Below are 72,089 nucleotides of genomic sequence, written 5' to 3' on the forward strand. Positions count from 1 at the left end.
GTATATAGGTTGAATCATGTTGAATAGGCTGCTTTAGAGATATAAAGACCATGGAGGTTTGGACAAGTGTAGTGACTTCTTGAATTGAAAGCAAGGAGCCAGAAAATGACAGTGCCACAATTACGAAACAGAAGTTTACCATGTGTGGCTGAAACCCAGGATGATGGATACGCAAGTGTTGAGTATCTAAGTTAAACATTCATGTGAGACAACTCCCCGAAAATCCTTGAATTGAGCTTGTTGAATTACACTACATTTTGGCTGGTATGTAATGGGTATTCATACATGTGCTTTCCTGTATAACAAAGCTATGCATTTACTTTGAAGTGTGGATGAGGCAGAGTACAGAATCTTCTTCCCACAAGGTAGTTTTCTAGAATGGTAAGTGAATGCACTCGAAAGAAAAGATATGAAGGAATGCCTTGGTATATCACATTATCTCTGTGTGGAAGGCAAAGGTCTTGAATACATGTTCTTGGTTCTTTTCCGACAAGCAAAGACTATAAGACAAAACAGCAAGTGTATTCCCTCTCTATTTGTAGTTGCTTAAGCTAACTATAAACACAATCTTGTGTTTTGTTTGCTTAGTAATAAAAACAAGAAATATTTTGTTTGCACTATTCTTGAGCTTGAATCCCTGAATCTGCTGGTATGGCCAGTACAATCTTTGGAATATATCCTTGATGGCCATGGAATGTGCCAATAATAGAAGTTTTGCAAGGAACAACAGGATGTCCTTCCTTTAGGAATGACTTAACCTAGACGTGTAAGGTAATGTTATGCAAAATGGACTTGTTGACCGAAAGAATGCTTAAGGGTGCCAAATTAAAGGAATTTTAACGTGAGTCTAGGGAGAGACAGTAATAATGTGGGGCTAACTCTATCCTACTTCCTTAGGTTTACATAGATAGATATTTACTATCTTGTCTATCATGTTCCCAGATCAAAATAGGGCTTTGTAAATGCTCAAAATGTGGCAAGCAACATACACAGAAACACATGCTCACACACAGCCACACAGCCACACAGCCACACAGCCACACACACAGCCACACACACAGCCACACACACACACACACACTCACACACACACACAAACACACACACACACACACTAACATGAGTTAAAACAGAAATAATAAAAGTCAAAAAATATAAAAGTGAGAATGCAAGAAGCATGAGAGAAGCAAGGGACTGTGAACACAAGGAAGTTTCATGCTTTGCACTCCCAAAGAATTGACAAAGTGAGTCAAAAGATTGGCTACGAAGTTTGGGTTTGCTAGTGCCAAACATAATCAGTTGCGGAAGTCAAGGTTTCCATAAAACAAATTGCCAAGAAAAATCCTTCTTTTAGTGATTCAGAAATATCAGCGAGACTTCTTTTTTGGCAGCTCTTGTTTGGAAAGGAAGTAGTGATACAATTGGATAGTAATAGAAATGAAAGAGAGAAAATTAAATGCCAAGCTTGCAAGAGTATATTAAGCTAGATTTGTATTTCCAGAATTTTGATTTATATTACACAAGTGTTTTACTCACTGAAGAAAATAAAACCACTACCTTACAGTCCATTTTTCTATGTTTAGGGGTGTAGAATGTCTCCTGTTTCTACTAACTGCTCTTAATATACATTTGAGCAGCTAAAAGTATTCTTGAGGATAACGATGGTTCACTGGCAATTGGTGGTTAGAGTATACAACAGGATTTTTGGTAATTAATGTTTCAATTAATTTTTCAGAAATAAATGACTGTCTAGCTCAATATGGTCTCTTATTTCTTATTTAAAAATAACTTGGCTCTGAGCCTGCTCTTACAAATACTCACAATTATATATACGAATTTTAAAATACAGTTGTCATTAGGACCTCAGTTGTCAGGAACAGAATCTTGCTCTTCTCTTTCTTTGGTTAATTTTACTTTGGGGTGTGGTAAGAAAAACACAGCCACCAGTGGTTATGAGCTCCATCATCTTCACAAATCACATTGTCAAAGATAAGATAGTACTCATTACATATCAAGATGATTTTATGACCTCACAGAAAATATTACTAATAGAGCTTTGTTGCTTAGTAAGAACTTTGGATTATATCTTATGAAAAAAGAATTTCTTAACTTTTTTTTTTAAAGCTGCTACACACGTTTGGTAGACTTGTGAATCCTACGGTGACCATCTCAAAATGACATTTATAAAAAAGATTCCTAGGATTCTAAAAGAAGGCATTTTTACTGAACCCAAATGTGCTTGAAAATATATATTATAATATTTTGAGATATTTGCACAGCCGAGAGATATGAAAATATCCGTGGTTTCCATTGAGATAAGGTTAGAGGCACTGCTCATATGCCCCAGGGTTTCCTCTGCATTCCTAGTTGAAGCATATGCTAATGTACACTAAGGGTTGAGTGTGTCTTTTATTTTTAAACCATGTTCATAGAAACCCAGAATTTTCTTCCAAACCACTTACATAGAAACCCAGAATTTTCTTCCTAACTACTTACAACATAATGAGGAACATTACTCCACAAAATGGGGGCAGTCAGATTACTGGAATGGATGTGGTTCTAGAGACACTCCATTGGAAAAATTAAGGACATAAAAATTGTCATGAGAAAAATGTAGAATGGAATCTAAGTACACTAACTTTCCAGTGTTTAGGGATAGGACCCATGTCTTCATGTCTATGATGATTGTCTTTTCATGTATTGAATTATTTTGATGACTTAGATAGAACTAAGAATAACTCATGTAAAGTGATCAGTGAGGGCTTAGCAAAGGAATTTAAAGATAAGAATCATCTCGGGAAGTATTGCTCCTCTTCTATTTTGCATATTGACTATATATATATATATATATATGCTCAACACATACATGTATGTTTACATGTACATACATAAATACATTTGCACAGGAAAATCTTTTGTTACCTTCTATGAAACAGTACTAGGCTACTGCACATTAAGCATTTCTTGGAAGGAGAAGGAGGAGAGTGATATTTCCTTTTCCTTCTAGCTTGGGGTTATAGGCATAAATGCTCTGACACCTTGGGAAGAGTGACTTCTCATCAGGATGGCAGATGGGGCTGTCATGTTTCTTAAAATACCAGCAGCACAAGCAGGAAAGGCTTTATTCTTAGTTTGGGATGTAAGCTCAATCTTCTGGATGCGGCAAGCTGGGCCTTCCAGCCTTCTGAAACGATGGCTGCTAGCTAAAATCACACCAAAGTCGCTAAAATTTTAGTTGATTTTGCATCCAACACCTGGCTCTTAGTGGAATTGTTTATACTCATAGATTTAATTTTAGATTTAAGCTTCGTGTTTTCCCTACTACTCCAGATATTCTTGATCTTTCTAGCTGAATTTAAACTGTTTATGATTTATCAGTAGATTTTTTTAGCGTTCGACTTATAATAAATATAAATTATAAATATACAAATACAACATCAGCCTGTTAGAAGCTTGCTGACTTATACTCTGTGTTTCAAGCTGGAACATAACATTTTTTAAATCTTTCCCCATTCATTTTGTAGTTAGCTATGTATCTTTTCACTTGTATTTAGCTATTTACTCTTTCCACAGAGAAACAATCAATTTCATGGAATCGATTGGTTGTTTTTTTAATTGGCTAACCATTCATTCATCCATCCATCCATCCATCGTGTTTTGGAATAGTATAGAAGAGTGTCTAGAGATGTATTCAGCCCAAGGCCGTCCTTTCCTTTGCAAATTTTTTGCAAAACTTTTTACTGCCCAGGACTTTATTTTGTTTCTGTAGAGTCCATAGGAGGGATGACAAGTACTCAAGGAATCTTACATAAAATGTCTGGGCCTTTTTCACGGTGTGTTCTTCTTCATCATTCTTGCCATGTTACAATGCAGTATAGTACGCCTTTTTCTCTCACCCTGTCATTATGTTTAAGTCCTAGAGGCTTGGGAAGAATCCACTAAACTTCCTCAAAGAAGCAACTTTGTTAGAGGTAAAGCTATCTCTTTCTTGATCTCTTCAGAATTGGAGTGCAACAACCCATTCCATAGTAAGAATCTAGCTGATTACGAAGCATTCTATCCCATTGTAAGGAGCTAGCTGATTATGGAGCAATAGAGACTGTACCCAGGCTGTTATAACATTCTCTGCCTATATTGTGTGGTTCTTCACGATGTCTCACACACACTAGTGAAAAATGGCCCAACCTCCTTTTCCTTTCTAAAATATATGCATGTTCCCTTTAACCAATTCTAGCCTTAAACCCTTTGGTTGATTCAAAAAAACTAGTTCTTGAAGCACTATGTGGTTTGCTAAAGCTTTTTTCATACTAAATCCAAGTATAGTTAACGTTTATGGTGATTTGTCTGAAAATGGCTCCCATTGACTCCTAGGGAGTAGCACTACTAGGAAGTGTAGCTTGGCATAAGTGTGCTTTGTGGTTTCAGATGTTCATGCCAGTCCCAGTGGTTCACTCTCTCTTCCTAATGCCTTTTAGTCTATATGTGGAACTCTTGACTACCTCTACAGCATCACGTCTGCCTGCATGACGCCGTGCTTCTTGCCATAATGACAATGAACTAAACCTCTGAACTGTAAGCCAGCTGTAACATTCTCCTTTATAGGAGTTGACATGGTCATGGTGTCTTTCCACAGCAATAGAAATCTTAACTAAGACTGCACTGGATGCTTACGTGAAGCCTTTTCTAGCAGAAGGCAGAGCCAAGATATGTTTCTGGAAGCACCATCTGAAATAATGAGATGGTGACAAAGAAGCTGTAACTGCAGGCCATGGTACCCAGTATAAAATATAGTGACATTATTCTAGAGGATTTATTTATGATTTGGTCATAATTATATATGTTTTGAAATTACACTCAGAAATTATTAATTTTATAAACCTTAAAAAAGTCATTAAAATTTAAGTAATTTGTCCATACTTACACAGTACATAGATGAAATGAAGCTTATTAATACTGGAATATTTTGAATAGGGAGTTCATTGTGAAATTTAAAAGACCTTAATATTTATTTCTTGTTTGTCTACTCACTATTTTGACCACATATATTAGGACCATATATATTTCATTCCTGCTGATAAGCAGTTACAATTATAAATTATTAAAGTTACTCTACTCTATGTCTAATCCATTTTAGAATTTATAATGAAATTTCAAATATCATATTTCATTGTCACTTTAGAATATAATTATCTGATTCAATATTTTTCATAAATTTTTTATATTTACTTATTTTTTCCATTTTATATTGTATATTTCTTATTTACATTTCAAATGTTATTCCCTTTCCCAGTTTCCTGTCCATCAGTCCCCTAACCTTTTCCCCTCCCCTTGTATAAGGGTATTCCCTTCTCTATTCACCCCCACTTACCACCCTGCCCCAACAATTAGAGAAAGGACTGAAAGAGCTGAAGGGGCTTGCAACCCCATAAGACCAACAATGCCAACCAACCAGAGTTTCCAGGGACTAAACCACTACCTGAAGACTATACATGGACTGACCCATAGGTCCAACTGCATATGTAGAAAGGATGGCCTTGGTGGGCACTAATGGAAGGAGCAGCCCTTGGTCCTGCCAAGGTGTTTTAAATTATTTTGTTGTGTCATTTTATTTTTACAAAGTAAAAATAAATCCCAGATTTATAGTCATGTTCATTTGATTTGATTAAGTAGAGCTCTAACCCATTTAGTCTCTTTCTAGCTTTTTAAAATACCATTATAGAAGAGACATAAAGTATTTTGTGTACATGGATTTATTGGGTAAGAAAATATATAAAGCCATCAAAGCCAGTGTACAGAAATGTGTATCTAATATATCAGATTTGGGAAGGGACCCTAGCAATAGAGCAGTGGAGTCAGTATTCCTTGAGAGAACTTAGGGCTGAGGAATAGAGAGGTAGATTACCTTGTAATGGACATAATCCACTGAGAGTAGGGCAGAAAAACTGGTTCCCAAATTGGAAGAACATATTTCCCCTGCAGATATAAGGATGTAGGTAAATAATAATGTAACAAGTAATACAACCTGTTTCCATCTACATCAGTGCTATACAGGAGGCATGTGTAGGTACAGGTAGAATAAGTGGCTTCATCTGATGTAATGTTACCTCTCAGTTCTTTTTTTAATTCTGTCTTTGAAAGTTTTATACATGTATAAGATATATCTTAGTCATATACATGCCTCACTCTCTGTTTCAACTATGTCCAGGATCCTCCATTATAACTCCCAACTTTGTGTTATTCTTTTAAATTTATTTACACTATTGAGACTGTTAGTTTTACGAATATGTGTGTGGATATTGAATAATCCGTAGGGATAAGGGAAAGCTACCAGTGTCCATCTCTCAGCTAGTAAAGGAAAGAAAAGAGAAAAGGAAAGGAAGGGAGAAGAAAAGAAAAGAAAGCAAAGGAAAAAGCAAAACAAAGAAAAAAAGAAAAGAAAAGAGAAGAAAAGGAAAGAAAAGAAAAGAAAAGAAGAGAAAAGAAAAGAAAAGAGGCTCTCCTCCTAGCAGCCATTGACTGCCAAGAGCTCCTCAGCTAGAGGTGGGGCTTCAGGGGCCCCTCCACTCTCCACACTGGAACTTTTAACCGCCTTGCTATTATGCAGGTCATCCGAGGGAAAATCACAACTGCTGTGGTATTTATTCCTTTTTAATTTACTGTGATAATATTTTTGCCCCACTGAGAACTGTATACTTCAATTAAAAAACCTATGAAATCAGTACCACTGAGTTACAAAGGGGAAACATTTGCTAGAAGACCGAACCAGTCTCCCTGACTGTAAGCTAAAGCTCCTATCAAAGGACTAAAGAAGTAATGAAAAGCAGGGCCAAAAGAGTATAGAAAGCCCTAACACTTTCCAGGGCAATTGGTCCTGCTCAACTGGAGGAGAGGCAGTTTTTGCTTTTATCCTTCAAGATATACATATACATATACATATACATATACATATACATATACATATACATATACATATACATATACATATACATATATACATACATACATACATACACACACACATACACCTGTGATTCATGAGATACAGTTCATTGAGTCTTAGTATTCACCTGTGCCACTGTAAGTATAAATTGTCATGTGAAATTAATCTACCTTATGGAAGTCTATGATTACCAGAGACCTCAGTACTTTAGGAATAAAAGTACAAGCTACACAATGTAAATTACCAAAACCTACTTAAGTCATAGTTGAGAGGAAAAGAGATTGGGGTGGATAGTAGGAAGAATTAGCAGTGTTAGCTTGAAATAAAAAAGGTAGGATCATCGCTTATGTCATTTCTGTCTACTAAGTTTCCTTCCACAAAGACAGCCTAGAGGCAAGACATTAAAACTGTATGGGATGAACGTAGGCAGGGGAAGAGTTAACACAGTTCTAGTGTTCAAAAATTGCTTTGGGAAGATCCTGTGAGAATTATAGCAACCAATAGCCTCTGGCCACATTGTCATGCACTAGCCCTTATAAGAAAGCTTTGTTTTTCTTGTTCTAGGCAACCTCTGTTTGAGACATGTACTTGCTCCATACATGCCTTTAGAAAGGAGCCAGTTTTATACTTTAGTAAATCACTTAATTTGCTTATGAAATTTGACATCTCTAATGTTAAAAATTGTAAGCTTGCTCATTTTGAAGAATAAGTGTTAGCTCATAGTACCTTGCTTATTTCAAAAGGAAGTCAGTACTTAATAAATGTTCAAAGTCATCAGCAACTTAAAGAGTATGAAAATATTGATCTTGGTTCTTTTAAAGGTTCATATGGATACAGAAAAGATCATCACTACAGTTATTGACTGAGACTCTATATGTATTTGAGTTAAAGGAATAAGTTATAGTGTATTCTAAATTCTTTGTAAACAAGGCATCTTTCCTTGTAAGTTTAAATCAACAAAGTATCCTGTCTATGTTCATAAAATGAATACCAATAAATTAGTAACAGATAACAGTTTAGGGTGAAGTCATTTATAATAAATAATTCTTGTCATAAATTTTTATCCAGAATGGACTAAAGATATCTAGGAGGCATGGCATTGTATCATATATTGAGCAGTAATTAATAAAATTACTTCATTGAAGTCTTGGCTTTAATTGTGCTTCAAAAACGAGCTTTAATGTATGTTTCTGCTTCTCATTTGCTGGACCAGAGTTCTTCCACTATCCTCCCCAAATTCTGAGATTGCTTCTCAGCTTTCATTCTTTCTTTTTTCCTAGAAAAGTGACATTACTTTGTGGCTCCTAGATAATAAGTCTTTAAAATCATGAATAATTCTGGTTAGAAGCTTATAATATCTTTTTTTAAATTAATGGGGTCCCATAGACCTTTAACCATTTAAGGTTATTTTCAAACCTCTCTTTTATCCACTCCAACTTGATCAAAGCCCTATTGTAATAGTCACTGAACACTTGAGTTTAGAACACAGAGAGATCACAGCTAGATACACAGCTAGAAGAATTGTCCTTAGAAGCTAGCTTTCATAGTCCTGGAAGGTTGTTTGTAGGCAACCAGAGGAAGAAAGTCATCATAAGTCCCACTTTGCTGTGATCCCTGCAAACTACAGTATGACTTGGCATTTCAAAATACATATATGTTGGCAAGAGTGGCATGAATGTTATAGAAGTAACCAATTACTTCCTGATTGTTTGTAATGATGACTCCATGAGTTGGAACCCAAATATGACATTGTTAGTAGGGCCAAGAACCTGTGGCTAGATTAGTCATAGCCTCCCTGGGAGAACTTATTATTTTCATGCTAAATGGACATAGTATTAAAAGGATGAATGATGTGGAACTGATAAGATTAGTGCCTCTCTCTACTATGATTAGAGAAGCTTCAGTAGATGACAACACAAAAAAGCCTTAACTGGTCAACAAGCAGAGAATAGAAGACTATGGAGTGGTCTGCCCTATATAAGATTCACATATCAAACTCATATACTCAAGCCTCAGTCATCCTCCAGAAAGAGAGCCTAAAATGTGTAAGACTCAGTAGTGGTGAACAACTTTAAGAAAACAATATTTTCTGTCACAGTTCAGTAGCTGCCTATTTGTACTCAGTGCTTGTGACAGGACACAGCAATGCAAGCTCACCAAAACAGCAGCATTAGGGTTCATGCATAAAATTCCCCCATTAGCTGAGGATATATTTATATATGGAAGTTCTGGGAGAGATTTAATGGTATAACCCTTGTTATACTGAGAATACACCAGGGTATGTTCCACTCCAAAGATTAGTTGATCAACATAAACTGGACTTGATGGTGAAAAAAGAGAATATTCAAAGTTGCATACATATCAAGGTGGGAATAGAAAAGGTAGAAGTGGGAAGAGTTGGGAAGTAGAATTTAATAAAATAAAAAAAAAACAATGTTTTCAATTTTCAAATAACTAATAAAGTATTATTTTTAAAGGAAAATTCCTTGTTTGGAATAATAAATGTTGGAAAAAAGTAGCATTTGTTTTGGTCAAGTTGGTAGAGAAAACTAATATTATGAAAACAAAATGTTTTACTACATTTAATAGAAGAAACAGAATCCTTAGAAGTTTACAATCTACTCATCATTACTGGTATACCACGGTGTGTACAAGATGATCAAAACAGGGTTTTGAATAGCAAGCAACCAAATAGAAAATACGATATTAAGCCTGAATTGGGTGTTAAAGATTGAATTTCTTTAATATCATTCAGAATGGAGAGAAAATTTTCGTAAATTTGTAGAATAAATGTTGCCAAGAAGCTTAAACCGAATAATACCATGACTTAGTATCCAGCAAGCTGGCGATGCTGCCGAGGGGCAGCAAAGTTCATAGAGGGGTTGATAAAGATGAATGGACACTCTCATCACTCCACTGCACAGCTGAGCCCACATTGCCAGTGTAATTTCTGAACTGCAGAATGTGATTGATGCTAGAACGGGGATAAGAAAGGCGATTATAAGATGTTGGGGTGGTATTTATGGTACAAGGACATAATGCCATGACGTTCAATCAAATGATACCACATGTAGAAACTGACAAGATGAATGGTGACCATAGACCTCCATCTCAGGTGAGTCAAGGGATTTACAGATCGTACTTCCAGGATATATTCCCTCTGAAGAAACTGAGTCTTACCATTTGTTTTGCTTTAGAAGTACAATCCGCCTGAACTCTGTATCAATCTTTTTGTTCAGTAGAGAATTATAGGAAAGAAAATATTAATAATTTATTGGAAACATTTTATATTAATCAAGAGAGTTGGCTTAAAAATGCCCCCAAAGACTTTTGATAAGTTTATTTCTTTTGCTGGGTGCTGGTACATGCCTGTATTCCAAGCACTTAGGAGGCAAAGGAAGGTAGATCTCTGAGTTCAATCCTAGCCTGGTCTACAGAACAAGTTCCAAGGGAGCAGGGGCTACATAAAGAAGCCCTGTTCTGAAAAACAAAGCAAAACAAACCACCACTGACAACAACAACAATAACAACAAAGTACCTGTTTATGATTGCTTTTGAATAAGAAAGCCAGATATCTTAGTTAGGGCTTTATTGTAGTAAACAGACATCATGACCAAGGCAATGATCATAAAGACAACATTTAATTGGGGCTGGCTTACAGGTTCAGAGTTTCTGTCCATTATCATCACAGCAGAAACATGGCAGCATTCAGGCAGGCATGCTTCAGGAGGAGCTGAGAGTTCTGCATCTTCATCTGAAGGCTGCTAGCAGGATACTGACTTCCAGGCAGCTAGGATGAAGGTCTTGTAGCCCACACCCACAGTGACACACCTACTCCAACAGGGCAACACCTTCTAATATTGCCATTCCCTGGGTGGAACAAATATAAAACATCATATACCACTCCCTGGCCCCTATAGGCATGTCTAAACATATGACTGTATGGAGTCATACCTAAACACAGCATAATGCAAATACATTTAGTCCAACTTCAAAAGCCCTCATTGTCTATGGCAGTCCTAACAATGCTAAAAATATAAAGTTCAAAGTCTCTTCTGAGATTCATCCAATCACTTAACTGTAATTCCCAAAGCAAGAAAGAAAACCAGCAGGACAAACTCCAAAGTCTACATTTTCATGACTGCTGTCACAGCCGTCTTCAGATATCCAAGTCCTTTTTCATCTTTGTTGACTGCAAAAATCTTTACTCTCCTGGGCTGGTTCCACTCCCTGTTAGCAGCTTTCCTCAGCAGATAACCCATGGGTCTGGGATCTCGAACATCTTGGGGTAGCCAAGGCCACTTCAGTATTACAGCTTCTTGTTTCAATGTCTGGGGTCTACCCAAGATCTTCTTGGCTCTTCCAAAGGGCTTGTGTCACTTCTCCAGCTCTGCCCTTTTTAGCACTCTGACCTTAAGTTGATCCACTCCACTGCCATTGTTGTTCTTGGTGATCATTTTATGATACTCGGATCTCCAATACAATTGGGTCTTCCTCTCTAACCAAGCTTCACCAATAGCCTCTCAGACTCTCTTCATGTTGTTAAGCCTCAACTCCTTTGCATAACTCCTTCAGTGCTGGGCTATCAACTGCTACTGAGGCTGCACGTTCACCAGTGGCCTTTCATGGCCTGTCACAGCGCCAAGCCTCAGCTATTCTTCATAATGCCTTCCTGCCTTCAAAACCAGTACCATCTGTGTGACTCTTACATGTTACCAAGTACAGATGCTGCAGGAGGAACAACCTTGACTATACTTGGAACCCAGCTTCTTTGTGTTCTCAGAAAACACTTCCCAGAAGATTTCACCTCAGTGTTGCTGGTCTCTCTTCTTTGTTTAATTACTCCCTCCATTAGTTTACATCTCATGATTGTAGGGTGTCGTACAGGTGAAGGCAAGTACAAGATAGAATGAGGCCTGCCATTGGACGAGAAGGAAGGATGGGCTGGGGAAAAGTTTTAGAGAGAGGAGAAGACTGGAGCGAGGAAGAAGCAGCCGAGAGAGCATGGAGGCTGATGTTAAATTCCTCTCTGCACGATTGCACATTGTTATGAATATTCCTAAGGGATAGATGTGTACAGGCAGAGCTTTGTATGTTTAGGTGGGCAGTTATGTCTTATCAATTAGATCAGAGGTTATTGTGTTGTGTGTTCTTTCATGTGGTGCTTTAAGTTAAGAGTGTATGTACTGGCTGGAGACACTAGGCAGCCATGTAATTGGGATGTATATTTTTGGCATGGTGGCAACCCGCCTTAGGAACTAGATGAGTAGAGAGATTGTTGCCAGGCTCAGAGAAAAGCCATTGGCAGTGTGATATGGGATAGAGCAGAGTGGGTGAGACGCTTTGCTGACTGAGATGAAGATATCTACCAGATATCTGGGGCCAGACCTAGTGAGGGGTAAAAGACAGCTTTTATAAAAAAATAATTTTACAGCAACACATTTCTGGGTTAACCCCTCCAACAGTTGCCCATCCCACATTTGTCCTACCCTCTCCCCTTTGCTTGTATGAGAGTGCTACCCCACCCACCCTCTCCTACCTCACCCCTCCTACATCCCCCTACACTGGAGCATCAAGTCTCCCCAGGACTAAGGATCTTTCTTCCCATTGCTGGCAGGTAAAGCCATCCTCTGCTACATATGTGTCTGGAGTCATGTTTCCCTCCAGGTACACCCCTTAGTTGGTGGTATAGACTCTGGGAGAACTGGGCATTCAGGCCAGCCTATGTTGTTCTTCCAATGGGGTTTCAATCCCCTTCCACTCTTCCAGACCTTCTGCCAGCTACCCAATCAGGTTCCCTGAGCTCTGTTTCATGGTTGGCTCTAAGCACCCACATCTACATTGTTCAGTTGCTGGCCAGACTTCCTCAGGAACCACCACACTCACTAGATTCCTGTCAGCAAGTACCTCTTGACCACACAGCAGTATTGGGTTTGGTGTCTGCAGACGTGATGGATCCCTAGGTGGGGCAGTCCCTGGTTGGCACTTCTTTCAGTCTCTGTGCCAATTTTTGACCCTGTTCCTCCTTTGGACGGGAACATTTCTAGGTTAAAAACTTTGAGATGGGTGGGTGTCTCCATCCCTCAGTTGGGGGATGTGCCTATCTGCTGGAGGCGGTCTCTACAGTATCTATCTCGCCCTTCTCTTTTCATGTTGCCTAAAGTCCTACCTGCTTAGTTCTGGGATCCTTGCATTCCCCTGGTCTCTGGGACCCTCCTGGGACTCTTCCCAGTTTCCCATCTTACTTGCTACATATTTTTGTTTGATTTATTGGCCCTCTGTACCTCTCTCACATCTCTTCCATATCCTGATGCTGTCACCCTTATTTCCTCTCCCTTGTTTCTCCCTCCTGGTTCCCCTTTGGCTTCACCTCCCACAATTGCTCTCTTCCCTCTTCAATGCAGGACTGAAGCATCCACACCCTGGTCTCCCTTCTTTCTATGCTCTATATGTTCTGTGGGTTGTATTATTGGCATTGTGGGCTTTGGAGCTAATATCCACTTATTAGTGAGTACATACAATATGTCGTCTTTTGTGTGTGGGTTATCTCACTCAGGATATTTTCTAGTTCTATCCATTTGCCCGCGAATTTCATGAAGTCATTGTTTTTAATTGCTGCATAGTACTACATTGTATATACATTTTATGTATCCATTCTTCTGTTGATGGACATCTGGGTTGTTTCCAGTCTTTGGTTATTATAAATAAGGCTGCTATGAACATAGTACAGCATGTGTCCTTGTTATATGTTGTGCATCTTTTGGGTATATGCCCAGGAGTTGTATAGCTGGGCCTCCAGATAGAACTATAATACAAAACTGCAGCTCTCAGATTAGTAGAAGATATTTACCAACCCTATATCTGATAGAGGGCTAATATCCAAAATATATAAAGAACTCAAAAGGTAAATTCCAGAGAACCAAATAATCCTATTAAGAAGTGGATTACAGAGCAAAACAGAGAATTCTCAACTGAGGAATCTCAAATGGCTGAGACACACTTAAAGAAATGTTCAGCATCCCTAGTCTTCAGGGAAATGCAAATGAAAAAGACCATGAGATTCTACCTTATACCAGTCAGAATGATTAAGACAAAAAATGCAGGTGACACCAGATGTTGATGAGGTTGTGGAGAAAAAGGATCTATTTTTGGTGGGATTGCAAGTTGGTCCAACTACTCTGGAAATCAGTCTTGTTGTTCCTGAGAAAAGCTGGTCTCTTCTTTAATCATTAATTTCTTAGCTCCAGCAAACCAGCATCAATTGTCCAAGTAGTCTCTTCTATTCTGGACTCTAAAGACAAAACCACATGTCTGAAACCTCCAAGTTCTGCTGCTTGCAGGAGCTGGACCATGGCTCCCTTGTTCTATTATATTATCACTAGCTTTCTGTTTTCCAGCTCCTTAACTACTTAGGGTTTGCCGTCCTGGATCTTGCTTTGTAGATTGACCTCGAACTCAGAGATCTGCTTATCTATCTCCTAGGATTAAAAATGTGTAACACCATACTTATACTTAAACTTTCTTCACCTAGAACTTGCTATGTCCCAGGATGGCTGTGAACTCAGAGATCTGCTTGGCTTTATCTCCTGGGATTAAAGTTGTATGCCATCATGCCTAGATCTAGACTTAGCTAGGTAGGATCTTGTCCCAAAGTCCCACTACCTTAATCTGCTGTCTCCTAGTCAGCTCCATTTCACTTTCTGGTGCCCTTTTAATACTCAAACTGCATATTATATATTTTTCCTTTTTAAGCTTGCTATGATTCTCCAAAATGTTCTTCATGAGACTTAACCAGAGAACAACGTCTCTACTGGGCTGTTTTGAGACTTCCTTTGTCAATTCAATTAATATAAATGTCATTACCTTAACCTTAGTAGACTCTTCAGATAAGTGCAAAAAGTAACCACATTTTTCACCAAAATACCACAAAGAGTCTCTATGCCACATGCTGAGATTCTTCTCCTCTGAAACCTCTTGGTCCAGGTCAGCATAGTTCAAATCACTCATAGCAACAAATTCTTGCATATTATTGCAATAATTGCAATATTGATGGCTCATTAAGTCCCACTTAAAAGATTACAAGGCTTTCCAAAACCAAAGTTCCAAAATCCACATTATTCCAAACAAAAGCATGGTTAAGTTATCATAGCAATACCCAACTTCTTTTACTAGCTTCTATCTTAGTTAAGGTATTACTATTGTGAACCCATATCATGACTACAGCAACTCTTATAAGGACAGCATTTAGTTGGATTGGCTTACAGGTTCAGAGGTTCAGTCAACTATCATCAATGCACATCCAGGCAGGCAAGGTGCAGGAGTAGCTGAGAGTTCTACATCTTCATCTGAAGGCTGCTAGCAGAATATTGACTTGCTGGACATGGGCTCCTTCTCATGGCATGAGCTTCAAGCTAGACTAGTCATTGGTTGACCAATCCCAATCCCACAATTTCAGTGCCACCATTACTCCAACAATCTTACAGGCAGGACAAAGTGTAGTTTGAAGGTTTTGTACCTCAATGGGTACCAGTTGTACTAATAGAATCCTTGTTTGTTTCAGAATGGATGGTTCAGGCTCAGTATTCTCACTGGTGTGGTGTTATCATGCAAGGTTCCCATGTGACTAATTTTAACCAATGGAGTATGGGTAGAAAGTTAGATGTATAAAATCTAGTTAGAGTATTTAATAGTGAATACTGTAAGTTTTTTATCTTAATAGTGATCACTGCTCAATATGTGTTTAATCAGACTGCATTCTTAAATCATTTCATAGAGTAGAGCTTCCCTGGAAAGTTGTCTGATCCTAATTGAAATATGGATGTGAAAAGCATATTTTTATTCTCTTAAGTCATTAAGATATGAGGCTTACCTTTTACCATAATGTTGCTCCTGCATTCTGCCTAATAATTAGTGTTACTGAGAATTTATCCTAAATGTCTTTTATATTAAAAAGTGATTTGTAATAATTGCACAGCATGATCTTTTTAAATAGAAAAATTTACTCATAAAATTCTGAGGAGATAGGTAAAATAAATAGCAATAAAAGTGAAAATACATAAAGTACAATTCTTTTATTTCACATCTGTTAACAATTTTAAACTACAAAGCCACAGTCTAAATATTTTATATCCTTGTATCATCATTTGTTAATTCTCTGTAAACTTTTGTTTGTTTAAATCATATTTTAGAATCATATTGATGGTTTTTAGCTAGGGCAAATTTTCCCCACATCCAACTCTGGGAAATAAACTTTCCCATTCCCAAAACAAGTAAGTTTTGACTTCTCCCCCTTTATTCAGTATTTGCAGAAGTAGGTTGCTAATTATAAGCTAGAGCTCTATTGTTAAACTTCTGTCCTGGCCCACTGGACACCTATCTCCTGGAGGTCATTTGCTATGCAATGGAAGCCTAGATTTTCATGCTGAGAAATGCAATGCACGAATAACAGCACAGGATAATCTCAGGAGTTTCTCAAAGACCTATGTATAAAGGTTTGGCAATTTGGTGTAAATGGAGGATGGAGGAAATTTAAGACCCCGGTTCTATTGGGAAATTCTTAGGTCTTTGAAAGTTGACTTCAAGGCAAATGATAGAACTTCATATCTATCCTCTTCACATCCCAGACAGGAAGAGAGTGCTGTTTTCTCTGCAAGTCTCATGGTATATTGTTTTGCCCCTGGCCTTCAAGAGACAATCCACTTGTCCAGAATTAGTCTTTTAAAATCATTATCTAAAATAACCCTTTTCCTCTTTTGCAGTTGATGCCATATGTTTGTTATGATCAGGGAAATTCAGTTAGCACAAGACCAAAATTTAGAGTTACTGACACTTTCTCAGTTTTCTCATGCTAATCACCAATAATTATAGAGTTAGATATTAATGTAGCTAAATCTAACCCTCTTATTTTACTTTAAACATGTGTGTTCATGCATATCCATTGATTCTGTCATGCATCTTAGGTCTCATATAAGTGATCTGGTTAATTATTATCTCAATTTCTAGAAGAAACATAACAGACTAGTATAGATCATCTTATTTTGATTTTGAATATTTTAAAGGTAAATATCAAGTATAATCCTGCCCTATTTGGTTAGCAGAATAGGTAGAAATTCCCTCCTTATTACTTAATGTGTTCAAGCTCATCACAACATTTCCTTTAGGTTTTAAGAAAAATTATCTTAATTGATTTATCAACTGGAGCTAAGATTTGACAGAATAGAAAGGAATTCCTTTACATCTTTGGCAACATACTTCTGAACAAAGGTAACCACACAGTTGACCAAAACTAGATTGAATAAATATAAATATCATTAAAATGTTCAAAGTAGCTTTCAATAATAGGCAAGTCTTATGAAAATTTACTGAGGAATGAACAATATGTTAATCCCTTTGTTGTCAATATTTTTACATCTTCTCATAATCTCCAAAGTAACTATTTCTATATTCAATCTATAAAATGTCTGTTAGAGAACAAGGCATGGTGAGACGTACATGCCTGATCCTAGCACTTGGAAAGTAGACTCAGGAGTTCAATGTCATCTACTGATCCATAGCAGCACTGAGGTAAACCTGGGCTTTCTGAGACCCTGTTTCAAAAATAAACAAACAAAAATCATGAAGAATGTGGAAGAAATTAATAAAAGCAACTTATTTACTTAACTAGGTCATGGGCTGTCATGTGTAATAATCTCTACCTTTCATGGTGTTTATAAGTTATATAGATATACAGCATTTAGGAGAAAATATCACAAGCAAAGAAGAGGAAAATAACAGGTATAGTAAGATAAGAAGCATATTAACAAACTAACATAACCAATCAAAGTTTGATTGGGAAGGTAGAAAAGTCACATGCCACTTAAGCAACGTATGCTTGGGATGTCTTCTGCTTAGTGGTTTAGAAAAATTAAGGTCATTTACTATAATTGAAAATGTTGAATGTGGTTTGGACCTATAGGTAGTTTCACTGTTTTAGGAGATATCAGCAAAGTACATGGTAATCTAGAGGCTTTAGACTCTATGTCCAATATTACTAACTAAACTATTTGACAGATGGGGCTGGCTGTCAGCTAGTAGCTCAGCTGGGGTATTGACTGGGTATATTTGTTATCTTCCACATGGTCTCTCCATATGGCCTGGACTTCCTACAGAATGGCATCTGGAATCCAATGGAAACTGTGTGAAAATAGAAGCTGTATATATCATAGAGTCATACTGCCTCATTTCCCACTGAATGTGACTGGTCGGAGCAGATCAGAGGACTAACCTAGTTCCATGTGGAGGCCGAACAGACGTGACCATGTATTGCAGAGATTCTAAAGAATTTGTGGACACACTTAATCTTTCTCAATGTTAACATGGAAAAACAGAAAGGACTGAAAGTAGGAAGCAGAATGATCTTGCAGATCACGGAAGACTTTACTTTCCTACAATCTTGAATTTAAATATTTAAGGAACACTAACTGTTTAGGCCACAAAGAATTTATGTATGAGTTCAATTCTCACTATGGTTCAGCTCTTTACAATGTTTGATGTAGGGGGTGTCAACTACAGAATATATGGATAATCTAGAAAATGTTAAGAGCTAGAATAGCAGAAAGATTCTTAATGCATCCTAATGTAAATAGAAAGGAAATGAAGGGGAACAGTGTTTGATGAAATTCAGAGGCTTTTCTCTTGTACTTTTATGAAGCAGACTAGTGATCCATAAAGTGAAATATTTAAAAGATATTTTATGAGACAAATTGAGAACTTTAGGCCTTTCATGAATATCTATGATTCTGTCCTTCTTGAAGATTCATTACCTCTTGTATTATATAATAGGCATAATTCATTTAACAAATGTGACATTTGTGCATTCTTCATGAATAAACAAATATTCTTTATTTATTTTTATTTTTTAAAATGTTCAAAATGTTTCCAGTAACTGCATATGATCTGATTATTAGTGATTATATACCATTGATAAAAAATGGACATGCTCAATTTAGCATCAAGTATTACATTTACCTGTGGAAGGAACTTTTGTCATAGAGTGGAAAAAATTGCATGTCAAGGAGGCGTAAGTATTTTTCCCCTTCTCCAAAGTGAAAGAAGAAACTGTATTCATCAATTTTAATATGAAAAATAAATGTTTTTAAGGAGATTGAGTCAACATTTTAGTATAAAATGTTATAATTTCACAAAAGATTATAATCTCTGTATTTGTCTGACCTCTGCTTATATTTGCACACTTACTGGTGATTATCAAAAAACTGATATTATATTTGAGCCTATAGCCAAATTCAAATCAATATCCTTTTTTGAAATTAATTACTAAGAATTTGCTTGCCTAGATTATAGCTCTGAGTTATGGTCTTATAAATAGACACTGTTTTATATGAAGCTATTTAGAAGTAGGCATCCTTTGTAAGAGTTTCCGGATGCCTTTCCTGTTTGCCTCTGTTCTGGGGACTTGTGTTTGCTATAGAGGCCCCTTGTTTCTTTGAGAGCACAACTTTTGTTCTATACCTGGTTATGGTTTGCCATCTGTAAAGCCACCTAGTGTCTTTGTCTTTGCATTAGTCATCTTGTAAACACCCAAGATTGAAAAAAAGTAAGTTTCTAAAATTTTTTAGATCGTGTAATAAAATATTTTTTCTAAAATCTTTACATTTAAAAAGGTACTATTAAGAAAGCAGATGCTTAGGTTGAAAAGTTCCTCAGGATATGAAAGTATGACAATCTGAATTTGGACCCTAACACCCACATGAAAGCTTGGCACTGTGGCATGCATATTATACATATTATACTGGGATGGGTATTAATGGAGAGTGACATATCCTGAGGACTTGCTGGCCTACAAGTATAGCTGAAATAATGAATTGCAGGATCAATAAGAGACTCCGTGTCAAAGATAAAGAAGGAAGAGTGATTGTGGAAAACAACTAAGGTATTTGAATGAGAATGCCCCTCATAAGCTCTTAGGTTTGGATGTTTGATCTCCAATTGGTAGAACTTTCAAGAAAGATAAGAAGAAGGTGTGAGCTTGTTGGAGAACATGTGCCACTGCGGGCAGGATTTTGAAGTTTCAAAATGTCATATTTTCCCCAGAGTGTCTCTATGCCTTCTGCTTGTGGATGAAATGTGAGCTCTCAGCTACTGCTGAGAGACAAAAAATGTCTGCCATTGTAGAGCCCTGCAACCACGAACTTCATATTAAACAGTTTCTTTTATAATTTGCATTGGTCAATTGAAAAATTACTAAGACAATACCTAACATTGACTTCTGGAATACACATGCACACATATGATTCTCTCTCTCTCTCTTTCTCTCTCTCTCTCTCTCTCTCTCTCTCTCTCTCTCTCTCTTATCTGAAGGAAAGACTGTACAAGTTATTGCACCTGTGCTGCACTTATTTACCTGTGCTGCATGTAAGACAGGGAAGGTGGTCAGAAGTCAGAATTAGAAAAAACAAAAACAAATAAGCAAAGCCTTCTATCACCCGTGTTAGTGAATACATCTGCATTAAATAGTAAATTAAAAATAGACAGGAGCTAGGGAAGGTAAGATAAACTTTTTCATGTCAGATACCCACAAGTGACCAATAGTGCCTTTGTTAGTTTGTGTTCTTGAACTATTAGGTTGTAAAATGATACCGGCTTGCATTAGTGGGATTGGATGGAATAACTGTGAGGAATCAAAGGAAAGGTCCAAAAGAGGAAGGCGAGCCTTCATATCATGATGGAGGCTTGAGGAAAGATGGGGCAGGAAATCTCAATTTCAAGTCACTATTAAGAAAATTTCTCTAGGTTGAAAGAAGTTTGTAATTAAAGTTACTTACTGAGTGGATCCTTGTTCAGTAAAACATCAATATCCCCATCATATGACCTGAGATCCTTGTACAAATGTAGGTCAACCTAAGTGGTCAGTTTTTGGGGTAGTTAATTAAGAATAGTCATTGTAGCAGGAGGTCCAAGAAACATATTTCAAAGTCTCTGCACTGGATGCTGAGAGGCATCTTTAGGAGCTAAATTGGATTTAATAGCAAAGGCACTGTATGGTGACAATACTTAACAATAGTATGTTGCATGTGTCACAGTTTTTAGAAGGTAGGGTTTAAATGTTCTCAATATGAAGACCTGAGACTATCGATTGAGAGATCTGAGAGTTGGTCCAATTTGATCACTGCACAACACCTTCCTTTCCTGAATTATTGTTTTTAACAGGTATATACATTAAATTATTATTTATAACTTAATGATACACATTATATTAACAGCAAATTTAATCTATAGCATATATACTCCATAATAATTCTACTGGATGGGATGGTGCACAATATTGAGTCCTTCAGGGAAATATAGGATAATGATAAGCACTGTTTTTAATTTATTCTATAGTTAACATATATTGTCTAATTTATATTTCATAAAAATACAATGAGGAAGTTATCATTTTAATTTTCAGTTAATTAATATTGATTCACTTGTGATTTTTACTCAATGTAATAACATTGCAAACATCATAGTTATTAACCTATATCACAAAAACAAGCCTAACCACATAGTCATAGCTCCATTGGAGACCCATGGAACACATACATTAAGTTTCCCAATATTTTCACTCAGATGTTTTACTTTTATACTGCATCTCAGAATCAGCATATTCTAAATCTTTTTTGACCTATGTGTGTGTTCACACATCTTTGCTCTCCCTAGGAACTCTATACTTGAAGCTTTGGAACAAGGAATCCCTCTGGTATATAAGGAAGGAGGTAAACAGAATTAAGATAATTGTGATTCCTGTGTGTTCATGGGCACATTGGAACATGCATATCCTTTGTATATGGATGTGTGTGCTGAGGTAATCCTCCTCAGGAACACCATTCCCTATTTATGAGACAGCATCTCTGAGTATTCAATGATTAGGCAAGACTCACTGGCATCCAATCACCCAGAATCCTCCTGTCACTGCCTCCTCAGTACTAGGATTGCAAATTTGTGTCACCAATAAGTGTATCTAGATGCTAGATACTGATCTCATGTTTGCAAGGCAAGTGATTACCTTCTAAATATTCTATCAGCTCTTGGTTAGAATGTCTTAAAGAAACCGATGCATACTTTTTATAAATAACCTTAAAATACTTCCAAGTTTTAATGGCAATACATTTTAAGACCCTTAAGAGCTTGGACTATTTTAAATTCAGCATAGCACTCTTGAAAAGACCTATGTCTTAGGTGTGAATCATTTAGCAGTTTGTTTCAAAAAACTTGGCAAGGCTAAAAACTCGCTTTCTATGCTCTTTAATAGCAGTGCATAACCTTTATTACATGTTTGTTCTGCATCAGATTCTTTTCTAAGAACTCAGCATGTAGGTACTAACTTATTTCATCCCAACTGAAACTGCTAAGTTTTACAATCATTGTGCTTTTAGATCCAAAAGCCAAGACAGAAACCTGAGATGAGTCTCTAAGTGAGGACATGGTAAAGAACTGACTCAGATGACCAGGATTGAGTGGGGTGGACATTTTTCTTTAATGTATGAGAACAGTGGGAGGTCTGTAGAAGAGTCCAGAGCAGCCATGGTTAGGGCGGACGGGTGATTACCAGGATCATCTGTCAGGAGCAGAAAATAGAGCAAGAAAGAAGAGCAAGGACAGTATCAGGGGTAGGGAAGAAGTGGGAGAGAATAGCAGGGAGAAAGAATAGCAAGAGTGACAGGAGAGTCTTGCCGTAAGGGGGTTGGGGTGGGCTGGGTTATGTTGCTGAGGGAGGAAGGCTACTTAGCAGAAACAGCCTGGGAGATAGCCTGAGGCTTGGATCTGCTGGAGGTTTGTTTGAGTTAATGGAAAACTGGATGCTCTTTCCAGATGGACTCTGGGGGATGTAGAAGTGATAAGAGAGTAATGGCTTTTTGTGGCAAACTGTAAACCATTGTATGGAGTTCTGAGGAATGCAGAACCCAGACTGTCATCTTAGGAGAAGTCAGTAGGATGGACCTTTGGGGTGCTGGTCTTCTAGACCTACTTCAGGCTTAACAGAAAATATCATAGCACAAATATGAACTTAAAAAGTCCCTTTCTCTAAGCTCTAGTCACTTGCTTCTTAGTTATAAATACGTATTAACTAATCAATACATCAATCGGAACACGATCAGTTAATTAAGCAAGGGTTCTAGTACAGTTGCTTACAGTGATATAAAAATCCCTGAAATGCCACTCTTTAGTTGAGATGACAGACAAGGAGTTTAATTGGAATGAATGTGTACTTATATTTTTCTATTTATTTGTTAACAGGCATTGTAAATTAACTAGTTCCTTTAAAGACAGGTTCATAGAATGATAAACAAACATGTTCATTCTGATCAACTTTCACCCAGGCTGAAAGGCTGCTAGCCATTGACTGATTGTCTGCTGGCTCTAATTGGAGTAGTTGATGCTGTAGCCTACTGCACAGTCCTTCCTGCAGCACTGGGCCAAAGTAGAACCTGGAGATGGGAGCAATGACTTCATTCAAATTCATTTGACATATAGGAATCGCTATGCATTCTGAAGAATGATGTGCAAAGTACTCATGTTTCTGGTGAGGGGTAAACTCTACCCACAAATCTGTGAATAAAATTTAATTATCATTGTCCTGGGGAGGGTGAACTCTGCCCATTTATCTGTAAATTAAATTACAATCAACCATCTTCATTTGTGTGGGATCCTTGACTTGTATTTTGTGTCTGAGTGATAGACACAAAAATGGGGAAATTACGTTTAAAAATTGTACTCTATGTCTCCATAGAGAAAAACCTTGCTACCGAGTCTTCAGTGGTATGGACACATCGTCCACATGCCTAGAGTCATCTGCTCAGTGTAGGCTTTCCAAACCTGGCACCCACTACACGAAACAATTGGTCACTGACCACCTCACCATCTCAGTTATCTGTTCTACAAAGTAGGGTGGCAACAATATTTACCTAAGATTTCTCTGAAAGATGTAATTTAAAGCACTTAGTCCATAATATGGATTCATAAAAAGTCATCACTCTGCAGTTTTTACCATTATTTTTGCTTTACCATTATTAGGGTTTGAATTATCTCCATGCATATCCAAATTTATGATCATGATAGGGAAACAAAAGCAATTCTTTCATTTATTAGCCTGGATATCAGAGCCAAATATTATTTTTGCTATTAAGTTACCTACTAGTAGCTCTCCTGTCCCTTCACAATAAGAAACCACATTATGAATTTCATAATCAACATACATTACTTTTTTTTCACTTTTTTTGCAATAGTAACTCCTTCAGATGAATGACTTTACTTTTAATTTTCTTGAAAATGAGCATGGTGGTTTCTACAACTTCTTCCCAATAAGAAAATAATTATATATGTACATGGCTACTGCATATTTACCTTTGTGTATATTTGGTGGTGTGTAGAAGCAAGGAGGCTGTGATATACTATGATGTAAGAGATTCAGCCTCTGGTCCTTTACGGGGCAAAGATCGGGATGCAGGGGCAGAACTTCTCCTGAGCTGTCAGTGGCTTTCAGGGGGAGCTGCTAATGGAATAATAATGGTTGCTGACATAAACCAGAAAATATGCTAGTTTTAGGCAAAAGGAATGGGACATTAGAGATGATTCAGCTGCATTTCATCTTAGGGAAATCTGGAAAATGTCCACACAGTTTCATCACATCCTGTCACATTTGGGTAAGATGACATGGTTCTGTAGACAATACATTGAGAGAACCTCATAAAGCTATGACTTATCAAGAAATTACCATGTACTTAAAAATGTGCCAGCACAACTTACATCTTGAAACAAGCTGAATATAGAAGCATTAATATTGTTCTCAGGTCTAAATGAAAGGGCTAAAGAAGTCTAAAGTAGTATTTAGATGTCTATAGTGGAGCCAAGTGTTAAGTCCATGTCTGGCTGCCTCTAAACCCTAACCACAATTTGAAAAGAAGAATGGCACATAATTAGTTTAGATTCTTGCACTCAAACCAAATTAGAGAAATTACTTCCTGGCCTTTCATCATTGTTAAGGCATTTTTCCTTGTGTCTACTGACTGGCAAAGAATGAAGTGATGTGGTGATATTTTATGTTATTCAGATAAAGATTAGCAGAATATGAAGTTAGACTTTTGAGTGAAAGGGTAGGGTATTAAAAGAAGATAGGACTAGAGATCATTTCAAGCCACCAGCTGCCTTCAGATAAGGTTGATGAGAGGATCACAAAAGTGCGCTATGGAAGAACAGGCCCCACTTGGGTTCTGGGAAGGAAAATCTAGGTGAGTCCAGCAGAACTTTAAAGGAATCTAGACGGAAGCTGAATGTGATTGGGTCACATTTCTCAGTTGAAGATTTGATGAAATATTGACACATTTCCCTACAATGGAGTGACAGACAATCTGTCAGAGCAAGTGACTGACTAGCATCTTAGTATCAGAATAGAAATAAAATAACTCATATGCTAAGTAACAGTATGGAAAGCAGCAATTTCTTTTTAACTAAAATTATTAGGATATCTAATATGTATATATTTACAGCCTATTCTTCACATGGACACAGAAGTAAAACATTAGGTCATGTAGCTTAAGACTGCAGTTACTTGAGTCAGAAAGAGCTGATTTGCCAAACTAGGGAATCAAAGGTTTGTGAAGCTTGTGAATACGGTAACAAAGAAAGCTTCAGATGGGTTTCTACTGGGCAGCACAGAGGCTGCTGTTAGGTGTCATTTAAAAATAGATATCTAGGCTGGAGCACTCTTTAATTACACATGGCATTGATAATCATCTATTCTTCTATGCTTCACTTTCCTAGAGAAATATTGTTGAATCCCAATGTCTCAGATCGCATTGCCAAAGCTGTAACAAAATCCCAAGAAAGGCAACTTCAGAGAGAAAGTGTTGTTCAAATTCAGAGTTTAAGGGTACATTCCACCCTAACAGAGAAATGAAGGAGGCAGGATCTCGAAGCAGCTGATCTCATTAGAGCCATAATCAGGAAACACATGAATGTATACTGGTTAAAGCACAAGTCAAAACTTCACATGGGTGCTCTTATCTTGAGGCTCAGATCTGGTAGTAGAATAAGTAAATAGAGTCAGAATAGGTGATCTTACCAAACTATACGAGACAGACTCACCAATATAATAAGTACATCTACAGAAATCTTATGTAGATGGATGAAAGTCTTTGAGGAGAACGTTTCTGTATAATATTGGTAGGTTTTATTTTAAATAACATTGAAATAAATGTAAGTTATTTATGCCTGCATGTATTCATGTAAGAGTTCATGCTTCTTTATTTGAACTTTGTAGAGGATATTGGGCACTGAGTATTTAAAATCTCTCTAAGATGAACATGAATGCTTTTGTCATAAACAAGGGTTAATGAATCCAATCTCTATCTTCAGTGGACTAATATTGTCGATAATTTCATTAGCTCATGTGTTTCAGTTGATACTTTCAATTTCATTTGCCTTTCTTTTACTTTTTATTAATTAATTAACTTTACATCTGGGTCATAGCTCCCACCCTATTCTCCTCCTGGCCCCAGCCTCCCACTCCACTTCTTTCTTATCCCTTCCCAGTCGCCTCAGAGAAGTGGAGGACCTCTGCCATGGTACAGACCTTCCCTGACACATTAAGTGCCATACTAAATACATCCTCTACCACTGAGGCCAGGTAAAGCAGCCCAGCTATAGGAAAGAGATACAAAGGCAGGCAACAGAGTCTGAGTCAGAGACAGCCCCTACTTCAATTGTTGAATGAATGAATACTAAGCTACACATATGGAACAAACATCTAGGGAAACCTAGGGACAGATTAGGTGACAATGCCTAAGTCCTCATGACACCGATACTGCATAGGCCTGGGAGATTTAAGAAGAAACACACACTTAGGTCATTCGTGTTAAAAGAATGTTGTCAGGGCTTTACTGAGATCTCCTTATATACCAGAGGCAAAAGCCATAGGAAAAATAATAAAGCAGGTGAAAATGCCCAAACAGGAAAACAGAAAAAATCTGCTTAGTGGAAAGTCCCTGCCCCAAAACAGGGGCATCAACAACTTCTTAACAATAACAAGCTGAAAGGCTCAGCAAGGGAGAAGGGTGCCATGGAATGTCCAGCCCCAAATCAGGGGCCTAGAGCAGCTGCCAAGGGTGTAAACAACTTCTTGCCATAGCAGGCTAAAAGGCTCAGCAAGGGGGGGAAGGGAAACACCCCAAGGTAGGGCCCAACACTTAGGCATGCTCTTTGGCTGGTGTTTTAGTCTCTCTGAGCCCCCAAGGGCCCACATTAGTTGTTTCTGTGGTGTCCTTATCCTGCTGTCTCCCTCAAACCTTCCTCTGACTCTTCCACAAGAATCCCTGAGCTCTGGCTAATGTTTGACTGTGGGTCTCTGCCTCTGTTTCCATCAGCTACTTGATAAAGGCTCTCAGGGGACAGTTATGCTAGGTTCCTGTGTGTAAGCATTTCAGAGTATTGTTAATAGTGACCGGGACTGCCTCTCCCATGGGCTGCATCTTAAGTTGGGCTAGTCATTGGCTGGCCATTCTCTCAATCTCTCCTCCATCTTTATTCCTGCATATTTTGTAGGCAGGGAAAATTTTGGGTTGAAGGTTTTGTGGGTGGACTGCTGCCCAACACACCATCTCAAGGTCTGGCTGGCTACAGCCGGTGGCCAATTCTGGATCAATTTCTCCTGGGAGTCCAGGCAGGGTCACTCCAATATCCTCCCAGGAGTCTCCCTGACTCAGGTTCTGACTTGTCCCAGAGATGCCCCACAACTGATTTCCTAGCCCTCTTCCAGCCTTTCCACCTGCCATCCTCAATCTCCCCATACTTGGTCTATACCAGTTCCCCTCTCACTGCCCTCTCCCAACCAGTTCCCTCTCTCCATCCATTTCTGATGCCTATTCTATTTCCCCTTCTGAGTGAGATTCAAGCATCTTCCTTTAGGCCCTCTTTGTTACTTAGTTTCTTGAGATTTTGGTTTGTAGCATGGTTATTTGTTCTATTTCAAGACTCACACATACCGCTCCTGTGCATATTCCTAAAAGATGCTCCACCATAACATAAGGACAACTGCTCAGCTATGTTTACAGCAGATTTATTCATAAAAGCCTGAAAGTGGAAACAACTCAGACGTCTCTCTACTGAAGAATGAATAAGGAAACGGAATACTACTCAGCTATTAAAAACAAGAACATCATGAAATTTGCAGGCAAATGGATGGAGTATAGTCCTGAGTGAGGTGACCCAGAAAAACAGACATGGTTGTATTTATTTATAGGATATTAGCCATGAAATTTAGAATAACCATGCCTTTCTTTTGTTTTAATATTTTTATTTCCCCTTCCATTGTTCTTCCATTTTTAATGTCCCTTCCTCTTCCCTTCAGATCCAGCTATTAAGCTCCTCACCAATTTTTCACTGAAACTTATTTGGATATTCCTGAGGTATGTGTAGCCAAGATGTTCGTTCAATGAAAGTGGATAATCTTTTTTGAATGTAAACTCATTAAGATATAGAGGAAGCATAAATAAGTAATATTATTCAGCTTTACTCAAATATTTGAACATCTTTTAATTATCTGAATATCCCCTGGACAGAAGATAAAATTGATGTTATCATTGCTCCATATCAAATGAATGAGAGATGGATGAAAGCTACTTAATTTTACTGCATTCTGTGGTATTTTAATTATCTATGAAGTCCCACACATATAGGGAAAATGTGGCATTTAGGTTGCAAAGCAGTTTGCCCAACAGGATGACAAAATTTATTTTTATTTTTCAGTTTACTATACTTACAAATATACTTCTGGTCTTAAGCTCCAAACTATTAACATTTTTCTTGTATGTGTGAGAAGGACTGCACAAGTGGATGCATATGCATATGTGTGTGAATATGTGCATACCTTTGCTCATGTGGGTAATCCTAGAGGTTGATTCTGGATTTATTTTCTGTGAGTATTCATAGAAATTTTAGATTCTTTGAGACAAGGTCTTTCACTGAAATGGGAACTCAATTTTTCATCTACAAATATTAGATTGGATGCCCCTGGAATAAACTTTTCTCTTGACCCTGCCCATTACTCCTTCCTAGATTGCTGTCATAGACAAGTGCTACCCTACATGACTTTTTCTCTTGGGTGTTGGAGACCATATCTCCTAGTTTGCAGATGATCAACAAGTACTTTATCCACTGAACTATCTTACTATCCTGAAATGGCAATTTCTGCTTGTCCCATGTGATGCATACTCAGGTGATTTTTACTGAAGCAGATTCATGTGATGTTTTTTCTGATGCAGACTCATATGGTCTTTTGTTGAAGCAAAGTCCATGAGAGGACATGTGATGTTTGGAGAAAGTATAAATAGGATCCAACATACAGTGACTATGCATCTGAGTGCACTGCTAGCCAGGAAATGCTTAGTCTTGCATCTTTGATAATCTTCACTTCATTGAAAGGAACATGGCAGATAACTTCTTGAATTTCAGCAGGTTCTTGTCACTTGAGCTGACAAGTGCTGATTCAGCAGAGGCCCAGTTGTTTCTGCTGGTTCCTGCCACTGTTGCTGATTCATGATTGGCGAAACTCTTTGAACTGAACTGTTGGTTTCATGACACTACTGAAGTGGACTGCTGGTATCCTGACAATGGAGATTGCAATTGCCTTAAATAACTACTCCTAAACAGATCTACATCCCCTTGTCCTTTTCACTACTTTCCCTCCCCTATCTTTGAACGGTGGGCTAGAAAGAGGGGTCAAAGTGTTTGACTGTCCTTATTAAAGTAGGTTTTGGAAAATCTAAGCCTACACTAGCCCCCACATTTTCTCACATGCAAAATATATTGAACTCCACCAGAAGTCTCACAGATGTCATTCCAATTGTAGCATTAACATTTCGTGAGGTTCTCCTACTTGAAAGATTAAGAATAACTTCGGGTTTCTGAAAATGAGTCTTTGTTCCTTGTTTTCTTCTACTCTTGCATCTAACCTCTATGTACCCAATGAGGTACAAAGATAAGTAGTTTTATTGGGAATCCAATGACCTTCTCTCATTAGACTCTGTCTTTTTCAGGCTATGTCAGTTTTGCCTTCATGTGTCTATGTGCTTTTAAATGATGTGGTTGAGTTTAACAATCTGCACCTTAAAATCATATGTATAATCTTTTGTGCAAGAAACACAGAATAAAAATACTTATCTTGACATCTCCTTGTAAAGACGAAATGAAAAATGTATACCTAATGGACATAACAGATGTCTGCCACAAAAGATTCTTTCACCATCATCCTCATAATAACAGAAAGAATGGCAAGAGGGAATCACAGATACAAATACTCAAACAATGACTGAAGATAGAAACAACTTAAATATAAGATGGACATAACTAAAAACAAGACAAGTTTATGCCCTAGGGCAGCAATAATAGGTTATGATATAAATTATAAGAGACTTATTGGCTGGTTATCAAAATTACCAAATTAGGATGCTTGTATTACCTTCATGTACCATAGAGCTCGTTCTTGAACTGTTCTCTGAGGGTGAGGACAAGAAAGAAGAAATCAGACAGAGAGTCAAGTACCAGAAGACCACCAGGAAAGGAGAACTAGAGAGCTAGTCAGATCACTGCACTAAGGGAAAAATATCCTTCTGCTCATCAGTCTTATTGGCATGTTTGGACTCTTTTCTATCCATGCTGGTAAAGGAGAAAAACAGCCTTGAATTTTAATGAGAGCAGGAAGGGGTATATGGGAAGGTTTGGGGGAGGAAAACAGTAGAGGGAAATGATGTAGTTATATTATAAAAATTTTAATAATAAATAATAAAGTTTTACAATAATCTAAAGAACCTAATACCACAGTAAACTTCTTTCCTTTACAGTCTCATCACCATACCTTAAGATCTAGAGAACAAATCACATCATTTAGGAATATAATTGTATATCTCTCACCATCTTTTTCTTCTTAATTCTCATGGAAGAGCAGAGACTTCATACTACAAACATACAGTGACCCAGAAATTTAGTGAGTCAATCATTTTCAGATGAACCTCCAGTTCTTTAGTAGAAACAAATGAACAAAGGCAGATCATCTCTACCAAGAAACTGTTGTTTGTGATGAAACCAAAAGTTGTATATATACATTATACTATTTCAGCTTTTCATTTTTAGGGAAACATATATGCGCCACAGAAATTAAATTTTTCTACAAAACAAAGATTAAAACCTCCTACAAATGCATTTTATATAGCAATACTGTCCTAGTTTGATTTCTATTGCTGTCATAGAAACCATGACCAAAACAATGGAGGAAGAAATCATTTATTTCATCTTGCAGTTTTCAGTCCATCATAAAGCAAAGTAGGCGCAGGAACTTAAGGTGTGAATGTAGAGACAATTGCTTACATGAAACACCTGTCTGGGCTTAGAGACTCTGGTTGGGGACCTGGCAGAAGGACTGGAGGACCTGAGGGGGATTGCAACCCCATAGGAAGAACAACATCAGCTGGCCAGAGCGCCCAGTGCTCCCAGGGACTAGACCACCAACCAAGAAGTGTACAGGGAGTGTACATGGCTCCAGAGACATAGGTAGCAGAGAATAGCTGTGTCTGACAGCAATGGAAGGGGAGGCCCTTGGTCCAGTGGAGGTTGATTCTGAAAGGGTGGGGTAGGAGAGTTTGGGTGGGTGGGGGAGCACCCACATAGAGGCAAAGGTGAGGGAGGTTGTGGAATAGGGTCTTGTGGAGGGATAACCAGAAGTGGGATATCATTTGAGATGTAAATGAAGGGAATGACTAAGAAAGAAAGCAAGAAAGCAAGAAAGCAAGCAAGCAAGCAAGAAAAAAAGAAAGAAAGTAAGAAAGAAAGAAAGAAAGAAAGGAAAGAAAGAAAGAAAGAAAGAAAGAAAGAAAGAAAGAAAGAAAGAGAAACACCTATCAGTTAAAAAGCCAATGGCCAATGAGTAGAGTCAGGAAATATGAGGTGGGACATTGGCAAGAAGAGAGAGGGTTCTAGAAAATAATAAGACATAACAGAGAAACTGGGGAGAGACACGAGAGACCAGAAGGGAGACCAATTGAGTAGATGATAGATGTAAACCAGCAGGTAGATGTACTCACAGAGACACTGAGGATATGGGAAGAAAGAAATGGGCCCAGACAGAAGAGAAATACTTAACCATGTAGAAGACATAAAATAAATTTTCTTCTTTTTTTTTCTTTTTTTCAGAGCTGGGGACCAAACCCAGGGCCTTACGCTTGCTAGGCAAGCGCTCTACCACTGAGCTAAATCTCCAACCGATATAAAATACTTCAGATGGTAAAATAAGTTACTAGCTAGTCAGGGAATGAGCAAAAACTTACAGCCTAGGCACTTATTAATAATAACTAATTAGTCTCAGAGCTGTTGTTCTAAAGACTGGGCCTGGAGAAAAAAGGTATTTTTTTTAACATGTGAACCTAGAGGCAGAACCTGAAGCAGAGACCATGAAGGAATACCTACTGAGTCTCGATGACTTGCTCAGCCTGCCTTCTCATACGTGCCCAGTCTAACTGTCTGGGATGGCATTTGACAAAGTATGATGGGGTTTTCCCACATCAGTTACAAGTCAAGAAAATGCCTCATAGGTTTAGCTATGGGCCAGTTTGTAAGAGTTGTTCACTAAACTGAGGTTGCTTCTTTGCCAATGAACTGAGCTTGTAAGAGGTTGACAAAAACTGTCCATCACCATTGCTTTGTGTGACAGTGGCCCCAGGGACATTCTTCCCTACGGAATTGGGTGGGTGTGTGCTGTGAAATTTCAAGTTCAACCCACTGCTCAGGATTCTGTTACTTCCCCACTTTTTTACCAGTTTCTATATGATATGTTTTCTTAATAGTTAGAGATGATCTCAGAACTATTATTATTATTTTCTTTTTATTAACTTTCCTAATTACTGTGAAAGAATTCAGATTTTAAACTATCCCCCACTGACCCTGCTGTGAGGACAAGTGCACCTCACAGCAAAGAATAACATAACTTATTTTGGGGATGTAGCCTGGCTATAGCCACCACAAACCATCTGGCCTCGATAAGGCCTGACTCAACAGTCCTGAGAAAAACGAGAATTAGGGTCAGCTTGCCCCAGAAGGAGGGTGGCCTAGGGTTGAACTGAGCCCAAGTTACAAACCAATGAAATTGCTTTGTGTGATTGTTGCCAACTGCCTATGTAATTTTCCCTATAAATCCCTTCCCCTAATTGGGCTCAGGGTTGACTCCTCTGTCTCCTGTGTGAGATACGTGTAGTCCCCAGAGCTCTGGTTCCTCAAATACACCTCTTGTTTATTGCATCAAGACTGGTTTCTCGTGAGTTCTTGGGGATTGCGTTTTCTTGAGATTTGAGTGGGGGTCTTCCCCACTCCGGTGGTCTTTCAACTGTATTTCATAGTGTTACTAGTAGAAAAATAAATGTTTTTCTTCCTTGCACATGTTTCCAAGTTAATAATTTTCTTTTTTTTTTGAGACAGGATTGCCTATGTAGTTATGATTAGTCATGAAATCAATATATAGAATAGACTGGCCTCAAATTCAGGGATGCCTGTCTCATAAGTTCTAGACCTAAAGACATGTGCCACTATTTCCTGCTTTTACCTTTCTATTAGTGTCATTGGTTTTGGTAAAATGACATGATTAGTCATGTCAGGCAGCTTATTATTTGCCCTCTGTCCAAAATCTTACTTAATCCTCACAACAAAATTCAGGCTATTCATTTCTACTTCTTTATGAACGTGTCAACCTCACATTTAGAGTAGGCCGTTTTCTTTGTCTCTGAAATCACACTGACACTATGATATGTACTTGGCACAATATTTCATCATGGATCACTTTTTAGAAAGAGTAAAGGTAGAAATAAGTCACTGTCAGTCCCCCAGGTTACAAATAGAAAGGTGATAGCAATGAACTCTACTACTTTTTAAGTGTATTCAGCTATCAGAAAGTCCCTTTGAACAGCTCAGTTTAGTGACAGACAGCTGAGTTAGCTCACTTCTCACTATGAGTTTTCAGGTTGACCTCTACATGCATGTTCCTAAAAGTAAGGGAAAGTACAGAAAGTTTGAGTGGGCATGGAGGTGAGAAAAAGTCCAAACAAATCCAATATGACAGCAGACATAAGAAGTCATCTCCAGAAGTAAATTTTAGGATATAAAATTCCTATGAGCTGTTCCAGTTCCAAAGGAATATTACAAAGAAACCAATGTACTTTGCATCCTTGTGAAGTAGGAAACATCAGACAATTTTAGTGATTCCTGTACCTGACATACTAAAAAATTCATCTTCCTCTTTCAATACCAAAAAGACATCATAAGACCGTGCATAGAGCATGTATCAAAAGAGAAATGCAATGTTAGTAGGCATTTCTAAAAACCTATAATTTAGAATAAGGACTCAAAATGGCACACATACAAGTGTTAAGAACAACACAATTCAGAAAATTATGAGCTTTAATATTCTAGGGTTGTTGCAAAAGAATGCCACCTCCATGACAGGATGCGACTAGGCCCAGTCTTCTATAGGTGGTGATCACAGTAGCTGTGAGTTAAGAGTATGCCAGCCATGTCATACCCGGAAGACAACACCTCTTCCTCTTGCTCTACATTCTTTCTACTTTCTCTGCAGTAATGTTATCGGCCCTTGAAGCAGGTAACATAGAAGATCCCTCTTCTCATCACCTTGATGAGTTATGACTTATCACTTTTATCACTGCCCACAGCAAACACACTTTTTTTTGGCAGAAACTGACTGTAGCACCAATCTATGATCACAAGTAATTATTTAAATAAAGGGCAACTTGACGCAAAAGATTTAAAAATCATACTTCTTTTGTTTTCTTTTATGCTTTCCTTATATTTTTGAGATTATAAAATATTACATCAATTTCCTTTTTCTTTCATCCTTCCAAAATCTTCCATATTACCACTCCTTACTCTTTTTCAAAGTCATGATCCTCTTTATAATGAATTGTACTTGTGTGCATATTTCTATACATGCATAAAGATATATGTATATACATACACATATACATTCCTAAATATAATCTGCTCAGTCTGTATAATGTTACTCATACGTATGTTTCCAGTGCTGATCATTTGGAATTTGAAAATCAATAAGTATGCCCTACACTGAGGGAATATTATTTCTACCACTCTCAGAATTTTTCAACTTCTTATAGTTCTTTTTGAAGGCTTGAGGTGTTATAGACTTTCCCCCATACATGTTAGCCTGTATATTGTTCTTGTCATTATGGATCTAGCTTCTGACTTTACTAGGAGACAGTCTCACAGAAAACTCTCTAATCTTCTGGCTCTTGAAATCTTTGTACCCACTCTTCTGCAGTGTTTCCTCAATTCTAGGTGAAAAAGGCTTTTGTATATGTATCCATGGGGACTCGGCTCCACAGTTCTCCATTTTGATTGGTTGTGGTTTTCTCTTATTGTCTCTTTTGTGGGAAGAGAAGTTTCCTTGATGAGGTGTGAGGCTAGACTTATCTGTGGGTATAAAGACAAATCACTGTTTCCCACTCAAAGTCACAATTTTCCAATTTCCTGCAATATTTTGTGGATTCGGTAAGTAACAATAACTTTAATAATTTTACGTATCTGCCTTCTTAATTTCTCCCATCCTTCTTAAGTCAACTTGAAATATTATTATTTCTGTGGTGTCTCCAGATTGTTTTCCTTCTGGCAGGAAGGCATACATTCTCATCTTCTGTAATTCTGAGAATCGGTGCCACCGCTCTCTTTCACCTACTTCTATTTTGACCATCACCTGCCTTCTTTGTTGCTCTTTGAGTTCCGGGTATGTATAATACTTATTTATGTACGAGTTTGTCCCAGTGTACAGAGGACAGGACATAGAACCTGGTTAGGTAGTTCCAGTTCTGAGAATGTCCTTGCTGGAGTTCAGGAACCCAAGGAGAAATTTCTAGTTTCTGGTTCCGTGTTATCTTCCTGCCCTTTTGTGTAGAAGCTATTCTTGAAGACATGATTGAAACTGAAGGGAAGCACATGGACACCTCCTGGTTTGACAACTCTGTTGACTATCTCACAGCACCCCATTTAATTCCTCAAACACAAGTTCTTTCATAAATTCTTTAAGAATGCCTAAGACTAACTCTTGATGATACCATATTTCCTGGGACTTACTCCTGCTACGTAGGACCTCTTTGATCTCTCCTAAGCTTCCACTTAAGAATCTAAAGTACGGGGGCTGGGGATTTAGCTCAGCGGTAGAGCGCTTACCTAGGAAGCGCAAGGCCCTGGGTTCAGTCCCCAGCTCCGGAAAAAAAAAAAGAATCTAAAGTACGTTTGTTTCTAAAACTAGTGCTTGGCTATAAATTTCATTCTATTGATTCACTAGATAAGAGCCTGAAAACAGCTTTGGTGTCAGACCAGGTTCTTGGAAATCGAATCCCCTTGAGGCTACCACAAAGGCTTTATTCAATCTCAAAAGACATTCCGAATTTTCCACAGATGCAGGTAGCAATGTTTAGTAAATGAAAGAGAAACAATGAGTTAATGAATAAGATAATAGACAGGAACTCTGACTTATGGGTTAATCTTTTTTCAACTCTGGGTTACTGTTAATGAAATATAGAGCCATTAGTGGTCATATTTCCATCTGAAGTTTGTTGGCTATTTACTGTGTTCATCACTTATTACCACATGTACTACACTGTCATTATCCTTACAATCCCCTACCAAGCAGTGATATCAGCCCTACTTTACATTTAGCTTGATAACAACTGTGAAATGTATTCCATTTTCGGAGTGCTCCACAAGTGAGTAGCAAAGGCATATAGGAACCATACACATTTACCCAGTGTGAAATAGCCATCAAATAATAGATATAGCATTTTAAGCCACTTCAACCCCATAACAAAGGCATATAGTTCACTCTACAATGAGTAGCATAACCAGGACTCTCTGGGGGCATCCATCATTTCATTTGAATTCTTAATCTTATTCTTTCATCTCAAGAATCTTAACATTTCATAATGTCAACGATGACCCATGTAGATAGTTTAAGTTTTCTATACCATTGTAAAACTTGGAGGAAAAAAGTAAACCTTTTTCTTTCAATAGTTTTCTGATGTATCTGTAACTCTCACCATCAAAGAAAGCAGTGTTTCCAAAAATGATTTCTGTAGGCTGTTAATCGGTATTCGGTGTTCCAATGCTTCAAGATATGTGGGATTAAATATAGTTTGATTTGATTTTTAAGTATGTTGTGTAGAACTTCTTTGATGGACTAAGGTACATGTGAAACTACAACCAAAGGCAGAAATTAGTAAGTTGAGATAGAGACACCATCCACCTGTATCACGTTTCTTTAAATACCAAGATGAACATTTTTAAAATGTTCATTTAAGGTACCCTGCCTCTAGAAACTCTAACAAAAATATCACTAATTTTATCTGACGTGCTGTGCAAGCAGACCCATAAGTGATCCTGCAGGATGCTGCTATTTTATGGGCTACAGCTTTGTCTAAATAGATCTCAAACCATAGACACCTTTCTGAACCATCATTCTGGATCCAACCCTTAAATGCCGAGAGCAAATATTCAAGTCACTCTCTCTCCTCTTCTACCTTAAGGCTCCTCCTCAATAAAATAGACATTACAAAAAGTAGTTTTCAAGAATTTTGGGATGGAAGAAGAGAATTAGTCATAAAACTATTAAAGGAAAGTCATGCACTTTCAGTCCTTTGCATACAAGGATCAGGATTAAAGTCGTGGACATGAGCACTCTGTACTAGCTAGAATTATATCAATTTGACATAAACTATAATCATCTGAGAGGAGGAAACCTCAATTGAGAAAATGCTTCTATAAGATAAAGCTGTGGGTTAACCTGTAGAAGATTTTCTTAATTAATTTGATGGGGAAGAGGGCCCAGCTCATGTTGGGTGATGCTATAAATCGGGAGGAGGTTCCGGGTTCTATAAGAAAGCAGGCTGAGCAAGTCAGCGGAATAAAGCCAGTAAGCAGCATGCCTCTAAATGACCTCTGCACCAGATCCTGCCTACAGGTTTCTGCCCTGTTTGAGTTCCTGTCCTGACTTCCTTCAGTGATGGACTACAATGTGAAGTGTAAACCCCCTCAAAAACCCTTTCTTCTTCCCCAGTAATGCTTGTTTTTGGTAATGGCATTTCATCATATCCTAAGACACATACCTAATCAGACTTTGTTATATTCGTTAGAGAATTTCAATGTCTTTCTCAGTTCCCAAATGTGGAGACTGCAATTCAGAACTGATAACAGAGTGAAGTCTCTTACACTTACATATGTAAAAAACGAGAAGATAATTTCACATCTGATCCATCCAATCCTTTAACTTTTGGTTTACTAACTTCAAATTCCAAAGTCAGCAATGGTAATAAAAATGAAGATATTAAACATTCTTATATTCCTTAAGTGACAAGATTTATTATAGGTAGATTTGTGTAGTATTCAATACAAAATTTTTTCTATGTAAAATTTTTATGATGTACAAAAATTACAAATAACCCTGTTAAATTAATCATAAATAATGCATACATTTTACTCATGTTTTGTGTGTATGATATATGTGCAAATGTGTTCACATTTGTACACATGCACATGTGTGTATATATCCTTGGAGACCAAAGGTTAATAGCAGATTTGTCTTCAGTCACTGTCTACCTTATTCTGAATCTGGAATGACCTGATTCAGCAAGGCTGGCTGGTTAGTGGGTCTATGAGCTCCCAAACTCTCACCCTTTCCAACACAGAGATTATGAGTTGATAGCTTGGCTTTTAAAATAGTTATGGAAGATCTCAAATCAGGTTCTCATGCTTGTGTCCAAGCATTTTTCTGGGTTAGCTATATTTGCTGTCCTGAATTGTTTTTTTCAGTTATATGTTTTCATTAAAGTTTTGCTGATTTATTTTATTTATTTATTTTATGATTTATTTTTATGTGTATATGTTGTATTAAATATTTAATTTTAATTGGCAATTCTACGTCACTTAGATCATTCAGTTCCCAAATAAAAACACAAAACTTTTATATTTATAAGCCTTTAATGCACTAGAGGTGGGCAGATATTTATCCTCTAAGCAATTAAAATCTACTGTCCCCTCAATATCTCCAACTTATAACTTGCGTTGTTCCATTTGGACAACTCTTAACTCCAATTGGCCAGCCCTCATGGCCATGTTTTCATGACTCACCTACACCATGGCTTCTTCTCCTCTCTCCAACTCTCTCTCTTCCTTCTCATGATGCTCTCCTGCCTCAGACACCCAAGCCTAGGAGCCAAAACCCCAACTAGCTCTCTTCTGTCCAGATATAAGCTGTTGGCATCTTTAGTCAACCTATAGTTTTAAATTAAGGAGCAATGTCACATACCGTCACTTTGTTTGCATAAGGGGTCTCTTGTCCCTGATGCAACCAGGACGAGTATTTAGAATTACCACACATAGCAGCAGAACAAACCTCAACATGTATGAGAGGTTTTGCCTGCATATATGAATGTATATTACATCTGTGTCTGGTAATATGGATTTCAGAAGAGAATATCAGGCCCCCTGGAATTGAGTCAATGGATGATTATGAGCTTAACCATGTGGGTGTTGTAAAATGAACCTGGGCCCTCTGATAGAGCAGGAAGTACTCATCCACTTCGTCACCATTCCAGCCCCATGAGATAATTAAATCAAGCTAGTCAACATATCTTATTACTAAAATAATATATTCATAGAAATGAAACTATATGAAACTTGGGAAACATTTGAAAAGTTCATTGGTATTGGTGCCAGGAAAATTAGCATTTTAGCCATACTTGAATATTTTTTGTATTCATATCCTTATTTTTATTGAAAATTCTTAATTCATGCCTCATATATTTACTGAACAGGTACTAAGTACTATTTTATGGAGGATAGGAGAAGAGCCAACACTGAAAGAGCCAATAGCCTCAACCTGTTGAGTTGATGGTAGAAGCACGTGCTTGCAGCTTGGTGTCCTGCAAGCTTTCATTCCTGGACGTAGCACCTTTGTTTTCCTCACTGTCTGCTTCTTCATCCATGAAACATAAATAGCCGACCAAAGAAGTGTCCAACAGAAAGGATGTTCATCCAGCCTTCTTCTGCCTTCAAATTTTAAAGATCCATCATATCTGAGAAGGTAGCTGTGTGTGTTTCTAGATTTAACATGCTCACTGCGGTCACATACTACTCAGTGGTAAGAAGGCAAGTTGTCCCTCCTGAGTATTTTGCCTCACTGTTATATTTGAACACAGTGGGCTATAAATCTGAGGAATATGTGGTCTAGTTCATCAACATACAGTAGGAGAAAAGTAGGATCTGAGACTTGAGTGCAAAGTGAAATAGCCTGCAGAAATGATGTAATTCCCAACTACCTGGTTCTGGTCTTCAATAGTCTCTGTACTGCATTCAGCTCTACTTAGCCTATCAAAGCTAAACGATGAATTTCATTCAACAGATAAACAGTATTACTTGCAAAGCATTTCATTTTATGATTAAGGGCTTATGCACACAATCCCAGGGAAGTTGTCTACATTAATATGCAATAGGAATGCAACTTGGGGATGGAATGAAAAATTAGATATTTTCTTTCCTTTGGAAAGAGCATTGTCAGCTGGATAGAGGCAGTGGGATGAGGTCTTTTGTATCCATTTGTGGCATGCACCATATTGTATAAATGGGACTTAAGAGTCTGATCTTTTACTGTTTACTTTTCATGTTGACTGAAATTTTAAGCAAATCATCTCTGATCGCTCAGAGAAAAATATCTGATAAATTTGGGCACAGTTCTAGCCTGGTAACAAATCTGTCTCCATAATACCAGTCCTTTGCCCTACTATAATTAGAGAAGAGTTTGTGGTCATTTGATGAACTGATTTCAGTAACTTTATTTTTGAATTATGAATTGTTTTTTTCAGATATTTCACATATGTATGTACAATACTTTGAACATAGCCACTCCCATCATCTTCTCTTGACTCCTCCTATTGAGAAGCTGCTTTCTGTAAACAGCCTTAGTTCTGAGTGGTTTTGCTAAGGAGCTTATTTGACATGTTAGGGCATAAATGGCTAGTGAGTATTTTTAATAATGCATCTCATAATGTGTTTTCTAAATTGATTAAATCATATGAAACTTTACAGGAGCCCCATGGAATAGTGTGACAGCAGGATACCCATTGTTCTGGTCAACAAAGGACATGACAAATATTTTCAGATTAAAATATTTTCAAGGTCAAGGTACTTGTAACTTTGAATAAAACTTACATATTGGTGAGTTTTCCTGGATGATATTTAAATGAATTTCTCAACATAATACACACAACTGTGAAGAGTTTGACTTTACTTGAATGAATTGAAAGTTGTACATCATAAATTTTGACTACACATGATTGAGACATTTCAAATATTATTGGAACTTTGTTTTAATAGTTTACTCTTTACAGGGATTTATGACCTTATCTTATTATTTTACTCACCCACTCATTCATTTATTTATTGATTGACTAAAAGTGTATTTATACTAGGTGCCTGTTGTTTATTACAGACTTTATTACGCCATATGATTTCACACCTTCCTTTCCTCACCCTGAGCTCTTACCTTAGCTCCTCACCAGAACTTTGAATGACAACTGATGCTCAGAACTTCTCATGCCTCCTCCTTTCTTGCTGTAAAATAGAAAGGATGATGACTCATGCACTTGTTCCTTGGGGTGAGAGATGACGAAGGAACAATTATTTTGAGAGAAATGTTTTGATGACAGACAAGTAGAGAACAGAATGATTTCACAATAGATAACTTCATGTGAAACAATGATTTGTGAGGCTGAATGATACACAGGGTCCCTCTGCCTTTGCTGGGGTCTTAGGACAATTCTGCATACTTTTGTTTTTTGCACTTTGAGACACGTCTTAGATTTCTTCCTCAAAAGGTGTAGGGATTCCTTGCTTTTCTTCACCACTTCTCAAATACTCTCCTGTACTCCAGCTTGTCTTTTCTTTGTCTAGCAGGAGTGATCCAAATAGTGCCACAACCCTACCCCTAATCTGATCATAGTCATTCTGTGGGCTTTATTGTGTGAGAAAGATTCTCAAGGATTGACTTCTGCTTTTAAGCTATATTTATTTTAGGGCAATTATTTCCTATGACTTTCTTCATATCTGACTCAAGTAAAACTGAACATATCATTCCCTGTTCTGTATGCCCTAAGGAGACACTTCTGTACTTTTCATCATTCTAATCTCGTGTTGGCATCTCCTGCTTCCCTTGCTGAATCTTACATCTACTCATTCTTGATGACTCAGTTACCATTTCAACTCATCATTAGACCATTCTTGATATCCTAAACTAGAAACAAATTTCTCTGTCTTCGAACTCCAAATCTCAAGGCACATTCCCTTCGAGTCTTATGCGACTTACAAATTTTGATGAAGTGCAATGATTTGCATAGAATATCATAAAAATTCTAACTAATTCTAAAGGTTTTCTACCCATGTTTAGACTAATTTGTCTTTTGATAAGGTAAACATCTGTGTTTTATTAATTTTACTATGTGTTTTCTCTATGTAAAAAGCAGACAGTAAATGGAAAGAATAAACTATTCAGTGAATTAAGGAATGAATGAAGCTTCTCTAAAAGGCTGTATAGTTTTACTACAACTCATTATTTGATCATATAATTAGCATTTTCTATAGCACAATTTTCTGATGAAATTCTCAGATTATGGGCACTCTCAACTCTCTAAGTACAACAAAGGATCTGAAGCTAGCAAAAATGAAAATCCTTTGAGCAATAATGAAAATAGCTATCACCACGCTTCTTTAAGTTGATACATGCCCCCGAGCTATCTGTAGCTTATGTGGTTAGTCTTAGATGTTAACTTGAGTTACTGATATAATGAGTTTATGTAGTTGCTATAGAAACTAATAGCAATCAGAAGAAGCAAACATACCATGAGGGGAAAGGAAGAATGAAAGCAAAGTATGTGACATTTTATATTAGCCTAGAAGTTATTGCTGCCCTAGTGTTATGGCTCTGAGAGATAATTTATTTTATCAAGCACAACTCATAGGAGATTTTTATTTTGCAAATATTTTCATCAGAAATGACCCCAGATTTTACATGTTATTTATGTAAAATCATCATTTCCAGTCATCTTTAATAAAGCGAATACAAGGAAACCTTGCTATAAAGCACATTGACATCACCACATGAATTTAATATAAAAATCATGATTAATGGGACTAGCAGGATAGATATTTCAGGGGTTAAACACATTTTCTCTTCCAGTTGATCCATGCTTTAACTACAGCTTTAGCATAGCTGACATCCTTTTTTTGGCCTCTATGTGAATCTGAATTCATGTGATATGCACAACACACACCAAACACACACACACACACACACACACACACACACACACACACACATACACCAAACACCACACCCCTTCTACACACAAACACCAAAACATACATACACAGCACACCTCACACACACACACATCACCACCACCACAACTACCACCATGATACATACACACTGATAGATAAATGGATGAATAGATAAAGAAATAGATAAATACATAGATACATTGATATATAAATACATAAATATAAGATAATAGAGGATATATACATATAAATAAAACATATGAGTGATGTATTGTTACTTTTAATTATGTGAAAACATGAAATGATACTACACAACGAATTAAAGCTCATTAATTAATAAATAACATAGTAAATAAGTAAGCACCTGTATTTTACATTCCAGATAATTTCTATTTATACTATAACAAAATAATATACATTAAGCATTTCATCTCTTATTATTTTTATAAAAATGCTATCATTTTATTTGTCAGCCAGTGAAACTGAGAATTGACATCTTGGCTGGTAAAAACCTAAAGTAACCATTCAAAGAGTTTTTAAAGTTTCAAGGAAACCACTTGTTGAAGGTCTTGATCTACTTGAGGTAACTACCAAAGGCCACTCATATATGGTATTACTGTGTCTAAGTTATACCAATTTATCTATTCATTCATGGATATAACAAATCAGACATGGTCATAGGCACTTTTAACTCTGCTTTAGGAAAGATGGAGCAAGAAGACTTGGGGCTTGAACTAGTTCTGGCTGGCCTTTTCTTCAGTCTTTGCTCCACACTTTGTCTCCGTATTTCCCTCCTTGAGTATTTTGTTCTGTCTTCTAATAAGGACTGAAGCATCCACACTTTGATTTTCCTTCTTCTTGAACTTCATATTTTCTGTGAATTGTTTCTTAGGTATTCTGAGCTTTTGGGCTAATGTCCACTTATCAGTGAGTGTGTACCACGTGTGTTCTTTTGTGACTGGGTTACCTCATTCAGGATGTTATTTTCTAATTCCATCCATTTGCCTAATAATTTCATGAAGCTATTGTTTTAATAACTGAGTAGTAATCCATTGTGTAGATGTACCACATTTTCTGTATCCATTCCTTTTTTGAAGGACATCTGGGCTCTTTCCATCTTCTGGTTATTATAAATAAGGCTGCTATGAACATAGTGGAACATGTGTCCTTGTTATATGTTGGCAAATTTTTTGGGTATATCCCCAGGAGCTGCCCCACCTTGGGATCCATCCCATATACAGACACCAAACACAGATACTGTTGAGGATGCCAAGAAGTGCTTGCTGACAGGAGCCTGATATAGCTGACTCCTGAGCAGCTCTGCCAGAGTCTAACAAGTAAAGAGGTGGATGCTTGCAGCCAGTCATTGGATTGAGCATGGGGTCCCCAATGGAGGAGTTAGAGAAAGGAGTAACGGAGCTGAAGGGGTTTGCCACCCCATAAGAACAACAATATCATTCAACCAGACCTCTAGAGCTTCCAAGGATTAAACCACCACCCAAAAAGTACACATGGAATGACCTATGGCTCCAGCTGCATATGTACCAGAAGATGGCCTTGTTGGGCGTCAGTGGGAGGGGAGCCCTTGGTCCTGGGAAGGTTTGATGCTCCAGTGTAAGGAAATGGCAGGATGAGGAGGAAGGAGTGAGTGGGGGAGCACACTCATAGGAGCAAGGGGAAGGAGGATGGGATAGGAGTTCTCCACAGGGGAAACCGGGAAAGGGGATAGCATTTGAAATGTAAATAAATAAAATATTCAATAAAAATACTATGCTGAACTAAAGAAATAACAAAGATCAATTGGTGCTACTTGTCTTTTCACCTTATTATCTTATTTATTTGATTTCCACCAAAGGAATGTATATATTAAAATCTTAATTTCCATGCTGGTGTTGACTCACTTATATGCCTGCTTTTTTCCTGTGGGACTGAGTGAATTGCTGTTAATAAGGATGGGACACATTTTTGTTGTATTGATGGAAACTGGATTTTGCAGGACAAAAAGGATATACTGTTCAAAGTAAGAGATTTGTTATCCTTACTATAGTGCTAACAGATTTTGTGTCAGCAAAGATTGTAGAGCTATCTGTTCATCCATTCTGCCTTTTCACAGAGACACTCAGAGGTAATTTCTCCAGGCTGAGATCATAATTTAAAGGAAATAAATAGTCAACAATAAAAGAAAAAAAGTGAAATAGTTCAATTTCTAGAGTAAGAGGCTGTTTCTACAACAAAGAAAACCAGTAACAATGTAACAGTAGTTACTTGTTGGGCGTATGTCAGCCTCAAATAGAGGCTCAAGGCTTTCCTTTATTTATCACAGGAAACCTGTGAGAAATTAGAATTTTTCGCAACTCATGGCAGAGAAGTTTGAAACTTGGAGATGAATTTTTAGGAAAAACATAAGGTATAATTTTAGTAAACTTTAAGGCTGAACCACTCAGTTGTTTGTGTTCATGTTCTGCTTGGACTTTGGGCCAAAGCAATTATTGACAAAATAATTCTGAGCCTGAAGAAATTACTTCTCAAATGGAGACTGTGAACAGGGAGAGAAGGATTTCTTCTTTAATGGATTCATCTGGAGATTCTTAAACTGGATACCATTCTGGTTCCCACACTTTTCAAGGACTCGAGAAACAGCACTTAGTTTGATTGTCAAAGTCTCAACTGAAGCCACAATCTAGACAACAATGGCTTGTCTGTAGTTCTTTTCCAGGAAAAGGAGTTGATTGGAACAAAACAACTGCTCTTAAAATAGGTTCAGCCTGTTTTTTCAAATAATTAAACACGTCGATGAAGTTACTTTATGAGTGAAATTAGATTGCGTTGGCAGATTTGTCTGTTGCTCTCAGCCCGTCTATGTTCTCAGGCTCTTTTGTTGCCTTCCACTAGCACCCATTATTGGCATGCTGCCACTTTTCAGTATCCCCCTGATGCAAATATTTTGTACATCATTTAAGTTCACACCCAGAAGAATGCTATTTATTTCATTTCAGCGATATTTGCTATGGGCGCTCCCTTAATTGATGGCAATCATTTCTTTTCTTGCCTTTCTTCTGACTTCCAACTTCTTCCATCGGCTTTTACTTAAGCATCCTTCATACATCTTGCATTTTGGTGCTGATGCAGCAGATGAGTGAAACAGAAGAAAAATGACCCGGGCACACAGAGAGGAAAGACATTTTTGCTACCTTAAGAAGGGGTAGCAGTATAAACCGCCTCTATAGGTTGGAGAATGATTTTAGAAACTTGCCCCTTTGCTTAGACAAAAACATCTTCCTGTGCTAGGCTATGGAAAGAAGTTTTCCATGCCTTATTCTGGTTGCTCTGGCTTGGTAAATGTAAGAGGCTCAAATTAGTAAATATAAAAGTGATTCTTGAGTTTAACCCTGTTTATCATTACTGTGGAAGGGTGAATTGAAGCCTGGGATACACAATGTTTTTAGAAATTGGATGAGAAACACCATAAAAGCACATATGAAGATAAAAGAAACTTAAAACATGGCAAAAGGAATTTAGTCTGCTCATTCTGGTGATTATCTGGGGAACATATAAGAGAAAGAAGTCTTGTGCTCAAGCTAGAGCATTTGCTTCTTCTGTTCTCTATATAAACTCCTTTCTGTAAGTTCTACTTACATTTTGCCTAATGTTAGCAACATTTTAAGGACTAAATGAAACACAACAGTCTTCCTTTGGGGGGCAGGGCAGGAGATGAAGAGTCAATTATAACAAGATGTATGCAGATGTATGTTGTAAAAGAAATTTGATAAGTCAAAACAAGATTATAAGCTGTGAAGAGGGCCCACTATCCCAAATAGCAGCATAATAAACAGACCTTAAAGACTAAGTTTGAAAAACAGACGTATTTTCATGGCATCTCTTGCTTTGAGGCTTTCTGAGGCTTTTATGACCTATCTCTTACAATTTTTTATTTGTTCTCCCATGGTTCTACTCTACCCTGTAGATTCCTCTTTGCAACGCTTTGCCAAACTTTATATTTTCTCTTCATCTACACGGTCTGCATCTTGTCATATTCTGCTCACTTCAGGACTTCTTGCATGTTGTCTAGAACCACAAGCCCAACACTGAAAGTTAATCCCCATTTATCCTTTAGATATTAATTTATACTGCTTCCTCAGGATGGTGTTCTTTCCTTGAAACCCTGTTCTTCAGACTACACTCTGCACTTATAAACTCATAATGGCTTGTGTAAGTTCTTCATTGATTTGCATTTCTCACTAGTGACAAAGATCTAATAGGAATTGTTGAGTATTTTATCCAAAAACATTGCCTATTGATTATTATGTACCAGGGTTTGCTGTCTAATAGATTTGGAAGACAAAAAAATTACATCTGGATTTCAGAAGAACGAGGTATCCTGTTCCAGAGACATTATTAAATTCTTGATGGCAAGATAAGACTGGCAAAACTACACTAAACAAAATCTTTTACCTATAAGCTAGGTTTTGTCCACTGACCATGATGATGGCGGTGCTGAGTGTATTCATTTAGTTTATTTTACTCTTCTTGGGCTTGATGATAGGTGTGTAGCTGTGCTCCTTTGTACATATATGTGCCTTTGTATAAGGGGATTCAGCCTCTCCAGCTGGAATCATATAACACCAATTTTGAGACAGTGAAAGAATTTTTTCTTTGCTCAATTTGCTCATAAAAGAGAATGATTTATCAAGAGCCAGGGCCACAAGTTCTAACCTAATAACCTCACTATACCTTCTGACTTCATTTTGGTAGAATGAATCTTTCAAGTCTTTAGCTGATGATTTAAATATTGTATCCCAAGACACTACCTTTAAAGTAACATCACTTCCCCACTTGGAAGCTATATATTATCAGGTAAGCTACTTAACTGATTAAGCTTCACTTTCTTCATCCTTAAATTGAACACATTCTGTCCTTGATGTGTTCTACATGGCATGATGAATGGAAAACTATGACAGAGTCAGAGCTTGAGTGTTTCCTCTCATTTTTTTTTTGTCAGAATCCTATTTTCCTGTGACGCCTTCTCCCATCCGAGCTCCTGCCAGAGGAAAGATAGTTCATCTGTTATTTTTCTGTGGAGATGGATTAGCTTCTTATAATCTGAAAGATAAAGAAAAAGAATGTAGTGATATTTCTTTAATTGACCCTCCTGAGAGGAATCAAATGTCAGGGCTGAGTTCCAGGAGGAGCTTCAGATACAAATGGCTGGAGGGATTTGTTTTTATGTGTTGAGAATTCTGAGTAATACAGGAGATGGAGAATTGGAGCCCAAGGCATGTTTTGGTGTGGGATGTTGCAACATTTTTTAGCATAGTTGTACCTTTTAGAGTAATGCTCCATAAAGCAATAAAGGGAAGGCAGCTCCTAATGCTTCTCGTTTGAGACTTATTTCCTTTCTTGTCTGCCCATAAGTTTCTGGGGCAGGGCATCCCAGTATCAAGTAGAATCTGTAATTGTGATAGTCTTGGTTGTCAATTGACATACCTAGGAGGAACCCCAACTGAAGAATTTTCTCCATCATATTGACCTGTGTTCCTGAATATCAGTTGTTGCCTTGATGGCTAATTGATACGAGAGTCAAAACTACTAGAGTCAGATTCATCCCTAGGCAGGTAAGATGGAGCTTCGCCAGAAAGGTAGCTGAAAGTGAGTCTGGTAAAATAGCCAGTGAGCACTGTTTCTCAATAGTTTGTACTTCAAGTTCCTTGCTTGAGTTTTTGCCTTGGCGTTCCATAGTTGTTGAACTATCACTTGTAAAATGAAATAATCCCTTACCTCTACAAGTTGCTATGGTTCATGGTAGGTATCACAACAAGAAAACAAGTAAAACATGTGCCTTGATTCTTGTCCCATTTTTACCTCTTCTCATGGGAATTTTACCAGTAGAAGTCTGCAAGAAGACCTCTTTTATTTACAGTTTTTTTCTACCTGTTTAAAATAGACAAATGCCACACTGTGGCCCAGTTCATTAATGCTTCTCTCATTCAGAATCACCATAATTCCCTAAATTGAATTTTAAATGAGATGCTGTTCACCAGCCATGGGGGCAGCAAATGTATGCATACAGAGAACCAAACCTCTTTTCTCAAGCAATTTGTCTTCACTGTAGCCTGAAATTGCCTTTTAAAGCTGAGTAACAGCCTTAATTCAAAACCAACTGATAGTGTCTGGGGACTGAATAGCTTAATGGCCATCCCGAGTAGACTTTTATTTTGTAAAGCTAAAAGAAGAAGTGGGAATGAAGTGTTGATGCTGGTCACTTATGGCCAGGGAAGGAGTTGTTTAGTTAAAATCTAGAATTCATGTGTATCTTCTTAAAGATGAGACCTAAAATCAGGTACTGACACACTTCACACCCCCCCAACATGTTATCCTAATCACTATTAATTGCCTTCAGTCTGTTTACAGATTTGTTATGGACATCTGTAAATCAAATAATATCTCAGGGTTATATTTGTTAACTAGTAATAAAGAAGCAGATGTATTATACAAATAAGAGTTATCCAATGTTCTTCTTTGTTTCTCTGTGTGCTTGTTTATCATGGTTGAGCTCTATTATGCAACCCCAAGCTGATTTTTGAAGTTAAATTCGCCTCTACCTCCTCCATAGTTCTGGGAATACTGGTCTGAGCCAAGGTGATGCCTAGATCAACAGTTGCTCTTCTTTCGATATGGAGCCTCAATTCACTACTCCTCTATTCTCTAGTTCATACTTCTTAAAACCCTTCATTTTGAAACTATATGTGTGCCAATGTCTGATAGTTTCAGTTAATTTGGAATGAATGAGAATAAAGCAGGATAATAGTGAGAATACCACTGAAGAAGTCCTGTTCACCAGACCCTAGACATTTGTATAAAGCTGTTAGAATAATGAAGGCCTGTCTTTTTTTTCAGTTTGCTGAAAATGAAAATGATATAATGCTGAAATGAACGTTTCTAATTCATTCAGAAGATGGACTTGTTCTTCAGGGGTCTTTTTCATCAGGGGATATAGTTAGTACATTTAAAACTTCATAGATGTTCTGGTTACTTCTCCTGCCTTAAAAATGCCATAATTTTTATTTATGCATTCGTCAACATATTTTTACTGAGTGCTTATTATATTCAGACATACCTGTCTTTCAATTCTGACACCATATATTCTATAACAGGATCTGTGAAAATGTCATAATAGGTGCCATTAACTCTCTGTACATTTAGAAGAAATGTGTATAGTGCACCTCAAATGTAGAGCAGTTAATTAAACTGCTTAAGTCCACATCTCCAAAATATTGGGTAGAAATGTGGGACTTAAGCTATATAGATTGTCTTCTAATTCTAATATTTGACTGAAAAGCTCTGCTCTAAGTAATGTCAAGTAGAATCATAAATATTGCAAGTTTATTCATGATTGGGGGACAAGGAACTTTCATTTGTAGAATGAAAAGAGGTAGATGCATTATTTTACAGGTCAGAAGTTCTGTTCCTCTTTATTCCCAAGCACTTCTGTGGGCTAGGAAGGGAGACTACATATTTCACATCTCCACTAGGAAATTGAGAAGGGAAGAGGAGCATATTTGACAAATCTTGGCTGAGGATTTTCCCTGCTCTCCCTTTCTTTCCATGAGGGAGTATGATGGAAACGTGGAGGACCTGATCTCTACTTGTGAGCTACTACAAGCGATACTTGGTTTCTTCCTCGAATGATCTCAGATAAGTTATTGAAGCTCTGTTTCAACATAAAATGCTTGTGGTATTAGTTAAAGGGAGGTGATGACAATTAGAAGCAGGGCTATGGGCCAGAAAATTTCAGATCCTGATTGGACAACAGAGAATAATGGCAGAGAGTTAGATGATTGTTGTCAAAGAGTGATTGCCTGGGGAGATAACTCATTCAAAAAATGCTTGCTGTGCAAGCATATAGATCTAATATTTATGGAAAAGAAACTTGCCTATGTAAAATACCTATGAAAATGAGTATCTGTAACCCCAGTTCTGGAGGCAGTAAGAAAAGGGCAGGAGGATTCCCATAGTTTTCTGGCTACCTAGTCTAGCAAACCAAGTATTTGATTCAATGAGAGGCACTCCTCTCAAAAATCAAAGTGTAGAATGATTGTGAAGATGTTCTGTGTTGATCTCCAGCCTCTATATGGATATAAAAATGTGCATGTATGGATACATACACACAAGTAAACATCCACTTACTAATACTATGTATGCAAACAAAATATAAAGATATACATTGACATCTATAAGTATGTATGTGCAAATGACTACAGTGACCTATTGGTTTCTATGCCAACTTTAAAAACTGGACATTACTTATAAAACTTATGAAGCTGATACAGGATGAGAAGGGGCAAGACATGTCTCCTATTCATCAAGCATGAAAGCCATTGTTTAAGTGTCACTGTCAAATTCAGAACCTGTGGATCTAAAGGTCGAAACTTTTAGGTTAGGGCACAGCTATGGCTGCCCAATGAAAAGAGCTAGACATTTTGAGAAAAAGGACTGCAAAGAGTAAAGGTTAAGGCTTCTGATTCCCGCTTGAAGGAAGAATGCATGTGTGAGCCTGCTTACAGAATAAAAACTCAATTCTTTGTCTTGCTGTCTCTGTTTACCCAAGCAGTTCAATATCTGCTCTCTACTTTGTCCTGCTTCCCCCTCTCTCTCCATGTGCCTTTTGACTTTTTCTTTTTCTGACCTTTAATCATTTTTATACCTTCCTTTATTTTCTCCTGTTCATGTAATAAACAGCCAAGGTACAGAGGCAGAGGATGAGTCTGTTTTGGCCTTTTGCCTTCAAGACCAGCTTTTCTCATGGTTGGGGGGAGTCCAAATGAACTTGTGACTTACTGATCAAGAAAAGGAGAGAATATAAATATGGAATACCCAATTTACTAAAGATGGAAAATGCAAAAAAAAATAAAAAGGAAAATACTGATTTAAAAGAAATGAGAGAATGGATTGGTAGAAAAGGAAGGTGTATTGTATCCAGATGAGGCTGGACATCCCTGTGAGAGGTCTGGGAGGGGGTTCACAAGCTCTCCCAGCTGAACTCCTATGCAGGCAGGCTCAGGCTTTGAAACTGAGAAGAAAGAGAACCAGAATTGTCAGACCCCTAGCTCCAAGGGGATCATGCTGTCTTTCTTCTTTTCTGTAAAGGTAGACAGTGTGGTGTCTGACTGAATGTGGAAGGAGATTATAGTTTGTCCAGTGCAGGAGTGATCTAGGCTTCCAGAGAACTCTCAGAGGGTCCATTTGGTTGTACATGGAGACTCAAAACCTTTCCCTCTGCTGTGGTTTTAAAAGAAAAACATGGGTTTTTTATGTTTATTTTTTAGTAATCCTTCCATTTGTTTACATCTAAAATGATATCCCACTTCCCAGTTACCTGCTCCTCCAACCTTCTCATCCCACATTTGCTCTCCCTCCTCCCTTTAGCCTGTATGAGAGTGCTCCCCAACCCACACTTTCCTGCCCCTCTCCAGAATCCCCTTATACTGGGGCATCAAGCCTTCCAAGGATCAAGGGCCTTCCTTCCCATTGCTGTCAGGCAAGGCCATCCTCTGCTACATATGTATCTGAAGCCATGGATCAGTTTCACATCTAATTTCAAATCTTGCTACTAAAGCATTTAAATCGTGGATGTTTGAGAATAGTTACATCCACACAACCCAAAACCCTTTCTTAAACATATTTCTGTCAACAGCTGTCTACTAGCGACTGATAACTGTCTCTCAGTGATTACTCCGACCTGCTGGGACACCTCAGGTCATTATTAGAAGCTGATGAAGTCTTTATCTTTTCACTGGAAGGCAAGGATCTTCTATTTCAAACTTCCCTGTATATCTATGCATTTCTATCTAGTTTGAATGGGTTCGTTTTGTAAATATATTTAATTTAGACTAAATAAATCTCTACCTATAAAAGTTAGGTTGTAGGGAGCAATTTATCCAAGTCCAACCCTACCCTCAACTCTGACCATGACTATCTCGTCAACGGTCTTCTGGATTTCTGGCCTACAAGAGACTGTAGGATGTTCTGTCTTGTTTTTCCTTTTCACTATTCCTCAGGTAAGAGGATGAAGCTATCTAAAGAGTGATAAATAAAGTCTTCCCGTTCCTTGTCTGAGAACTTTTATGAAGCAGGCTGGCCTCTTTTACTGTGTTCCGAAGACAGAATATAAAAGGGACTCAGAGCCTAACCTCCGGCATTGGACTTAACTTCACTTTTCTCTGCTATAAATAGAAACACCATTTTAACACCAATATAAAAGCAAAACCGATCTTCAACTAATATTCTTGATCTGACTTCAGCTTCATAGAAAGAACATCATAGTCATGTCATGCATCAGGTATAAAGGACAAAGGAGGGCTATGAAAGCAAACTCAGCAAAGCTTGAAGCCTGTGCAGTGCATCTCTTCCCACACCGGGGTCCATGAAAGCAAACTCAGCAAAGCTTGATGTCTGTGCAGTGCATCTCTTCCCACACCGGGGTCCAACACTGATAGTCACAGAGAAGACAAGCAAGGTGGATGCTCAGGTGCAAGCTCCTCCACTGCAGTCTCAGCGGCAGAAAGGAGCAGCCGACTCTCGCCCTTTCTCTGTTCCCTGCGGTGCTTTGCAATGAATGAAGTCTGTATGTTTGGCTTTGGATGAGGGCAAACAAATATATCTGAACACTATACATATCATACATAATGTACATATCATATATAATATACCTCTAGAATGCTTTCATATAAAAATAGTATGGTCACTGCATCAAGTCTAAAGCTCACCCTAAAAAATGAAAAGAATATAAGACAACATAAAAATCAGAAACAAACTATTGCTTCGGTATTTCACATAGATTCCAAGCAAGATTTATTAGTACAATGCAGCCCTACTTGACTTAGCTTGAAAAATCATTGTAAAGTTTTTTTTAATGCTTATACCAGGCTTTTAGATAGGAATACTCAGCCTCCAAAAGGCTTTTAAGCAAAAGAGAAGAATGAAGAGGAAAATTTCGACAGATGGGTTCCTTGGGGTTACTTGGAACTGTTGCATCCTCAGGGACCTTCACTCATCTTCTGGAACTATTTTTACTTAGAGCTAAGTTCATTTTCATGCAGACACAAAAACGAAACTTAATAGAGAAATCGCATATCCTTAATTCTTAGGCAGACTGAACAGATGCCGCTGAGATTGATAAGACCGCTATAGACGGTGTGACATCTGGAATGGAAACTGGCAGACCTTCCCCATGGAGACTTCCTGTCCCTATCCAGGTTACAGGCCCCGGGCCCTATTTTGTTGCCCATCAGCAGCTTCCCTTGCATGAGATTTAGATTCTTCTTTAGTTGTCTACTCAGGACTTTGCTGTCAGGTTCTTTTCTTCTGTCTTTTCTGTCTTCGAGATGATTTGTTGGTCTGTCATTAATTGAATCTTGGATAGGCTCACTGCATGTGTTATACCTACAACATGTTCTGTGTGTGTGTGTGTGTGTGTGTGTGTGTGTGTGTGTGTTTTGTTGTTGTTGTTGTTGTTCTTATTTTTAACGATTCCAGGAAGAGGCACATAATAAACAAAGTAGAAGGAACAAGGATCTCAGATGTAACGGTTCAGAAGAGTCCTGTCCTGTATTTCTAGTTATGTAACCTATGGCTAATCCCATCACTTCTATTATTAGAATATCCCCAGAAGCTAATAATAGCATGTCCAGGTGGCTGTTGTGTTGTGGGGATGTAGTACTCTGTGAACTGGTTCTGACACATATGAAGGACCCAATAGTAACCTCTGCAATAACTACAAAAAAGATCTTGTTATTCCATTTCAGGGTGAATTGTGATTCAGAGATATGAACTGATGTGCCTTAACTCATACAGCCATGGGCTGGTACGTTGTATGCTGCTATGATGACAGGGTTGAATAGTAATGATAAGAATGATGTGCCTACAAATACTGAAATATCATCAAAGGTATTGCTTCCTTTGTCCCAACATGAAAGAAAGAACACGGCAACTTAGTATATGTAAATGTTCTGACATCAGGAGAACTTCCAGTCAAAGTTCCACATTAGCAAAATAAAGTTACTTTGTGCCAGAAAGAAAACATTTTGTTACTTACCATAATTTTTGGTATTCAGAAAGAAGAAACATAAAGCTTTCAGGAATTATTGCAGTTAATGGAGTTAATTTAGCTTCCTGTGTCTGTGGTTAGGCTGGAAGGTGGCTTTATTGTATGGATTGATTCTTTTCCCCCACAGGAAAACGGCAATGGGAGGTTTGCAAACAGATTTGTGAGCTGTTGCAGTCCAACTGTACTCCAGATGAATAGTATCCCACTGACTCCAGGAGGCCTGAAAGATTGTGTTTGCATGATATCAACAACTAGACCACTCTAAGAAGTCACGTTGTGCTTTATACAGTGTTGGAACAGGTTGTAAATTCCAGAAGACAGCAACTTTTTTCCTGGGTACCCACAGATAATCTGATTCTTTACTATAAAGAGCAGGGCTATTTTGACTAAATCTGAACTGTTCTTTGTAGCACAGAGTCTCACAGAGTCCTTTACTGCCTCTGCCTTTAATGTCTGCTTAATAAAGCCACACACTTAATTATTTAAACAGCTAAGAACCAATAAGGGACTTGCTGACCCAGTGCTTAAAGCTTAAAAATCCAATTTGCCTTTCTTCATTGCCAGCCAACCCAGCCTAGGTAGAAGGTGATGAAAACAGATGATGCTTTAGAGTCCTTTTGAGAAGTCGAGAGACTTGGTTCGCAGATTCTCATCCACACCTGAATGGAATGCATTTCATTCTTGATATTGTCACAGTTGACATTTCCTTGAGTTTTCACATCTCTTCCATCTCCAGATTCATTACCTTTTGAATTGTTAATGTGGAAATGTATTAAATTTTGGTGATTTCCACTGAGAATTCTCAGACGTGGTAAGACGTGCCTGGAAAGACTCGTAGAAGTCAAACTGATTCATAAGGATATCCAGATTCCTGAGACAAACACACATTTGCCTCAAAACATTATCACATAATTTTTCTTTAAAAAAGTCTAGGGAAACTCTCACAAGCAGAAAATGAGAAATCTAGAAATTTGGAATGGAATTCTTAGTCCAGCCATTGAAATACACAGATCTTTGTTTAAAGACATCTGATGACTATTTGTAACCTTGCTTCAAATTGATTTTTATGACTACAACACTATCCCTTTTGGCCCTTACTAAATTATTACCTCAAATCTTTTTTTTTTTTTTATTAACTTGAGTATTTCTTATATACATTTCGAGTGTTATTCCCTTTCCCGGTTTCCGGGCAAACATCCCCCTCCCCCCTCCCCTTCCTTATGGGTGTTCCCCTCCCAACCCTCCCCCCATTGCCGCCCTCCCCCCATAGACTAGTTCACTGTGGGTTCAGTCTTAGCAGGACCCAGGGCTTCCCCTTCCACTGGTGCTCTTACTAGGATATTCATTGCTACCTATGGGGTCAGAGTCCAGGGTCAGTCCATGTATAGTCTTTAGGTAGTGGCTTAGTCCCTGGAAGCTCTGGTTGCTTGGCATTGTTGTACTTTTGGGGTCTCGAGCCCCTTCAAGCTCTTCCAGTTCTTTCTCTGATTCCTTCAATAGGGGACCTATTCTCAGTTCAGTGGTTTGCTGCTGGCATTCGCCTCTATATTTGCTGTATTCTGGCTGTGTCTCTCAGGAGCGATCTACATCCGGCTCCTGTCGGTCTGCACTTCTTTGCTTCATCCATCTTGTCTAATTGGGTGGCTGTATATGTATGGGCCACATGTGGGGCAGGCTCTGAATGGGTGTTCCTTCAGTCTCTGTTTTAATCTTTGCCTCTCCCTTCCCTGCCAAGGGTATTCTTTTTCCTCATTTAAAGAAGGAGTGAAGCATTCACATTTTGATCATCCGTCTTGAGTTTCGTTTGTTCTAGGGATCTAGGGTAATTCAAGCATTTGGGCTAATAGCCACTTATCAATGAGTGCATACCATGTATGTCTTTCTGTGATTGGGTTAGCTCACTCAGGATGATATTTTCCAGTTCCAACCATTTGCCTACGAATTTCATAAACTCGTTGTTTTTGATAGCTGAGTAATATTCCATTGTGTAGATGTACCACATTTTCTGTATCCATTCCTCTGTTGAAGGGCATCTGGGTTCTTTCCAGCTTCTGGCTATTATAAATAAGGCTGCGATGAACATAGTGGAGCACGTGTCTCTTTTATATGTTGAGGCATCTTTTGGGTATATGCCCAAGAGAGGTATAGCTGGATCCTCAGGCAGTTCAATGTCCAATTTTCTGAGGAACCTCCAGACTGATTTCCAGAATGGTTTTACCAGTCTGCAATCCCACCAACAATGGAGGAGTGTTCCTCTTTCTCCACATCCTCGCCAGCATCTGCTGTCACCTGAGTTTTTGATCTTAGCCAATCGCACTGGTATTACCTCAAATCTTGAAGGAAAATCCACTGCACCTGGATGACATCCTAAGTGATAGCTTAATGAAGCTCGTTCATAAAATGCTATCTGACAGAAAGAGATGCTACATGATATTTAATATAAATATGTTGAACTGTGGTTTTCTCCCTAAGGATTGTCAATAAGTTCACTTATTATGGTGTCCAAATAAGTTTTAGAAGCTCTTCTACCCAGACTTTTTTAGAAATATTGCATAGAAAATTATATATTCTACAAGGTGAAAGAGTTAACATGATTCCAGCCCAGGTAAAAAGGAATATAGCATAGTTATACTTACTAGGTGCATGGCCAGCACGCTTTCTTACAAATTAGAATTTATTTTGTTATATTCCTAGTCCTAACTTATTTATGACTTTACTCCTTGAGACTTTATATTCATGTTTTATGCTAGATTTCAATTAAACACATTTTTTGTGCTGTACTTTGATGTCCATTTTTCAAATTCCTCTTGCCTTCTCTCATAGCTGTTATTTATATATTTGATCACTGTAGTTTTTTTTTTCTTTTTTTTCGGAGCTGGGGACCGAACCCAGGGCCTTGCGCTTGCTAGGCAAGCGCTCTACCACTGAGCTAAATCCTCAACCCCTGATCACTGTAGTTTTAATGACTAATTTTACATCTGTATTTGTACAATATTTTCCCCAGACCAATGGTGGTAGCAGCTTACTTGAAAACTTGCTAGAACTGGAGATTATCTGGCCTTATCTGCTCCATTTAGTGTCTCCTATGTTTCCTCTGTACTAATGTAAAATTTTTTTTGTCCTAGCTGAAATATTTACTTTGGTTTCTCCCTTTTTGAATATATATATATATATATATATATATATATATATATATATATATATACACTCATATTTGAAATAAACATGCTCTGGAAGGAATGTGTGCATTAAATATTGCTATATAGCAGTTATGTAGTATCATCTGTTAGCTTATGTCCAATGTTGCCAGTTTCAGAAGCAACGCATTATAATTTTTTTTCCTTCCGAAATTTGCTCCAGTATTTGGTGTACTGGTAACTGACTGCCTACTGACCACAGATTCAATTTTGCCTGTGAAATATTTCTAATATAATTCATATTTCAAAATATTTTTACTACAAGCTACATAGTTCTCAAGAGGCCCCAATTCATTGTCCTACTTCTAGAATATCTGGGAGGAATTCCTAAGAATTTTTTCATCTAGAAGTACCTCATAGACCACCACCTCACCTAAAGGAACAACAAAGGAACTGAAGACACAGTGTTAGTGAGCGTCTATTGTGGTAATGAAACATCAAGGCCGAAGCAACTTGAGGAAGAAAGAGTTTACTTCACCTTAAACTTCTACACCTCAGTTCATCATCGAAACAACCCAAGTCAGGAAACTAGAGGTAGGAATTAAAACAGAACCCAGGAAGGAATGCCTCTTACTGACTTGTTACTTTTCACTTGCTTAGCTTGCTTTCTATAACCCAAGAATACCTGTCCAAGAGTGGCATCATGCAGTCACCTGGGCATTCCCACACCAATCATCCATCAAGAAAATGACCCATAGTTTTCTGCGCAGGACTCCTTTATGGAGGTGTTTTATCAATTGTTCTTCCTTCTTCTCAGGTGACTCTAGCTTGTGTCAAGTTGTAAAAACAAACAAACAAATAACATGAAAACTTCACAAGAATGGTAACAAAACATCCGGATAGAGATGCTTGTTCTTAGGGAAGTGGTTTACAATCTGTCAGTCATAACTTCTTTGGGCATTGAAAACCCCTTTCACAAGGTTCACCTAAGATATTTGCATTAAGATTTACAACACTATCAAAATTATAGTTATGAAGTTGCAACAAAATAATTTGATGGTTGGAGGTCAGCACAGTATGAGGAAATGTATCAAGGGGCTGCAGCATTAGGGAGGATGAGTAGCACTATCTTAGGGGAGAAAACTCAAACTACGTGTGATCTGTAATGCTGAACCCAAGAAGTCCTGAAGCAAGAGGACAAGATATGGAGAAATAAGCCCTTAAAAGATGTTCCGAGTCTTGGGTGAATCTTTTGGACACTCTCATAGATTTGTGGGTTTGAAAAAATAGGCATGAATAAAATGCTGAATAATTGAATGAAAAATCTAAGACAAGATATAGGTATGGACCTCAAACATCTCTGCATGAAACTATGATAAACAGCTAACTTATGCGAGAAATCAAACAGAAAGAAGTGCTTGGGTGGTTAGACAGCTAATTATAAGTTTGATCCATATCACTGAGCTGTTTATATAAATATGGATACTCACTGAGTACTTAACAGTGGAGTGCATATCAAAGCTTTCAAGTAGGTCTTCTCATGTTAATCGTGGGAAACAAATCAAAAACATAGCTGAACTTTTGAAACAGAACCCAACCTTAAAAGATTTTAATTCTTAATAACACTTTTATTATTTAAATGGTGGCAGGTTAGGTTAGCTATCTCCTCTATGGTTGAGTCTCACAGTCATTGCTCCACAATAGGGTTCACCATTTAGTTCTGATGGACAGCCAAACACTATTGTAATAGTCCATGTTATTTGGAAGGCCTTTGGGGCTTCCCTGACTGATAAGTCATAGGGATGCCTCTAAGTTTTGTTGCTTTTCAAAATAATCCAATAGAAATTTGAGACTATAAAAATATCACAATGAGAATTAGTAAATCGCATAATCGTTTCAGTATCAGATTTTTAAAAGACAAAGAGGATGAATGGTCTATAACAGAGGTTAGTTTCAAAAAGAAAACAAACAGAAGCAACAACAAAATGACCTAAAATCCAGGCATTTGAAATAACAAATAAGTAAGGAAAACACGCAAAGAATAAAGAAGGTACTGATGATGTCTGAAAAGTTAAGGCTACAAAACGCTGAAGGACTTAAACAGAGGCAAGAAGGAGATGAAGACAGTGTTTGAAGAATCACAACTGAAGGGTTTTCACCCAACATTTATTTATTTGCTTTAGATTTTGAATTTGATTTTTTATTCATCCTAATTTTGAGAATATAAAACAATTATAGCATTTCTTCCTTTCCTTCCTCTAGACCCTCCCCTATAACCTTTGTTCCCTTCAACTTCATGGCTTTCATTTTATGTATGTATGTGTGTATGTGTGTGTGTGTGTGTGTGTGTGTTTGTGACTGTATGTGGGTAATTATCTTTAAAATACTTTAACTAAACTAGTTGAATGAATAGTTATACTGTTGTTAAAAAGCAATGACAACTATAGAATTTTAAATCATCTAGAGGAAGAGTTACTTTTATCATTAAACAGTAACCAAAGCTAATAGTAATTAGTCAATAGTATCAATGAAAGCTTAAGGCCAGTAGGAAGATACTGTGACAGCACTAAAATACATCATTGGGGCAGAATACATTGATATCTTGTAAGCTATTATTTTGTGCACTTAAGATTAAATATAGCCACATCTGCATAAAAATATACATTATAGATACAGTTGAGAAGTTATACTCTTCAATCTTGACATAGTCTTGAGTCACATCTTTCAAGTTCCTCTAAGGCAGATGTTTTGCTCAGGGCAGAGAATAGAGAGATTGGCAAGAGGAAAATTTTTCTTTGTCTACTAAGGAAAGCTTTTTTTGTGATTGGTTTTGGAGAGAGAGAGAGAGAGAGAGAGAGAGAGAGAGAGAGAGAGAGAGAGAGAGAGAGAGAGAGAAACAGAGAGAGAGAGACAGAGACAGAGAGAGAGAGAGCTTGTCTGTGTGTATCTGTGTGTGTCTGTGTGTGTGAAACATTAGCACTTTGTACATCTTTGCAGATGTGATCTTTGAATAGGCCCCTGAGGTTCAGAACAGTCATAAAAATGGGGCCCTAATCAGATAATCTCTACTCTCTAGTCTTCCTTTCTTTTCCAATAATCTGACCTGTGTTGGCTAGATCATATATCTGTAAGCCTATATGACCTTAGTTTATAAATAGTTTAATTGAAATTTCAATCACAATCCTTTGCCTATGGTTATTCTCAGAATATTACATGGCTTACAATCTAACTAAAGTATTATAACATCTCATTATGTAGGGGAAATTTTGCTGAACCCTGAGTTATAGAATGGTTTTCCTGCCTTCTAAGCATTAGATAGATGGATTGGTCAATCAAGAGCAGGGATAGAATTTGAAAGTGGAAAATTATTTTTGTGAAAGTTCTCTGTGAATGTGTTGATAATCTCTGACCAATTTTCTATCTTCCATAGTTTCTTTGTCTGCATTAGATGAATGTGTGCCTTCCTGAGTTCCCATGAAAGAAGGTTTTTGTTGTATTCAGTTTTCCACCTTTTTCTACATGCATGTTCTTCCAATTTTATCTTTATCTGAATAGGGTTTACATTTCCAGCTTATTTACACTGTGTGACCCATGGGTTATTTAGTAAGATCCTAGTGGGTAGTTTGTTACAAATTATCCCCTTCAAGAAACTGTGTTTATAGCCCATATTTGTCGTGGAACAAATCTGAAGAAGCAACTCTACAAGGTAGAAATTCTGTTCCCCTTTCCTTTTTACAAGTAAGGCAGAAAGTGCTCACAATTAGAGTACTGAAAAAGTTCCCACAGTAAATACAAAGTGGTTCTGCAGTTGTAATTCAAAGATTAGAAGCAGTGGACCCGGAGCTAGACCAATTAGAAAAGTGCCTGGCTTGCAGACATGAAACCCTGAGTCCCATGAAAAGTGCCATGCACGGTGGCATGTACTTTCCATCTCAGTGTTTGTGAGGCAGAGATCAGAGAATCCCCAGAGATTACTTGCCGGTCCATCTAGCGTACTTGCTGAGTTTCAGAATCCTAGGATATTAATGAAGGATCCTATCTCAAAAACAAAACAAAACAAAACAAGAAGAAAAAGAAAAAGTAGACTGGAAATGATGAAGATATCTAGGGTTGCCCACTGACCTCCACCTGCAGTTCCAACACACACACACACACACACACACACACACACACACACACACACACAGAGAGAGAGAGAGAGAGAGAGAGAGAGAGATGATACTTTTAAATTATCAGTTCTTTTCAGATTTTTATGATCTTTCTGATAACAGCTTTATAAGTTGGTTCTTAGATATACTTCTTACTGTTACCTTACTGATCTTTCAGTAGTGGATCTGAAATTATGGACCTGCTAATACTTCACAAAAATCGAGACCAGATTCATTTAAATGGCATTCTACCTAAAGGGTAACATTGGATTAAGTATGACTGACACAAACATTGTGCCTCAAGGAGCTGTATTATGAGTTTATCTGTAAGTGGATTTTGTCATTCACACTTAGACTTATGCATCTTAAATGACATTCACAACTGCACATTCCTTAAACTGTTAATTGTATATGATAATTCTCATTATTAGTGAGACTCTGTTGTCTGTGATCAGGAGTCTGGTAGAAATGCAATGTATGTTAAATGTTTGAAATAAATCAGAAGTCAGTTGACAACGATTAAACAATTACCAGAAACAATTACCTCCTCATTATTATTAGCTTTTTAGTGGTCACCAACTATTAAAAGATAATTTATTTAAACCAAATATAGAGACACAATGCCCTTAGATGCTGCTGGAATTAGATTGGTGTGAAGCTGTGCTTCAGGGAATTTGACAACTGGTTTCTCTGTAACCCTTAGATTTTGAAAGTTCCCTCAGCCCCAGTCATGTGCTTGGCCAAGCTGCTAGGGGTTGCATGGATTCTTTATTCCTTTTTAAATTGGCCTCTGAGAAGGAAAAATAATATCCTCCAATTCCCAAGAAGCACTCTCTCACTGCCCCAGGCAGACACACAACTGATTCCAATAAAAGCTCGTTGCCTTGGGCTAGAGAGCACATTTGTGTTGTGATTTCCCTGTTCTGGCCCACACACTTCTAATAGCTTCTCTCAGTGCAGAAAATACATATTGTAGGAAACCCTGTTTTAAAACAAACAGCACTCTTTTGTCCTATCTGTTACATTTAGTCTGAAGAAATTAAATATTTAAAAAGAAAGTGTCTACATAAGGACTTAGCCTACGTGGCAAACGCTTGCTGTGTATTTAACATAGTTCTATTCAGTAATATTTCCCTATCAGGCTTTTTTGCCTGCATTGTAAGTTGGATTGAAATTGGGGGATGGACTCTTATTATAGCTATCTTTCTGGGTTGCTATCATTTGACACAGCAACAGAACTGTCAGTCATTGGTCAGCTAACACACATTGGCTATTGCCAATGGGGAAGTTGTATTTGTCTGTTAGTTTAAGGTTTGGAGTGAATCATTTCAATCACCACAGACCACTGAAATATCATCCCTATTTCCTACTGTATCCTAGAAGCAAAGCAATTTCAAATATAGATCTAAGAAAACTAGTATTGATTCTCCTGCAACAGATGACTGCTCTTTTCCCAAGACATACAAAACTCCCTTTTCTTGTACATAGGTCAATAGATTTGATACATTTTCTGAAAAATTATATTATGACCTAACAAATTTTAAGTTCAATAGCTGGTTGCCTACCAGCTGTTCAGACAGACAGATATATGGATGATTAGACAACCTCTGCTGGATACTCAGTCCTTACCTGGATAAAATGTACTAAATATGATTGGGCAGAATGGAGTACATGTCAAGAATCTGTGTATCTGTTACCAAAATGCAAAAATAAGCACTGGTATTTTATATAGTATACTGAAGTATCCTATGTTGAAAATCTCATAAAGTGAATAGATTTATTTTTTTTAATTTTCAGAGACTACCTGATGTTACAAAGTTCTACTCATTAGCTTTCTCCATGTATTAATCAATATTAATATCTATATGCTTTATAAGTTAACAAGTATTGCTACAAGTATAGCAACTGGGCTAGCAGCATATATATGTTTGATGGGAAACTTTGGAAAACTGCTTATTTTTTTTAACAGTACATGTTGTCAATTCTTAGTTATAATTTTTAAATATATATTTATTATGTCATCTTAGATTTTATTGAGGTTTCTTCCTAACCTATAGGCTGATATTTAGAGGAAAGTCAAGGAGTAATGACTTTACTTCAGAGTCAAGCAATACATGTCCCCCACCCCTTCAATGAGAAAAGAGTTAAGGAGACAGATCTGAATGAATGGAGAATATTTTGAAAACTAGAGAAGAAGATGAACAAAGGAATCATGGATGTAAATTAAGACTGTCTTTATTGTCTATTGAGTCTGTGGAGACTAAAATGGATGGAATTAAAGATTTGTTGGAGAAGGTAAAACGATAAGAAGGAGATAAGTGGTTAATTATTTTGTGCAGTGTTTTTACTTGATTTTACATATTGTTCTTTCTATGAGGTTTAGAGATTTACTTCCTGACAGCAGATATATTTAAACCTTTAATACCTTTGGGGAGAGAGTTGTGCAGCCAAATTCCAAATGTTCTTCATTAATATGAGAGCCAAATTTTATCCAGTGTGGTGGCCTGCATGTCCTCCAGGCCCTGGGGCCCTTCTAGCTGGCATCAAAGCCAATGTCAAATTCCAACATTCTGGGCCAAACAATATTTTCAGAGGAACAGGGTATTTGAAGAGACCTTGAAGGTATTTTGTCTGTTGGTATCTGAGGGACTCTTAGATATTTTTTAATGTCATGATTACATGATTGAAAGCAAGTTCCAGCTCTAATTCAGGCTTTGAAGATGGAAGAAACCATACAGCTGTTTATCTGCTAATTTCTACTCAGCCTACCATTAGGAAAGTTGGACTGTTTTTGCACTGAGTCATGATTAAGAAAAAAGGTTAGGTAATCCCTGAACCTTTCAACAGCAGTAACTTCCTGGTGAGAGCTGAAGAGCTATGTAGGTGAGAAGGTTGGAGGATCCATATGTCTAGCTACACACTCTACAGATTTATGATGAATTGCTATTTTTCCACCATGACGTCGATGAGATGCATGTTTCACACAGTGAACTGGAAGCATACAGTAGGATGCAGATGAAGCCATGGTCTCATTTTCTCTGATTGAATATGCTCTATATGCATCTCCATACATTTATAACAAGACTCCATGAAGTCTTAGGGGAGCTCCTTCTAACTTTACAACCTTTGTTTCCCCTTTCTACTATGACTACCATACATTACAGATTTATATGAATTTGCTTGCATGTTCCTTTAGGAAAATAATTTAGGTTATTGATATCCGTGTTCTTAGAGAAGAATTAAATATTACAAGTAGAATATCAAGGCCCCTTGATATGGTCTCAGCTAAGTTTCCACCTACTTTATGACTCTGTTATTTATTTATATATTGAGGGACAATGGACTTATCAGTTCTTAAAAGTGTTCTGATGATTAAATGGCATGTGAGGAAGGGGAAAGCTCTGATTCTATTTGTCCAGATTCTGCAGTCTGAAATCTAACTTGGTATGTACTGAATGCAGTATAATTATTTTGATTTTGGTTTTCTACAACTCAGTATGCTTGGTAACTGTGGTGGTTTGAATGAGTACATCCTCCAGAGGTTCTTATGTTTAAATTCTTGGTTCCCAGTTAATGAACTGTTAGGGAAGGATTAGTAGATGTGACTTTGTAATAGCAGTTGTGACTTTTTTGAGGAGCGTATGTCACTTCACTGGAGGTTGGCTTTGTGGTTAAAAAAAACCCACTCCAGACCTCTCTCTCTCTCTCTCTCTCTCTCTGTCTCTCTCTCTCTCTCTCTCTCTCTCTCTCTCTCTCTCTCTCTCTCTCTCTCTCTCTCTCTCTCTCTCTGTCTCTGGCTGCTGCTTTCAGATCAGGATATAAAGCTCTCAGCTGCAGCTCCAGCACCATGCCCATTTGCTTTCTAAATTGATGATGTTGGGCTAATCTTCTAAAACTAAGCAAGTTCCCAATTAAATATCTTCCTTTATAAGAATTACCTTGGTTTCTCTTCACAGTAATAGAGTGATAACTATGAGAGTCATTCACTAGGTTTACTTGTTTTTTTTTTCTTTCTCAAATATTAACTACCTATACAGTTATTGATCTTTTCTGCTAAAGTTGTGTAGAGGAAATGGAAACTTAGGAGTAAGGCACATTTGTTTTGTTATGTTATTCTTAGACAGGGTTTCTCTGTGTTGCCTTGGCAGTCCTGGAATGCCCTCTGTTCCAGGATGGCCTTGTACTCAGAGATCTTCCTGCTTCTGCCTCCTGAATGTTGGCATTAAAGGCATGCGGGGTAAGGCACATATTTTTAGGAATATAGTACTATTGTCAGATGTCAAATTGAAGAAATCTACTTCTAAACTACTTTTTACATTTTCACTTTCTAATTCCAACCATACTGGAAGAAATGAGACTATCTTAGAGAGATACCTATGACCCTCCCTTCGACTGTTAGTCTCAAGGAAGATTGAGAATTCTCAGGAATCTCTTGCTGTTAGAAGGAAAAAGCTGATGCTTTGTCCTAGCCAGAAGAAAAACTTCTTCCCTAGAAAGAGATTTAAACAGTTCTGAAAACTTGTCAGACTATCTTGCATAAGAAACTAGATCCAAGACAATGATAGATGGAACCCATACCTTGACCTGGAATCCTTATTTCTATGTGCCCTTGCCCACAGTCTGAACTTATCCTCATTTCTGGACTCCTGGAAATAGATCTGATGGATTAATTGAAATCTTTGTTTCTTTTCACAATGTGATCATAGTGAGTAAATCTTCTTTTATTTTCTGCACTATTACTTGTTCATTTTATTGGGACACTGAGGAAGAATAGCCAAGCCCAGTTTGTCAGAGCAGCTGTATTTCAGGCTCTGACATTGACAGTTCCAACAACACATATTTAATGACTATTTCCAGAAAATGTATCTGCCTACCCATGACCTATCCTACTAGGAAACATCTTTCTGAAAGTAAAAAGGAGTGACAAAACTTTCTATCAATCTATCATTGATAAGGAACTATCACAGTTACTATGATTAAGAACTGCATCTAACCGAGCTAATGTTTTCTGTAAAGGGTGCTTCATGCTATGTGTCTTCAGAACCTTTGTTTCTGCCCTGTTGTTGCTGGTACCAATTACTTTATCTTTAGTTTCAACTAAACAATTGTTACTGTCAACTCAATTTGTTTGACATTCTCTTCATGCTGTTTTGACTATTTTGACAATTTTTTAAATATATAATTTATTTATTTGTGTGTTTCCGTTTGGGAGTAATGAATGCATGGACACATATGTAAGTGGGTATACTTACCTCTGTGTGTACATGTAGAGGCCAGAGGTAGAAATAGGGTGGCTATCCTTTTCATTTTGAGACAGGGTATCTTCCAGAAGCTGGAGGTTGCCATTTCAGTTAGGAGAGATGGCCATTGAATTGCCAGGATTTATCTGTCTCCACACAAGTACTGGGGTCACAGATTAAAGTAGACATGTCTGGAGTTAATTTCAGAACTCTGAATCCACACTCAGGTTCTCATGTTTGTGCAACAGGCATTTTATTCATTGGTGTATCTTCCTAGTTTCACTTTTGACTACCTATTCTCATTTCTTATTGTGATGATACAAACTGAATTATCTCAATTATTCATCTTAAATTATTCACGTAGCGGAAAAACTTTGTTAATCACGTCTTGGCTCCACAAGTCACACTATCTGCATAGCTCTGATACTGCATGTCTTCACTCGCTTCTGGGTAAATGGGCCAATTCAGCAAGATATAATTTCAAAGTAGAGTACTGTTGATTACTGAATATAAATTATGGATTATATCATTAAATCTTTATAAGCCTAGCAATTATCCTTTACTCCAAATAATTGTTTCAAAACTGGGTTCAAATTATGGACAAAGTCCCTTTATGATGTAGTGTGTCCGACTTTGTTTTCTGTTGTTGTGATAAATACTAGGACCAAATCGACTTGGGGTTGAAATGGTCTATTTAATCTTGTACTTCTAGGTCACAGTTCATTATTCAGGGAAGTCAAAGCAAGGACTCGAGTAGGACAGAATATTGAGACAGAAACCAAGAAGAATATTGCTACTGGCTTGATCCAATGCATCATGCACAACTAGCTCTCTACTAAAACTAAGGAGCACCCAGGGTGTCACCCTCCATTGGAAACTGTGCTCTCTCACAAAATCAACAGTTAATGCAACTTTCTACAGACAGGGTCACAGGCCAATCTAATCTGGGTAATCACTCAGTTGCGACTTCTTCTCAAATCACTCTTGATTATTTTAAGTTAACAATAAAAAAACTGAGTAGGACATATTGCACCTGTCTAAGAGGAGCAGTACTTAAACTAGCTTTATTTTAGCTTACATTTTTAGGGACAAATGAATATTTCATTGAATAAGAATAACTGCATCTCTTAAAAGCATTCCAGAATTTACAAAAGCATCAACTTCAATTTAATTTCTAGTGAATCCTAATTTTCCCCTTTATATTTCACACATGGCCATTTCCCATGGGATGGTACAGTTTTCATTCTAAATAGGTCTTCCTTCCTTAGTTAAATCGTTATCGAAACCACCTCATGAAGTCACCTCTAAAAGTACATCGTCTCCTAGATAATTCTAAACACAGTCAAGTTGATCATTGTAACAATTGTTACAAAGCCACCACTTGTCAAACTGACACTTAAATGTAATACTTGAAACATCATTTGAAATTTCATAAATATTAAACATATTAATCATAAGTATTAATCACAGTCACAGCTCTTCTCCAACTTTTCCCCATTTTCTACCAACTTTCAACTTCATATGCACTTTGTCTTAAATAAAACCCACCAGGGCCCCTTTGTAATGTCTGTGTATGTATAGACATAAAGAACCATCTACTGGATCATGAGTAGATTCTCAAGGGCCATATAACTGAAGGAAACTAAATAATCCTCTCCCCAAATCCACCTATTGCCAGTAGTTCCTCAGAAAAATAAATACAGCATGTTTTCTCCTGTATGTTGGTGTTGACTTTGAATCTTTTCAAATGAGCATTTAAACTGGAGTCATAGAAGTCAAGGAATTAGTAACAGGGTCATTGATTTAAGAGAATCAACATAGAAAACAGGTCATAGGAAAAGGGAAATAAGAATAGTGGAACAGAAAGGGCTACAGGGAATAGGTAAAGGGATAATAAGACCAATTACAAGTATGGGTTACATCCTCCTAGTGTTTGGTTGGTTGGGTGTGATAATGGTTAGGTTAGGGAGGTGTCCTCTCTACAAGCATTGCAGGCTATTGACATTATTCTTGCTTACCTTCCAGAACTTGAAGGGAAGGCCTTATTGTTGAAAATATCATATAGTTGAGTCATAGGTCATGAAAAATTCAAACTTGTCTGGTCCTGAAATCATCATTCTTACTGAATCACTTTCACAGTGCTAGGAAGCTCTATATACACCACCAGATGAGAAAAATAATCAACAGTCTTACCCAACTGTGATGCTTGGGAGCCACAAATAAATTACATGCAATGATAATATTTCACTCCTGATAGTCAGACTCATGATCTCATATTAGCTCATCCCCTAAGAATCCCATGCTCTTAACAATTTTAGCATCACTCAGAGGTCTGAGTATTAGTTAACAATGAAATATTTATTTTCCTGCAAAATTCTTTATACAATATTTTCACTGTGAGTTCCTGAAAAATTCTAAAAGTTCTATACTCCCTTATACTGCGCACAGAGCCAACATTCCTGCTCCAAAGTGAGGTAAGGGGAAAATTATCAACTCACTGTACCTTGAATCAAAAGGAAACATGATCTGGGCATTCTTATGATGTATTTTTATGATCAGACCATTTGAAGGAGGAAGACCCATTCTAAATTTAGACAGTCCAGATAAAAGGACTGAGAATTCTTTTACTTTTGTCTACCTTTCCTCATTCTCACTGCCAAGTTCATCCATCCTGTTGCAGTCTCATTCCATTTAAGATGTTAGAACCATGTTGTTTGGGGTTCCAACATGAAGTGAACACCACTTAGAACTTTCCAGGACTCCTCTTGGATCATCACCATCTGAGAGACTGCATGAGCATTCAGGAACATGAACAATGTAACTATTGCATTCTTAGCTTCTCCAATATAAGAGAGCTCTTGATGGTCTATCAGAGCCACATCCTGTAAGCCATTAACGAACCTGCCTTTAATACATGCATATAGTATATTCATTCATTTTATCCGTTTTCTGAGAACTCTGACTAGTACAGAAAGCTATCAAGCGAAGATTAGACCAAAGCAAGACAGAAACCCAGCAACATAATATCAAGTTCTGCATCAACATTTCCAGAAGGGGAACTTGTGACTATATTAGCTGAGCTTCAGAAGTCTTAGGAAGATGTGCCTCTAGGATTTTGCTACATATAATACATACATACATACATACATACATACATACATACATACATACACATACATACGTGTGTGTGTGTGTGTGTGTGTGTGTGTGTGTGTGTGTGTGTGTGCTCTATCCTGGCCCAGTCAATTCTTATTGTTCCATTTTCCTCAGTGTACTTTCCATTGCTCTGGCATGTGCAACTTCATGTGGTTTCATTGGAACCTAAGTTTAATCTTCCCATTGATCCACAATAACCTCTTTGGACTTCATTATGTAGTATGTAGCCCTTCAAGACACTCCCTGATTGTAACAATTTCAAAACCTTGTTGCAAGCTTCCACCACCCCATAAACTTAAATTTTCATTCCTAAAAGCACACTAGCACGTGAGTGATGCTCATGAGTTCCCTTGGCAACTCAAGATTTTTGTACCCCTACTTTAGAGCTATAATGACTTTTGTGCACCTTAGTAGCTGGCCTAGAAAAATAGTTCCTTGTGTGGTTGCATCTGATCAGAGAATCTCTTAGATTGCATTCTCACCTTGAACTTTTTCTATTTAAGTGATTTTTATACTTTTACACTTTATCACAGAGCACCTTACCATTGTTTCAACTAAAAGTATCTGGTTTTTCTTTAAGATCACTAATTTCTTTAAAAAATGGACCTTCTCTCTCCCACCATTAGCCTCATCTGCATCTTTAAATATACTTACACTCCTTTCTACATCAAACTTTAGATGCTTCTTGTATTTTTTGCTCTTTATAAAAACAATCTAAAAGCCCAGAAGAATAATTATTTTATCTCTAGGTTTATGATGGTTTAGAACTTTTTCCACTAAAAAAAAAGTTGTTAATTTTAATTTATCCTTAATCAAATTTTATGACATGGGCAAAGTTAAGCCAGATTATTTTTTAGAATAGATCTTGAAAGACCTCTAGCTTATTTCTCAATAAACTCCTTGTCCTTGTCTGCCATGAGCCTCTACTCTCAGCCT

This window comes from Rattus norvegicus, chromosome 3 (assembly GCF_021556685.1).
Source record: "Rattus norvegicus strain SHRSP/BbbUtx chromosome 3, alternate assembly SHRSP_T2T, whole genome shotgun sequence".
Classification (NCBI taxonomy): Eukaryota; Metazoa; Chordata; class Mammalia; order Rodentia; family Muridae; genus Rattus; species Rattus norvegicus.